This window comes from Leptosomus discolor, chromosome 8 (assembly GCF_034619465.1).
Source record: "Leptosomus discolor isolate bLepDis1 chromosome 8, bLepDis1.hap2, whole genome shotgun sequence".
NCBI classification, from domain to species: Eukaryota; Metazoa; Chordata; class Aves; order Leptosomiformes; family Leptosomidae; genus Leptosomus; species Leptosomus discolor.
In genome coordinates, this window is record NC_141398.1 from 47,345,201 (window position 1) to 47,414,757 (window position 69,557).

A 69,557-nucleotide genomic window follows, 5' to 3' on the forward strand; every position below is an offset into this window, starting at 1 on the left:
GCAACCTGGTTTAGCTGGGTTTTAATAAGCCCTCGGGATCACTCAGCTAGCAGTATGACAGGGGAAGATTTAAGTGACCTGTACTATTGTTATTTTTATGCTTGGTGCAAGACATTTTCCTTTAACTAGCTTTTCTTTCATTAGAAACCACTCCCAGCATCTCTCCTGGTAACAACATTTCTTAGCCCTTGCCAGTTCAAGTTGGATTTTGGCCAGCTAATGGGTCTCTCAGTCATGTGGTTCCAAACAAATGTTCTCCGTAGATAAAGTGATTCTGAAATAGTGTTGTATTTTATCCTACTTGAAAGGGCTGACAGTACTCACATCTGCTTTGAAACAGTAACTTACTGTGTTCCGTGTGTATCTTTTATAAGAAGTGAGTCAACAGGAGACTTACGGAGTTGTTATGAGAGGAAGTGTTCAGTGCTTTTATGCTGGGAGAATGTGTTGAAAACATATGAATAAGAAGCTAATATTCCTCATCATGTTTCAGTTTCATAAAAACAGGGTTCAAGCAGACACCATGTTCACTCCTCTGATCAAAACTGTATATTCCACTCAGATTATGCTGTGATGGCAGGATTTCTTTTTAAGAGATGTTCAAAGGTATCTGCACACATCTGACAAATTTCTTTTTAATAAATAAACACGCTGTAGCTACGTGCTTAATCAGATTTGGAGAACGCTTCATACTTAACAGCAACAAAAAAAAAATTAAACCAAACAATATGCATAATGTAGTTTTTGAATTTTTTTTTAGTAGAATTTTAAGATGGGAAACATGTTCCTAGCTAAACAATTGCTCGTGGCTTTCTGTTTTGTAAAAAAACCCACACAACAGTAGTAATTTTAATGAGCAACTCCCTTCCCCAACCTATTATGTCAAAAGTTCACGAACGTAACTTCCAGTCAAGGCACAAAATCATTTACTGTCTCTTTCTTCTTACCACTTTCTTCACATTCTCCCTTTCCCCTTAAAAAATAAGTTGGTGTAACAATGTCTTCTATACCAGACATTAAATTTAATAGTCCAATAAGTTGTAGCAATATCTGAGATTGGTTCTATCTATTTTGCATTTAGTTAAATTAGATGAACAGCACATTCTCAGCACATCTTTGTTCACTTTCTGCATTCACCTTGAAGGGGAGGGGATGAGGGGGAAAAGCCACAGTAGTTTCATGCGTATTTTTCAAGAAACTTTATGTGGAAGTCTTTCACTTTCTCCAGTAGGATCTTCAGCTTCTCTACTGGAGGAAGAATGGTCATTCTGAAAAATAATATTTAAAGGAAGAAAAAAACCCCACATTATCTTCAAAACAAACTGAACTGTGATCTTTGCACAGATCTTGATTAATCTTAGGGCACAGCTAGTAATGTGCTGATATTAATATCTGTTCAATGTGATTCTCTTATTTTCTGCATGTATGCTTTAATTTAACTATGCTTTTAAACCAGAACAATTTGTTTCAATTGGTTAATATATAGGAATTCAAGAATTGTTATTTTCTGTTGAATGATGAAGAAGGTTATCATTAAGAAATAACAGCAACTCAAGTTTCCATTTTTGGGGTAGTTATGCCAAATTATACCCAGTTTTTTGAGCTTTAGGGGCAGGCAGTTATGGGTAAATGTACATTTCTTTTTTTACTTGAAAACTTAATTTGGAAGCATTAAAACAATGCAACATCCCACATTGAAGTTTTTAGTCCCTTTTTTCCTTCTTCTGCATAATCTGAAAATCACGTTACATATGTATGCAAGACCTACAGAACAAAATGTTTTTCCCACACCGGTACAGGAATGGACTCACACTAGCTTTTTCCTGGAGCTGCATGCACCCAGATATCTAACCTAACTATCAGTGTTGCAGAACTATCATGGCTAAAGGCACCGTCTGTTATGCTGTTTCAGACCGAACAAGACTAAATTCCATGATAAATTCCAGCTATCAGTGGTTCAGCTGAAGTAAAGTGCTGTTTATTAGAAGCAAAAGCAATAAAGTTTATGTTCACAGTCTTGGTATTAGAAGATTTGGTCCCACATCTTGTTTTGGTAAAGGGAAGAGCTGTTCAGTGTGTTCAATGAGCAGATTTATAGGGAAGATACTGCATCTTTCATGCAGTTCCTCCTTATGGAAACACTCTTTAATCCCCTCTCCCACCAGAAGAAAGCAGGGCAATTTTTGTAATGCCTTAGCCAACTTTAAGATTAGAGTATAAGCCATTACTATTGTTTATATTTGTGGAGAAGGCATTTCAAATGTCAGTGTATAAAACTAGAATAAAACTATGTCAGCAAGCTGTGAAACACTGTAAAAACTTTAATAGCTCATCTAGCAGACCAGGGCTTTGACCTAGCTGTCAGTCCACAGAACATGTCCAGTAGAAAGTGAGACACATAAACTGAAATAAAAATCCTTATATTTAATCAGAAGAGGAAGTACTGTGATGGTACTTAGCTTATTACAGTTCATTTAATTTTAAACAAACAGAAACTGTACCTGAAATGGTAGCTTCCTTCTCTTTGGCCGAATCCACTTCCAGGTACGACACATATTCCAGTCTCCTCCAGAAGTTTCATGCAATAGAACATATCAGGTGCCATTTTATGAGCCTAAGGGAATGGATGCTTTGGATTACTGAAGTCAAAATGTTCCAAATATATAGAATTTCATGACTGCTTTCCTTTCTGAAACCTTATCTTACATTATTAGTTTCTTATTCTATTTACTGAACAAGATGAAGAACAATTGCTAATGGGACAGTTCATACTGTGAATTAAATAGGAGGAGGAATAAGGCTGAAGAAGCTACACAAAACACTTGCTTCAAAAGAAAGTTTTTAGATATTTTTGGTTTTCTCCTTGACTTCTTTTAACTTTTTGTCAAAAGTCTTAAAATTGTACTTACAAAAATCTAAGCTGCTGACTTTTGACAAGATGAAATTAGAGAGCTGTGTGTTCCAGTTCCCTTGGCAGTTGCTATTTTTTTCCCCTGACTTATCTGCTGACTGGAAAGTCCCCTGATTAATAACTATGGAAGTTCTTAAATACATGCAGGTTATATACCTAATCAAATAATCAGCTGAAAAACAGCTCTATTTTTGTCCTCAGCTATGCTGATAAAATTCCCTTAAAAAAATTAATATTACACAATAGGTAATAGAGCTCTAGTTAGGAACAAAAAGACTTGTCATTTAGTAATATAGCTTACTGATCCAAATACAAAAAGGTATTGTACGGAAGTAAAACTTGTAAGGAAACCTCCCTCCCTCTTTCCCACACTTGCTGAATGGGGCTTCTTTTGCAGGGTCAGTAGCACCCTGCCTTTCACAATCCCCACCGCACGTGCTGGCCTACCTAACCCAGGCATGGGCAGCAATTTGAAATTTGCACAGGTCCAGCTACTTGCCCACCTTATGACTTATTCTATTTAACACTAACGTCCTTGGTTAACATTCTCAACCTGGAAGCCTTACCACTGTGATGAAATGCTCTATTTTGTCTTCCTCTCTTAAAATAAAGGTCACATTCTATTTAAGATCGTATGAAGTATTGCTTTTGTAACTACATGAGCTTACTTAATCTCTGGAATAAAAATTCATCATTAGAAGTGTCAGGCACAAGTGTGTGAAGTTTAAAATGTATTAGGGTAAAAATGACTGACTGACCTTTGCTTCCTCGATGGCTTTGGAAGGAATAAAGATCCGTGGGAAAGCATACATAGCTCCTTGAAGGGGATTGCAGTGAATTCCTGGTACCTTGTTAAACATATCTTCTGTTAGTTTGGCTTTTTTGGCAAGATTGTTCAAAACAGACTCCTTCTCCTGTTTAAAAGGAAGGTGTTCAGTTTGACATGTTTGAAGTGGCAATAAAAAAGCTAGAGAAAACTATGATGCTTCAAGAGGCCTTCCCCAAATTCAGCACTTTTAGGGCTTTGCTGAGCTATTAGAGCCAATGATGTTCCTAATTCGAGTCATACTCTTAAAGACAACAATGCAAAAAAGGCATTAGCAGGATACGACTACAACGTGTTGTAGATAGACAATAACCTGCAGAAGTCTCTGCATGCCCTCTTCTTACATTCTTCCTTCTGAGCATCCACTCTTGGCTAGTTTTAGAGACCATATTTGCTGAACCTTTGATTTGACTCAATACTATAATTTCTTAAGCCAGATTCAGTTTCATTTTTACAGGAAACTGTATGTATACTTTAATACAGCATACTATGTTGTTCAGTGTATAGAGGCACTGGATAACTAAGAACAAGGCTGATTTTATAAATACATTTGAACTTACATTCCTGTTTGGATTTTAGTAGAAGCAAATCTTATTTAGTAATTCTTTTGTCACGCTGAATACAGGAGAAAAGTTGAATTTATCAGCAAGAAAGCTGATTTGATAATGCCTTCTTAGCTTTTTTTTGCTTCTAAACAAAGGAACCATAAAAGGAATAAAAAATATGTTTAAAGGTAGTCATATTGAGTTCATTTAAAATACCCTGCATAGTTCTGTAAATTGGTGTTATTATAGGATTGTCCGAGAAGAACAGGAAGAAGTCTGGTCTCTGTGCATATTTTAAGTTCACAATACTTAGGATAGGTTTAGGAAATGCACAAAAGAACAAGCATGCTATTGCTAACCTTTATGAACTGTGAGTAAGATTCTTCTCCGGGTATTGGAGGATTGACTACAATATCCATTGCTGCTTGTCCTGAGACTGGAGGACAAAGGCGAACAGAAAGCAGCTTAACAAGCTGTCCTTTAATTTCTGGGTGCAAGTTAATGACCTCCATGTAACCTCCTCTGTAGCCACATCTGTGATTAAAGTGTACAGAAAAGATCAGTTAACCTCAAGTGTATAAATACTGGAAAAACAATGAAAATAACTGCAGAAGTGGAAAGACAAATACTGAGGATCTTACAATATGTAAAATACAGGTTGTTGAAACAGCTGCTATACTGATAATGTTTTAATACAGAACGAAATTGTATATCATTAAGCCCTGGAATCCCATACAGAGAAAATTGTGTACATGCAGCTTCCCTGTTAGCGATTAACTTGTATTGTTTGCTCTTCAGGACAAAAGCATATGGCTGTACCAGCATTCATCTAATCAGAATATTCTTTTTCTTCCATCTCTTCCTCCCCAAAAGAACCAAACCCAAACATTTGTAATATCAAACGTCCCAGTGATTCTTGAGCTGTTTCCTTGAATGTTGTTTCCTTTATCACAGGTCTGGTTTAGGACTGTAGAATTTCACCTTTGTGGAACTGAGGCATTAGGTGTCTGCAATAAATACAGTTATTATTCGGTACTTTGAAAACCACGGAGCTAATCCATTACTCTATGCTTTAAATGCTTATTTTCCTTTTCTTAATAGCTTTTAGTTAAAGTTAACAGAAGACCGTGAATTACTTTCAGGTCACTAACATGAAACAGCTGTCCAACCAGATTAATGAGGAAGATAAAAAATATAAAGCATACTTACTCGCCCATGTATCCCTTAGAGGTGGAGTGAAAAGAGGCCAGCTCAACATTGTTATAGTACTCGGGTCCCATCTCATACAGAATCTTTTTGAAAGAATGAAACTGGCATCCTTCAGAGTACACATTGTCCTGGTAAACCTGAACAGTCAGAAGACATTAATGTGCTCTGTTCCCCCAACTAAGAATAAAAGATGGCCTTTTAGAGAGCCAGATCTGAACTGAAGAAACAGTGGTAACACTCAGAACATAAAGCCATTAGAAGACACAAGGTTCTTTGTTAAGTAATAGTTACTGTAATGATACATTTTATCTTGTGTGGCCATACTTAACAGTTTAGCCTTTGGAAAAACAGTTAGCTTCTTTGTATAATTTAACCTTTACTTGTATGTTTAAATTGTTTTTCCTTCTGTTTCTCATTTGAAGTGGTCTGAGTATCACATAGGTTTTTAGGTCAGTTCCAGCAAAGTTCCTCCTTGTGTCTCCTTCCCTGTGTCCCCTACACTTTCTCTCTAGTTCAAATCCAGACCAAGCCACTTCTCATATTAATGTTGTGATATTAAGAATCTTGCATGTTTGTTCATGTCTTAATATGATAACTGTGCCCTGTACTTAAAAAATACTAATACCACACATGGAACAAAATTACACCTCATGTGTGTACTCTTATGTGTGCTTTTGAGAGAACAGAATATTCCATTACCTCATCAGCCAGAAGAAAAAGTTTCTCTTCCCAAGCAAAGTGTATCACATCTTCAATGCACTTTCTGTTTTGCACTTGTCCTATAGTTTGATTTTTAAAGCAAGAAGAAAGTTAGTGAAGCACACATATACAAATCTTTTCACCCAGACCTAGTTAGACTACTAGCTTTTCAATAAGATATCCCTCTTTCTCAGAAAAGTGCTATTGAATTTTAGAATTCAATTTACTAAGTGTGAAATTAAGGAACATTTTTGGAGGAATTATGGTTCAAGGTAACTTAGTCCATCTCACGCAAAGGAAATGTGAGATACAGTAATCAACCAATAACTTATTAAGAGTACTCTATGTATAACTGATTGTTTGAAATACTCACATGCATGATGCAAGTGGGAGCTAGCTTCTCCCTAATCAACGTCAATTACTCAAAAACCTACATTCTTCTGAGGGAGGCAGCGGTTGCCACTGAGTTCAGAGTATCTGTGGTCATTGTCTCTCAGAGGCAAGAGGCTACAGGCCGTGTCAGAGACAAGATCTTTGATAAAGACCAGAAGTGATTGAAAGTCATTCCACGAGTCTGCAAAAGTTCAGTGGAAGCAGTGGCTTCAAATGGGATCCAGTGAAGTGAACCTGCTCTCTCCTCTCTTTCCAAATCCCTGGAGTTCCATGATACTGAAAATAAGTTTCTAAAAGTATGACATACTGTCCTGCTTAAACCACTGATCTATAGAATTCAGCTTTACATATTTGGTATGTATTTAGGATTTGCCTGCAATATCGAATGAAAGAGGGAAGAAAAATTGGTCTTAAAACCCATTCATTAAATAAAATTGCTGTAGACCTGTGGGATTTCCAGGGTTGATGATGCAGAGGACTTTTGGATTGCAATATGCCTTAGCTTCATTCAAGGAACGGCGGAGTTCATTCACATCTAGAGCCCAGCAATTTTCTTCATCCAAATAGTAGTTCACTTGGATAGCATCTAGTTCAGATATGGCTGCTGAATATAAGGGATATTGTGGTATAGGTATCATCACTCCTGTTCGGGATTTTCCACCTCCTGAGACCAGGATCTTTAAAATTGTCTGGGGGAAAAAAAAAAAAAAAAAAAAAAAAAAGAGTCACACCCCAGAATTAATAGTATACTCTAAAATAATTTACTGATCTTCCTTCTTAAAAAATCTAGAGTTAAGGTAGATTTCTATTCTAGAAGCATACAGTAATTTTCTCATATCAAAGGGCATTTATTTATTTCAAGTTACTGGCTGAGTAAGGATGGTCTAACTCAATCTAATGGAATTCCTCTGCATGTCATGGCTTCTGAAGATCATGTCTGATCAACTGCAAAATTTAGGAAAAACATTCTGAGCACAAAACTGAAGGGAAAGTTGGAAACAGGAATATCAAGATCATGATTTTTCTACTTTGCCCAGTTGTGAGCAAAGAAGCCTCAGCTAGTTGTGGCTTATTGCCTTCCACTCATTTTATCTCACTAAACACAAGAGGCCAATAAATAAAACCAGAAATTACAGCTAGGGCCTGTGGAGGTTCTCCTTTGGAACAGAGGCACCTGTTTTAGATTAGGAACAATTGTGGCCAGGTGGCAACAAAGCTAGAGACTGGTATTATGGTTTCATTTTCAAGTAATAGAAGAGACCAAAGGTCTGCATGTCTTGGGATGGAAAATCTAATGTATCATATGTAGTTTATGCCCAGAAGATACAGACTGAAATGTAACGCTTGTGCTATGGTCAGTCCAGAGGATTTACCTGTGCCCAACAGCTGTGTGCCTGTGCATGTCCATAGGTAGGCTTTTTACATATGAATTAAATAAGAGTGCATTTGGTGCAGGAAGTGGACAGATTTATTTGCTTTATAATCAAGGGAGAACTCTGAAGTACAGGTGCAATCAAAGCAGGCATCCTGATCAACATGTAATTGGTAGTTTAAAAACAAAAATATCTCTTCAGATATAACAGTGCTAAGTTTCTCATTGGTTCTAGAACAAAATCTGCCTTTCTGTGTTTCTCATCACAGACTAATTCAGCTGCTACGCTAATGATTTATAATCAACATAATTTTGTATCCACGACTAGTTTAAAAATACCAAGCATCCAAAATGTATAATCAGGACCAAATGCAAATTTAAAAACTCTTTTAACACTCTCTGCCCCCTAACTTATGAAACAGTAATTGTTTTATCCTTGGAAGGATAAATAATGTGACTCATTGTACTGCTGACTTTTCATCAGTGTTGAAATCAAATAAGCATGCTATAGATTTGATATGCTACCCTGTCATTCCTGACAAGCTGCCAGTGTAACACTTGGCATCATAAACTCTGGAAAACCAAATGACTAAAGACATCTGCAGAACTGTTCGTCAGATCGTTGTTATTCTGAACTCTGCCACTAGATGTCATCTAAAAAAAACACCTTTACAAACAAGCTATGAAAGGCTGCCTTAATAAAAGCAAAGAACTGCTTGTTGTTGCAATATTAGTAAATGTGTCTGTGTAAAGGAAAAATCTAATAGTTATTCCTGTCTTAACTGAGGACCACCTTTGAACCTTGGTTGAAGCCAAAACCTGAAGTTTTTCCCAAACAAGCTGACTATTGAAATAGATCTTTGGGATTTTCAGTGGCAGTAATCTGCACTAGCTGAGAGTTTACTAGGAAGAACAGCTGCTGAGACTTCTTACCTCCAAGGTCATTCCCTCTTGCCTCTGCCACTGATTCATACCCTCTAATCTTCAGTGCTTATGTATCTTAAACACTGAGGACACCATTATTTAGTCTGAATGGTCTGAATCTCCTAAATTTATGTTTAGGCCCCTATGTAATTTATAATACCTTTACAGAAGGTAGAAATTAACATATATTAAAAGACTTTGTCTCCATGTGCCTGTTTCTTAGCTGGCATCTTATATCCACATAATTGGGTCTATTGTATTTCCACTTAATGTGACTTCAGTATGTGTTAGACCAAACCCACAGGAATTTGTGAGACAAGATGTTCGACAGCGATTGTATTTACAAGGTAACTGACAAATTTATACCAAGTGTATACCAAGAAGAGACAGGTTTAATTTTAACACTTACAGCAATACCATCACTTGCCCCAGTGGTAAGATATATGTTATCTGGATCTGCAGGAACCCCTCCATCCCTTCTTTCAATATATGAAGCAACATCTTCACGGATGCAATTTATACCTTGACTGGCACTGTAAGATCCTATGAAAAATAGAGAATGAGATGAGAATTTAATACGATGAACACCAGATTTTCTGTTTGCTAGCAAAACTCCTGAGCTAGTATTGTATGAAGTGTTTTGTATATACGAGGACTTTGGATCTCCAGGATTGTTTGGGTTTTTTTTCCAAGGAGTAGGAGAGGGAGTTGTTTTGTTCATAGAGCAAAACATTTCATTTGGAATTAAACAAATATAATAAATATCACTGAAATACAAAAAAAATATACTGGATTGGTAAAAAGTAGAATTTAAAGGCTACTTTGCAAACTGGGACATCAATCACATTTTGACTATCCCCAGTTGCTTTCTTTGTGTTGAAAACCACTTCGGAATGTCAACTAACACCTATTTAAGTAATGGGAACAAGGAACAGAGGTAGCATGTGCAATAGAAAGGAAAATAACTTCTTCAAATCCATAACTAAAACAAGATTTCTGTATGCAGTATGAAAATAATATAATACCATTTTCTCCCACAGTCTGAAACCCCAAAAGTCCTAAACTGCTTCTCTCCCCACCACACTTTTCCCAGATCCACAAACATCTAGGATCACCCCAGTCTACAAGCCTCAGGTGCAGTTTACAGAGCACAACTAATAGTCTTAAATAAAATGTTAGATGCCTGTGCGCATCATTGCTGAGCATGTGCAACAAATAAAGAGTAAAAATAAGCCTAAACCAAGGTGAGGAATGGATTCAAGCTATGAAGCTGAAAACTGATGGACAATGAAGTGACAAGTGTACATCTAATTTAGAACACTGTCATGAAGCTGCAGAATCTTCTTTGCTTGTTGGGTGGAGTGGAATAATTGTGCCTGACTTAACTTTCATCACTCTGTTATATGCTAGTAGTCTGCCTGATAATACTTCTGTGAAAGCATAATTTATAAAGACAAAAGAATCTTTGCAAGTACTGCACAATTGCATGGGAAGAAATGGTAATTCAGGGCACAAAGTTCCCTTGATGTCCTAAAGTTCACTTTTACAGGACCACAAGTTCTGTTGGGTCTATACATGGACCACAGCTAGGAAGCTGCTGTTAAAGTAGGAAGACAAACCTAAGCTGTCGTTCTGTCTGTCCCATGACTCAGTTAGGATAAACAAAAGACCTGAATTCAGTTTTCAGATCTTCTACACTTAATTGTGCTCAACTGGTAGCTTTGACTAGAACCCATCTGTTTACACTGTGGGATGCAAATAAGTAAACCCAACCCAAAAAGCTGCATGTGCAGGTATTAGATATTTTTATGTATAGGAGAGGGGTAAATTTCTCAACTGCCTGGAAAGATATGATAGTTATCCCACATGCAAAGTAAGTGATGTCAAAGGAATCCCGGAGTATTTGAACATATAGAATCTGAGGACATACCCGAGCCTTCATACACAGTCTGGGAATAGCAAGACTCAATACTGTGAGTAGGGTTTTTGCCAAATGAATGTTCATTGAAAGTGAGGTTATTCTAGTTCATATCCAGAGGTCAAGACATTTGCATTAACTTTGCAATTAATACATTTTAATATGCTGGTATAGGTGTGGGTACAATGTTTCAGATAGCTTGACCATATGTAGTGAAGCCACTTCTGTGTTGGATTGACAAATTTTTTGAAAATAAGGTTTTATTAGAACACAACACGGCACTTAAAGCTACATGGAGAGATCAGTTTTTGACCTTTGCTTTTTCCCAAGAAAGCAAATTTCTCCTTCTCAGCCATGAAGAGAACCACAGTTAAATTGTCAGATTACCAACAAAGTGATAGGAGTAACTTCCATTCAGCTGCACATCCACTTGCCTCAGACTGCGTGTTTATGGAGTGCTGCACGGAGGCTGATGAGCAACTGAGGCCAAGAGAAGGGGCTGATATACTGGAGACAGGGAGGGTGGAGAGAAGGCATAAACCAGTACAGCAGATCAGTAAGGTCTACAGTGGTTTTAATTTTCAGGAATTTAGAGGACAGTTGTTCTTGGTACATATCGTATCAGGAAGAAAATAATTTTGACTCCAGTTACTTAACAGAACTCCAATTTATCCACTGAAATTAAAGGTTGATCATCTTATTTGAATATTGCAACTCTTTCAGGCTTACTTCCTTAGCGTCTACTGAGCTAATGCAAATTACTTGAAATATGTGATCTTCTGCTGACAAGGGAATTTTCTACAGAGTCAACATATTTCTGAAATATCATGCAAGGCTGAATTCCTTTCATTTCACTCCAGCATGGGGCCAAGACCCAGCATTCAGAGAACTCTTACCATGTCCTTGAATTTGAAAATCACTACAAGGAAAGACTGAGGCAAAATTGAAATGTATCCCCAGTAACTCTTACATGACAACTAGTACTGCGTGGATTAATTGTTCCAAAGTATGCCAGGAAAGGAATTCATGGAGCTACAGGAACTTCTCAGTTTTGATAAATGTATTTTTAATGTTTTACATGTAGAAAAAAAAACAATGCAAAAAAAGGAGAATATAAAATACATTCTATATTAGGCTGTGTTGTTAGGAATAGTCCAAAGCTAGTGCTAACATAGCACTATTCATGTTTTGTTTATTTTATTAAGTTATTATTATTATTATGCACCTACTCTTAAAATATGCCAGTGCAAATAGGCACTGCAATCATAAAGACTAAGAAATATGCCAATTACTCTAATATGTATTCTGAAACGACAGTGTTAGCCTACCTGAAAGAAAGTAATTAAGTGTGTCAGATTCTTTGCTGTACCAGCAGCTGTAACACTATCTGCAGAGTAGAAATTCTAGTGGCATTTCCCAGGTACAAGTAGGCAGTAAAGTTGCTAGATGATGAAGAATTTGTCTCTTCCATTTCCTCTCTACTGAATATGTGAGGTTTGTACTTATTTATGCGTATATTATACGTATAGTCTTGCAGGAACAATGGTTGAAGAACAGAAATTTTTATTTCTTTCAAGGGTTGTTTTACCTTGGAGAAATAGGGCTTTGACATCTTCAGTTACAACTATCTCGGTTAAGTGAAAAGCTACCACCTTTCAGCTGTGTGGCTTTCCCTTTGCAGAGCATTATCGCCTTGGTACCTGAGTTTCTGATACCCCAGTTCATATCCTGACAAACACACTTGGACTGATGTTTCAAAATTAAGGTACAGGACTGTGAACTGGATCAGCTGAGATGGACATGTATTGTTTGTTGATACCATCATTACAGGGACAGTAAGCTCCTTGGCAGAGAAACATCTAGAGATGATAAAATTGTAAACAGCCCCACCTCAGCTTATCAGGAGACACAGCCGTCAGAGCCCAGGATTAGCAGATGTCATAAGAACAGTAGCAAAGCTTCACTAGTACTCTCTGCCACTTACTTTTCTAACACAAAAAAGCTCAGCATTCTGTTTCGAGTTATGCCTAGATGTTATTGTGGTGAGGTTTCCATAACTGTGTAATCCTCATGTTGTCCTCTTCTGGGACAAGTCTCATCAAAAATTTGCACTACTAGTCACCACTTCTTAGTAGGCCACACTGTGAACTCTCCCCCTATCATTTTGCCCTCCCATTTGACTTGGAATCATATAAAATAAGAAATTTCAGCACTGCAGATACTGAAACTGTCTTTGTGGTTTCTAATACCAACAGGAGCAACTGAAGCAGACGCTTACCTAAGCTGTTTCCTCCACAGCCTTGCAAGATCCGTCTGGCTCGCTTTTTGGCGTCTTCTGGAAAACTTGGGCTGTCCAACAGGTTTGGGTATGTACACAGTGCCACTACCTAGAGTGCCAAGAAAATGTAAATTGGCCACTTCTCAGTGGTCATTTTAAGTTGGTAATATTACTGTTAACTTCCCTTGGAAATGAAGATCACAAATACTAGCTAATTTAAAACAAAGGTTATTGATTAAGAGTTTGCATTTGTTTTTTCTAAGGGTAGCCCTTGCAGAAGTGATCTCACCAGGTTCCAAGTTCTGCTGGTAAAAACAGTTATAGAATTATTAACTATTTGTGTCACAGACGTAAAGATTGGAGTCCAAGTGAGCTATGTGTAGTGCAAACACAGTAAAACACAGTTAATTATTCATACGTTATCTAAACAGCTCTATCCTCCACTCTTTGTGTATTACTAGCCCACTTTATTGACAAGAAATCAAGAGTTTAAATATGGAGCAGAACTGAGAAATATGATAAAATTCTGAAGTCCCAGTTGCATGTCCTAATAATCCTTCCCAAAAATAGCTTCTAGTTATTACTAGTTTGGATTTGTGGGCAATATTTAATCAAAAAAGAAGTGGTGATATAGAACATAATAAAAGTAGAAACATGACCTAGCAGAATTAAGTTTATGAAGGAATGTAAGACACAAAGAATCCAGAGGTCTTGCTTGAGATCAGCTTAATTTGTTCCAGTCTGTCTCTCATTTTTATGCTTACATAGTGTAATATGGATAGGCTGTTGTCATTTTGTAGGACAATGGGTAAAGAATTAATCTGTGTGCGCACAGTCAGGGGGAGAAAGGATTTCCCATTTACCCAGTATTTTCGTTAATAATATCACATCTGAATAATTTGTAAGAAGCTCTGGTCTTCCTAGTTTGCTAACAGTTTGCTGTATAGCTCACTTTTATAACCTCATCACTTGGACCCCTAATTTCATAGGGCTTCAGTTTGTCCTGGAACTCTCTGAACTTACATTATTATAGACTGAGGATTTTACATGTGTGTGATAGGGATGCTCAGTAAATAGCATAATACTAGTTTTAAACCTTGCTTTTGTTTTAGGAATGGTATACAAATATGGATTCCATTGTAGTCTTTCCTAAAAGTTAACTTACAAATTAGCTTGCCCAGAGGTAAAACGTGCAAAATCAGCAACAGTACAACTAGTTGTACCCAACTCTATTTAGTACAGATCTTAAAGTATACTGTCAGATGAAGAAATACATTTGCTTTTTTCTATGCAGACAACCATTTTCTTTTTTGAAGTGCATTATTGATAATGAATGTGCTGACTGATAATATAGGGGAAGTTGCAGGAGAAAGTATGGATGGGGAATGATCTGAAAATGTGCTGAAAGAGGACACTCAGCAAGCAAGGTAGACGACTTTGTCTCGGAAATCAAAATTTGTAATTCATTATGAAAGAACTACTTTAAGTCTAAATGCATCTAGGGAATCATTTATACTCATACACACATCAGACATTTTAAGGCATTCTTGGTAATCTAATTTATAAATCACAAATAATATTTAAAAATATTTTATAATATTTTTACCTGGCGGAGGAAGGTGATTGGCCTTTGTCCCATTGCATGTGCATCTCCAATGTTGGCTTTAATTACTTCAGTAAAAGGTTTTTTGATTCCCTAAAAAGAGATAATTCACAATGTATTGTTAGGGCTGAAGTAGATGATAAAGAATTCCTCTTTTTTTGGTAGCTGTCATATGGTTGTAATTTAACACTGCCTAATCTCAGAACAGATAGAGAATTTAATGTAAAGATTAATGCATTTCCTATACAATACTGCCAGTAAATCTTAAATGCTTTACAGAAATTATGCTGACTGTGACACATTTTTAAATGATAGACGGGCTTTTTTTTTCTGCTAGCTACAAGTAGGAGATTGATTTGCCTGGAAAGTACATGCTGAAGTAGAAAAGATGAAAAAGAGGCATTTTGAATTGTCAGTATTACAGCAACTTGTTTGATCCATCTAAGGGAGGGATGGATCAGTCAAGAAGCTAAAAAGATTTGAGGACATTTGAGAAATTCACCAACAAAAGAAACCTCAAGACCTTTAGTACTTTTTAGAGTAAAAAGAGTAAAGATACTGCTTGCTTATTTATTTTCTATTTAGATTAAATATTAATTGTGTGATGACCCCACTTTTCCATATACAGATGTTTTACAATGTATATGATAGTGAAGCTCTATGATAAAAAGCAGAAGTGCTAAATAATCACCATGAATATTTAAAAGCTTCCTAATCTCTGAAATTTGAACAGACAGCCATTTTTCCTGTGAGGAATGGAATACATCATGAGAACAGAGGGAAAACAGTTGATGAATATTGATTAGCAATCACAGCTCTTTAAAAAGCAAAATAAAATAAGGGAAAAAAGGCAAGGAACTGACTTGAAAAAAACACCATTGATTTAAATAAAAAGATTAACTGAAAATAAAGGCAAACATTACAAAAAGAATGAATGAGGTAGGCAAGAACAAATTCACAGCTTTTCTGATACATATTTAAGTATGAGAGATAGTAGAGAGGCCTTCTAACAGTGACAGAATTTTCATGTGGACTAATGAACTGCAAAATTAGACCGATTAGTCTTCTGTACAAAATTACATACAACAGCCTGCTCTGGCTGTGGACTGAACTCACAAAGCCTCTTCCTGGCCCTGTATTTACAGCAAGTTATTGGATTTGGATATAGAATATATGGCTGGCAAGCGTTAACTAATTTTTGCCTTTCTACCATGGCTTATGTGTTCGATTTCAATGACAGACTGGAACCCAAATGTGCAAAGATAACAATGACCAAAATATTAGTAGTCACCAGGGATACAAATTCCCAGGTATGCTAAGAGTTGGAGGTTTACAGTTGCGTAATGTGGCTGAGAGGTTATGTGATAATGTGTTTCAAATCCCCACTACAGATCCAGTCCATCATATAACTGATAGCATTTAGGTTTTTCTTTCGAAATTAAATAGCTAGTTAGAAATGGCATTAAAACAAGACAATTGGACTTATGTGATCCTGACTCAAAAGGGTCAGTTTTAGATGGCCTTAAATTTCACAGGAATTGAAAAAAGTGTTCACTTAAAATAATTGAAAGTGACACACTGACTCCCATCAAGTAATTTGCTTTTATGTTTGCTGATCTAAGTGAGTGCCTAAATGAAAGTTGTATTTCAGCCTTGAATAAAGAATTAGGAATAAGGATGCCAGATAAAGATTACAGGTATCTGAGGCTGAAGTTTAGCAATTTATGAGAAATGCAAACAGCTAGAAATGGGTCCTTTTCAAACTATCTGGAGTCCACTGATAGCACAACATTGTTTCATCCTAATTTACAAATAAGCAGGAAAAGAGTGTAGAAGGAGAACAAATTCAGTTTGTGTAAAATTAAGAAAAATTCCCACAGATTTTGGTTGCATTTGGTCCTTCTTGCAGCAAACTGAATCAGTCTCACTAGTTTTACACAGTAATACAAATTTGTTAAAGAATAAGGGATGCTTTAAGTTAGGCAGTCTAAAAAAATAGCAGTTCTCAGCAATAAGATGAAACAGAAATACCCTGTTTTACCAGATTAAAACAGAACAAACAAAATCCCTAACATAAATGTATTATGTTAGACAAATTAGGTGGGATTTGCACACAAATACTGTTGGGATCTGCAATAAAAAATAGTTCCTTCTTTGGTTAGTGAAATGCTGAAAGGTACCCTGCACTTCATAATGTACCTGTGGAGTTTTTATAGTGGTACAGCCTTTACAACAAATGTAACAGACCTTTTTGGTGTCTGTGTCAGGTTTATTTTAAGTAATGTTGTATCTCATTAGCACTGATATTGTCCAGATCTCTGTTGGTGCCAAACTCAGTGTTTATGCTACCACTGGGCATCAGCTGCAAGTATATCATCATCACCTACTCCATAAACCCCACACTACCTTTGCCACTAAAATGATTGAGCTGGAGAAAATAACAAGACATACATTACAGTTATCTTACAGTAAAATCCTGGTAGAGAAGGAACAATTAGGTTTTCTGTATTGTACACACTGTTCCCACATACCTGCTTAAAGACCTGTGGTCCTTTTGACTAACTTGTATTTCTTGGTCTCAGCTGCAAGAGCTGTTGCCTTTTTTTGTCTTTCAAAAGAGAGATGCTTTTAAATAACTGAGGCCTTTGCCTTCCCTAACAATAAGTTAATATCAGTAATTGTTTAGAACTCTCTTAATGAGATTCACTGTATCCCCTGGTAGTGAAATCTAGAAAAAAAATTGTTATGACTACTTAGTCTTTTTCTCATCTTTTTCTATTGATTTCCAGTCTTTCTGTGGAAAGAAGGAACATCAGAAGTTGTTCAGATTTGTTTTGATTCCTCCAGGACAAAAAGTCTCATCTTACCGTTTCAGAAAGAAGGAACAGGAAACAGTAACTGGCAAGAACAAGTGTCAAATGCTAATAAGTCAAAGTTTCAAAGCAAGAATATCAGAAGCTGGCATCAAGGGAAGTCTAGACAGTGCCTATGACTCTGCAGATGAGTTCAAGGTGGAATTCTACTTTAATCCTTAAGACAGAGTGGCATTAGTCCCTGGTTACTTGTGTCAAGGTTCCTCCTATGGTGATGGTGCTGGTGTGCATGGGTATCCAAGGGAAGATTAATGTCAAATACTTTTTGAAAGGTCTATGAAAAGATCTGTATGAAAGGAGTAAGTGTGAATGTGATGCTGATAACCTCAACATCCGGTTGTAGAACAGCAGGAAAAGCGCTGCAACAGGACATAATTTGTTAGGGCAAGATTTATTTCACTGCAGAAGGCTAAGCTGCCTTTGACCGTGCCAGCAGCATGCCTGTGCTGAGACAATTTAAGTCCCTCGCAAGCCAAGGAACATAACAGCAGGAGCAGAAACTAGGCCGTTGGGATTGTTTTGCTTTCTTCTATTGACAGAGAGCTGCCCCTACAGCCCGCTTCTCTGCCTCTCATATTCTCCCTCGTTCTCTCTCTCTCATTCTCTCTCTCTCAGTACAGGTAGATTTTCAAGGTGTGTGCTAGAGGCAGTCTGACTAGATGGTAACTGGCCTCTGCCAGCAGGCAGAGATTTGGAAAAGTGAAGCTTGCAGAACAGGAGCTCTAATGACAGACTTGGGAGCAGTAAGTACCAGATTGATACTCATGTCTACTGAAGAGGGGGGAAAACCATCAAGGAGGAAAACCAATCCCCAGCCCTGCACAACAACCACTGCTACAACCTTCTGCCTTTGGTGGCATCTCACACTGTCCTAACAACATGATTCGTCTTCGTCTTGGGAACAAAGCCAATCTTCTGCCATTCTTTTGAAATTGTTACCAAAGGCACTAATTGTAGTAGCCATTTTTAAAGATGAAGAAGCCATCTTGCACTTTCAAATTCAGATGTAAAGCAGAAAATATAAAAATGTGGTCATTTTTTTTCAGTTGCTATCTTCTTGATAACAGAAGGATTTTCATGGAATAAAGGAATCTTCCCAGATTTGGAATAAGCTCTTTGGAAATTAGTTCCTTCAGCAGTTACGTTTGTCACTCTCCTTTTCTCAGAGGAAATGCAGTCTTTTAAAAGACCAGATGAAAAGTCTCTGAAACCTGAAGCAGGCCAGACAGGATTATTCTAACAACTGTATTAGTGTTCTAAGTATCACACAAATCCCTTGGAAGAAGGGATTTTCATATGTGAACCAGAGACAATACAAATCTTTACGTAGTTAACCAGGTTTGGAGAAGCTTCCTCTTTCCCTAGACACCCCCATGGCCTCAAGAAAACCAGCACCTAAGGAGTACAGTATGAAATGACGAGCTGTCTCTCAAGGAGAGAGTCACCATGCAAGCGCTGGGAGAATTATTTGATCAAAGAAACAATATGATGCCAGAACTTACACTATTCCAAAGAACTAACGTGAAGGCAATGCACTGCCAGGAGCTGGTTTGTCTCTTAGGAGTTTTAGTATGCCTTGAGGTTCCCTTTATGATGGTGCCATCTAAGAATGCCGGCATATTGCAAAATAACACTGTGCCCAGAAAGAGTAAAAAAGGGTGCAAACTGACCTAAAGCTGTCTTTGCTAAAGCCTTCAGCAAAGTTCAAAGGAAACCCCTCAGTCTGTAGAGAGGCTTGTGTGATTTGGATGTGGTAGTGGCAATAGGAGAGAATTGAAAAGGGTTTCCTTGAGGAGGCCATGAAAATGTGAAGTGCTTTTAATCGCAGAAGAGTAACATGATTTTTCCACTATATTTCTGAATTTCAGAATTTGTCCACTCTTGGCTGCTCCTCATCTCATTTTCATTGCCATTGCTTTGTGCCTCCTCTTGATGGTTATCAGGCAATAACGTCACACTATGAAACATGGTACTATTTCCCTACCACAAGCTGAGTCTGGTTTTGCTGTGACTTGCACAAACAAGCTGTATAATAAAGAGAGCTGGCAAAACGAAACATTTCAGCATAGCTGAGATCTACACTGTAGTAGCCAAGTTGCTTGCTTACCTTTCCCCCGCCCCCCCAAAGGGCCAAGAAAGCACTACCCAGAGGCCCTTAACTAATAGGGACTTGAACGCCTGAATTAGCATTCCAATCTTTTTATTAAAACAGCTCACAGCAGAAAAATAAACCTGACCTGCTTACCACAGAGTAAGGCTTTGAGTTTGTGTTATGCATGTGTAATTCAAGCTGACATGAACTGTTGTTGGAAGGAAGGAGAAGGCAAATTCTGGATTTTGACTTGAAATGGCAGTGATGACTTGCATGCCCCCTAATATCAGACGATAACATTGGTGCAGCTGACTATTAATTGGCAGATCCGATTCAGGGATTACAGAACAGAAGTTGTCCTCAAGTTACTTTTGCCTTATACATTCAGAGTGCATTTGCATTCAGAAGTTTTGCCTATATGAATAAAGCCCTAGATTTTAGTGTGACTGTAAATGACAGAATTAAAATAATGCTCATTAGAAGATTAGACATTAGGACCCTCTTAACTTGAAGACCTATTGGAAAAGGGCTGTTCTGGAATAGATTCTGCTACTGTATCCTACAAGAAAAGATCAAATAACTGGATCTTGTGGATTGTCTCCTTCTGAACATAAGATTTTGGAACTGTACTCTCAAAACTGATTTTCTTTCATCTTAATCTGCAGTAGGTTTTGCCCTGTTAAAAAATATGAGGTTTACTACAGATTCACTTCCATATGCAACATGTACAGGCAGATGAGGAACAACAGTTCTGTCTTAATGACGTCAAATGCTCTTGCCTGGAAGATACTTTCTTAGTGTGCACACAGTCACGTATTCAAAGCAGAAAATTATGGGATGGTAATTTAAGCTTAACATCTTTCATTACTGGGTGTACCAGTCAATCTTGTCTCTTTTTCTTGGCACATCAAATTATGTTTCTGCATGTCATTGTCTAAACTGTGTTTTATCTTTCCACAACTCCCAGGGACACAGTCAACTCACATTTACAATTAAGTCTGGATTCTAAGTCAGAATTCTTTCCATTCAATCTAAAAGCTTGAAGATGAGTAAAAAACCTCCAGAAAACCTACACAGTCTTTTAATGAAAATACTTCCAGCAGAAGCTGCCTGAGAATATAGATACATAAGTAAAAGGGATTTTGGTAGTTTTATTATCTAAACAGAAATGTAGGGATTGAACCAGTGACTTGAAGAATAAACATGCAACAGGAACCTATTTGCAATAGTTATGCAAATGAAAAACATGGGCACATGAGATGAGTGTACAAACCTTTTACTGTAAGTTAGTCAGACTACAGTGGCTGTTCAAAAAAAAAAATGGGCTTCCATGTGTAGAGACTGCGTATTGCCATTGGAGGCACGTAGCTCGAGATCCAGCAGCAGAATATGCTAACCACCTGGGCTGATGTGAAGGAACTTTCTCCATGCTATCAATGTATCTCTGCATACCACCCGTCTACCCGCTTCTGCCCTGCAATTCTGTTTCACTAACTTGAAAGTTTTGAACAGGGACATACAGTGACTTACACTAAGCCAGGCAGTTTCCAATGTTACATGAGTTGACTTGTGGATCCTAAAATGCTGTTTAATATGCACATGCTTTGCAAGTATGTGTAAGCCAACTTAACCTGACATAGAATTTGACATTATGTAAAACCTAAGCAGGAAATGGGGAAAAAAGGAAAGTGTAAGTGGAGAGAGATGTCAGAGTAACAGATAGAAGGGACTTTCCATAATAAGGTCAGTTAAAATTAGCATGAATGCAAAGTAACAATCAGGTATGTGTCCTGCCTATGTAAAGACACAGGCAACTTGTTACTACTGATTAAGTAAAGAGAAGGGCTCGGTCCAGAGATTACACTATTCTTGCATTGAATTAATCTTTAGGGTAAAATATCTAGTCTGAACTGTAATTAAAGTCACTACTTGATACAGTGGCCATCTGTTAGTGACTCTAAAAAAAAAGATAGAAAAAAGATCTTATTTGTTTGATTTCTATTGAGAGTATAATAATTTATCAAAATATGCCTGTACTCTAGCTTGCTTTAAAGTTTCCAGGAACACCAAGGAAGATAGCTGAAGTCAGTTCTTTCTCCCTCTATCACCTTAGTAAGCTAGAATCAGCTGATTATTACCATTAGCAAAGGGAAGGAGAAATCAGGTTTTCACTTTTGAAGCATGATGCAATTTCAAAATTAAATAAAAAAATCCGAGAAGTGATTCAAGTAAGTGATTTTGTATAAAGATTTCCAGCTGGAACAACTTAATGTAGATCAAAACCTTGATTTTCCACCTAGATGAATACAGGTTGCAAGGCCAGCAAAACTTATGAAGTCCAAATGCAGCATGCCCCATCTGTACTTCTGAGCAATCAATCTTATTCTGCTTTAATAGAGTATTAAACTTCTCACTTACATTGGCTTAATCCTGAGCACATTAGCTGAAAATAATGCCTCATTTTTATCTACTTTTTTAGAGAACTATCCCTTCAATTGCCTAGTCAGAGACTTCTCAAGTAACATTTTAGTCCTTATTTCTGTGTGTACTGTGCAGTTACAGCTCCTCTTGTAATCATTTGCAGTTAATATACAAAAGAAGCAAGTGCCAGATAGAATAACAGAGGAACTGCTATTTAGAATCTGAGACAGCAGAACAAAACTTAAAGAAGATGAAAACTTACACTGTGCAAACAGCTTCGAGTAGCTATTTTATAGTCTACATAACAAGCTGTATAAGTTACACAAGTATGAAGCCGAGCTGAATTGAACCAAGTTTAAACAGGGGGAGCCTCTATTGCATCTGATTAGACAATGTCTGCATTTAAGATGCTTAAAGTTGAGAAACAAATGACCCAAAGGCATCTCAGCATAACAGCACAAATGCAGATTTACTATCATTGCTTCACCTCTGCCTGCGCTTGCTACCACCAGCCAGTGCAGCGCTTCCGTGTCATGCTATGGAGTCCATGCTTTCATGCCTGTCTGTGCAAAGCTCCTTCCCCATCATATGCAGCAGGGTTGTATGGGCAACCCTTTTGCTGTCAATGTAACATGAGTAACCATGAACCTAGAGATGCTGTGGGGCATCGCCTTTCTCTGACAACTGCTTCAGCCTCTGTTCTTCATCAGGCAGTGTTAATTTTGCTGGCAGTAGTTCCTAACTCTCTGAGCTAAGCTTGAGCAGGATGAAAAAAGTAGTTGTCCAGTTTGAATTAAAAGCAAGCAAAGAAGTGCGATTGACCTTTGATCATACAGAGGTCATAGACATTTAGATAACCTATAGTCTTTAAATTATAAGGAACGTAGGTACTACTCAAGGCTGTGCACTTTACCAGGCAGTTTGATTAAACAATAGAAGGAACAACAGTATTTTTATCAGAAAGGCAAAAAGGAATGAATAACTTGAGCTCTGTGGAAGAAAATAGTGTCTTTCAGCTGCTTCCTTAAGTTGATTAGTGTTCTCTGCAGATACATGTCTCAACTTTTGCAGTAATACTGTTTTCCTTCCCTGCCAGCAGGGAGGTTTTTGTTTGCTTGAGTCATCTTAGAGCATAGTCACATGCCTATGAATGCTGGTAGCCATTGATAATATTCCATGAGGCTGGTTCAAGAAAAAAACTTTTAAATGGAAAATGCCATGTAAGTGGGCACAAAACTGCCGTAACAATCTTTTAACAAAGCAATTGGCAATGACTTACTCTTGCTTTTTTAAAAAAGTACACAGTAGATTATTCTCTCTGCCAGTGACTCAGCTGGTCACTGAAGTAAGCAGGGAAGTTGGGAAGGGGAAGCTGGGAGGAGTTAGTGAAGATTGTAGTGTATTTGTTTTGTCAAGTAGTATCTCGTTCCCCATGATGTTAACTTGAAAACAAACATACTCAGTGAGAAACACACTGAAAGATTTTGTACTCTGGAAAATGCACCCACTAGAGAATATAGTTGCATAAAGTCAGTGGCACCTTTATAAACAAGTTTTAAGGCAAAAATCAAAACAAATGTTCTGAAATGAAATCTCTATCTCTGAAGTTCTTAAGTAGAATTCTAAAAAAGAAGCTGTTTTTAATAATTACTGAGTTAGACATAAGTAATTGATGTATATAATACACAGTAAGCTGAAAACATGCTTCACATTCTAAAACAAGGGGAACCAGGGAACACAAAGACCAAAGAATTAAAAAAAAATCTCTTCTCATTAGCATTGCTATGGTACTGGTTCTGTTAAAAGTACTTTACATTACTAATCAAATTGGTCTTGCAGTACCCGTAGTAACATATTAGCAAGGCTTTCTACAGCAGTGAAGGCAGAGAATAATATTTGAAATCATAGAAAAGTAGCTATGCCAGACGCTTTATTCAAAACAAAAATAAGTGACTCCTTGTGCTGACAGGGGAAGCTGTGGTGTGAACAGTACAAGCAAAAAGCCACGCCTGAATTGCTTAGGTGGGGGTTTTTTTCAATGCTAAGTCTTAATATTAAGATAAAGAAAAAAATAGGAGGAACAAAATGTGAGCACTGACTGATTTGGATGCTTTATTTGGCACATGTTGGCCCAGATCCTCAGGAGTATCTTGTATCAGGCTTTATTGCCCGATCCTCCTAAAAGCACTTGCCACCTAAAACTTTGGGCAGTTTTACCCAGTGTTTGTGCTCTGAGGGCTTTTCCTCAAGCATCTCAACTTCTGCAATTAAAAAAAAAAAAAAGAGAAGCACAGTATCAATGGTCTCCTTAGAAAGCACTAGTGGCCCAGGCTTTGGAAAAGCCAGCGTTAGAGGAGTGCCGGATGCGCCTGCGGAGCGGCGCTCGGGAAGAGCCGGGCCCACCCCACGTGTTAGCAGACCGCCGGTTTCAAAGGTGTCCCCTGCCCCGGCGAAGGCACTGTCGCTAAAATCCTCATGGAGGCTTTGAACGCGCTGTCAGTACGATGGAAGCTGGTCAGTCACCCTCTTGTATAACACAAAGGACGTGGGATTGCAGCACAGGGTCAAAGTGGCTGAAGAAATGTCAACAGTGCTTTATGAGGGGGGGTACTGTATTTGCCTTGGGCAATCAGTGACACGAGATAAACAGTAGCCGGAGGGCGGGTTTCTTTGTTTTGTGCCACTCCCGCCTTCCGTGTGAAGGGGAGCGAGTGAGGGGGGTGTCCGGCAGCGGAGCGGAGCGCGCCGGGGGCGGCCCGGGGCGGGCAGGACCGGGAGTCGGCTGCGCGCACCGGCCGCTCCGCAGCCCCCCGCGGGGAGAGCGCATCCGGCCGCGACTTGGGGCAGCGGCAGGGACGGGGGCGATAGCCGCTCGCGGTCTGCCAGTTTTTAACGGGGTACGAGGTGCTGCACTGGCACTCGCAGCGCCGCCGCCGCCGCGCCTCCCCCGGCCGCCCGCTTTCCCCGGGCTTGGACAGGGTCGCGTCTCAGCCCCGCGAGGTGTCAGCGGCCCCGCCGGCCCCACCGCCTGCCACGTCGGGCCCTGCCGAGCCCCCCGACGCCCCAATCAGGAGCGGCGGCGGCGGAGGAGTGCCCCGGGGGCAGGGCCAATGCGGGCGGCGGCGGGTACGCCGCGGGAGCGGACCGGCGGGGAGACCGCCCTGCCCCGCCCTGCCCCCCCGGCCCCTCCTGCCTCACCTTCCGCAGCTCCTTCTCGATCTCGCCGGCTTTAAGGACGATGGGGCCCCGTACTGCGTATTCCACCGCCTTCACTTGCGGGTTCATGGACTCCAGCGTCAGGATCTTTTCCCTGCTCGCCTTCTCGTTGATCTTCACAGCGGAGGCCTTGGCAGCGCTGCTCCAGCGCACCTTCCCCTCCCGCGCCGGCCGCGGGAGCCGGGGACACCGCGGCTGCTGCCGCGCCGCCAGCGACGCGGCGCAGCGCAAAGCCATGTCTTTCCTGCCGCTTCGGCAGACCCCCGGCCCTTCGCAGCCCAGGCTTGCCGCAGTTTGCTTGGCAACCAAGACAAATCGATGCATGCTCTTTCAGGTAGTTCCCAAAGCGAGGTTAAGGATACTAGTGCTGAGGATTGGGGTCGTTTGTAATCAGAACCGGGAGCTGGTAAAACGCACACGGGCGAGAGATGCAGTCACAAGAAATGCCGAAGAGCTGGCACAGTTACACGTACACGCTCGATCCTCCCATGTCCAGATCCTGCAAACTTAATTGCAATGGATACAAGTGATCTTGCAGTGTTGCGATGCCACCGGAGGAGCAATAGATCGCACCATTGCATCAGAACAGCGTTGCAGACCCCGCTCACCGGGAGAAGTGCCGGCGCTAGTGCTCCAGAAGAGTCCCGGGCAAACCCATCCTTCTCCAGCCAGCGCCAGCAGCCGCCCCTGCCAGCGCTCCGCCGGCCCCGAGGCGTGCCTAGGTGTGGATTGCACCAGCCGGACTGCCGGGCGCGCTGCCTGGCGGGCTCTGTAGTTCCTGCGGCCCTCGGCTGCGCCTGCCCACAGCATCAGGTGATGGGCGGGGAACTACCGCACCCACAGGCCCCCCCGGCCGGCCGGCCGCGGCCCCGCATTGTCTGCCACAGCCTCCGGGGCTGGAGGTGCCGGGGAGGGGGTGAACCCAGGGCCCTTTCCTAAAGGAATGGCGAAGCCAAATCTTCTCGGTGCGAGCCCCGGATCGGGGTCGCGGCGCGGGGGCCGGGACCACAGGCCCGGAGGGAGGGAGGGCGGCGCTGCCGCTCCCGCTGCGCGGGCGGCGGGTTCCGCTGTGCCGCCGCCCGCCGCCGCCCGCCCGCGGCGGGGAGCGCTGCCTTTGTCTGGATTTGTTTTTCTGCTCTGCGGTTTGAGAAATGCGGTATTGCCCCCTCTGATTCTCCTCTGTCCGTTGGGCCAAGCAGCCGCCTGCTCTCATTTCGCAGCTTGGCGGTGGCGCTGGAAACGCAGCGTGAGGGCTGGTGTGCAGCCGGGGGTCTGCGGGTGGGTCACCTGTTGCTGGGCTGCGGGATGGCGAGCCGGGGGTAGAGCTCGGACGGCGGGGCTGAACGCCAGCAGCCTCATCCCTCGCGCTGTCACCCTGCCAGGACAGCATTTTCTCCTGATCCTTCCCTCCCGCAGGAACAAGTCGGTCCTCTTTCAGTTTCCTCATTGTTTCCAGATGATGAAAATGTTTTTATCTCTCGGGTTCAGTTCAGCTTTCACAGCAAATGACTGGAGATCTGCCATGAAATACAACAGCAGCAGAATTCAGGGGAGGGCGAGGTGAATGCTCTTTCCTTCTTGCTGCCCCTGGGGAGGAGAAGGCCTGCTTTACCCATCCTGGGTGCCCAGAAGTGACTCCTTGTTTGTGCTCAGAGAGTGGAATAAGGGATCATTCACTCAGGAATATTCCTATGACCTAATGTTACCTCCCTGAGTAAGAGCCTGGGCTGTAAATCAGGCTTATTTATGAATTCTTTTTGTAGAACCTTCTTTTTACTTTCTCCCATGACTTAGACAGAATATAGAAAACCAGCTTCCTATTTTAGGTGCCTAAATTAGATGGTTTGACTCTTGGGTTCTGTTCTGTGTGTTTTGGTATCTTTCCTTGGTTGATGAAGAGAATGCAAGCTGCTTTTGCTGCATTTGATATTATTTTGTGCCACACAATTATATCTTGAGTCTTTTTCCTGTCTTTACTATTTTTTTTCTAACAAGCTTCTGCTTGACATAGTGTTTAGTTTCATAAGTAATTTGTTCCAGTCCTTAGTCTATTTCAAAATAAAGTGCAAAATTTTAGCTCTTGCTCTGTGCTAATTTTAAAATAATTGCTCCTTGAGAATTTTAGTCAATTCATAGTTAACAAAATAACAGAAATAGGATGGTTTCTGTGCTGAAGGGAGTGTCTTGGAATGGTGCAGAAAACTAATTTGTTTTACTCAGGAATTAAATTTTGTGTATTTCCAGTCATTGTACTGATTGTACAGAAAGTTTTTTTCTTGTTGACTGCTCAGCTTGTGAAGGCTGAGTGGAGTGTATCTGGCCCTGCTTATCCTCCCTCCAAAATTCAACTCACAAAATGACCCACTGGAGCACTGCATGTTAGAAATTCAAGTCCAACTAAGGACATTTTTGTTTATTTACAGCCTCAATAACAGTTTCAGCACATTGCAGTCTGCATCTCCTTCAGACTGATTTTTTTTCCCATATTTTAAACCTTTTTGACTCTCGAAATCTCAAGTTTTGAAGCCTGTGTATTTTGACACTTTTCCTTTAAAGTTACCATCAGTCATGTATCTGGGAAGCTGAGTGTTACCTGAATCTGGCTTTTTGACTGATAATTAACAAGCAGTGTCATGGTGCTTTTTTTCTAGATTTGATAGAATGTAGTTCAGAAAAAAAGATTTCAAGCTGTGGTAAGACTTGTCAAGGTGAAATTTACCACAAAAACAAAACCAGAACTGATTTTGCAGTAAGCTGTAATCAGATCATCTGATTAATTTAGATTCTAATATTTACATTCAATGTATACAAGTCAACTTCCCAGACATCTTGTCTTGAGTGCGAGTGTTTCAGAGTTCATTGGAAATCAAGGTTGAAATGCTACCCAAACTATTAAAAATTGAAGACTAACAGATTTGGAACCACTAATTTTGCCAGGGGGAGAACACAAATTAACCTTTGCTCTTGGTCCACACACTGCTGTTCCGCCCCCAATCCGCCCCCCAGAAACAGCTGGCGTAGCAGAAAGTGTCCAGCCAGCGCTGCCACAGTATCTCTGATCCCCCAGGAAGGAAAGGTACAGACTGCCTGACATCTCCGCTTCTGCTTCTAGCTGACAATCCAAGCAAGACCTCAGACCTTGTTTGCAAATTCTGTGGTGCTCCTTGTTAGCACATAACTCACAGAGCATGGCAGCATTGGAATAAAGCTAACAATCTTAAAACGCATGTTGCACAAGCCAAAGCATATGTTTATAGTAAAACATTTGAATGAATGAATGTATGCAAATTCGAAATTCAATAGTCTGATTAATTTCCTAATTTAGAAATTCACACAGAAAATAAATGGGATGAAAAAAAGCCTCTCCATGGTCAATGTAATATGAAGTGGTGTTTGTGTTATAGAAAAAGCATCTTTTGCTTTAATTATGATAAATGTATCTCCAGACAATGTTTTAACACAGATACTTTCAGGAAAGCAAATAATGTATGGTGAACATGCAATGTTGAGGCAAAGTTGTGCCTATCTTCTGGCTTTTTGGAGTTAGCAGCTAAGCTGCTGATGACTTCAGGAGAGTCAGCATTCCACCCCAGTGTCAGCATGACACTATTTTTGTGCGTGCCACTTCGACTAATTGTGGCTTGGCATGTCTACATATCATATGAGGCAAAGAAAACTTACCTCATGAGCTGTGAAATTAATTAATGCATATTTGTAAAAATCTTGTGCGATGACCTATTAAGAATGAAGTATCTTTTTGTGTTTACTTATGGAAATTTTTTCTCTCTCCCCTCTGCCCCCTGAGTTCAACTGCAGATAGCATGCATAATTATAGGCGCATCAGGGAAGATGTTACCTTTTGCAAGTTGGCCTGTAGTGATCAATTGGCCTGATCAACAGACAGTTTGTGTGTCCTATACAAGTTATATGAACACAAGTTTCAGACAAACCAGACCAAGGAGGTGGTAAGTACTGTTTATTGAGGGCAGTTCCTTGATCCCCATGTTTCATTCCATCTTTAGTCATAAAGACTACGATGGTTTTCTTGCAGTCCTAAGAGGATAAAATAATGGATTTCATGTTCATGGTGAGGAACTGGAGATACAGAACAACGGCAAATGCATAAATACATAGGAAGGTAGAGTTGGAGAAAAAACCTTGATAAACAGACTTAACAGATGCTGTCACAGGTTTCCGTTTTGATAGATCTTCAGCAAGCTTCTTTGTCATGAATAGTTGTGTGGCTTAAACACCATGATTACAATAATGGCACGTGGTAACTACGCGTTCATTTTTCTTCCCTGTTTCTTTTAAATGAAAGCACTGGATAGAAAACTACTCTTAATAGCTTAAAATGGCAAAGTGTTGTTAATGATATTTAGGAATCTTTGAGGATACTAAATGGAAACCACATTACAAAAACTATGGGGTTTTAGGCAAAATGAGCAAACCCGTTCTGTATTCTGTGTTGTAGAAGTATGTTTCCTGTGGAATGCTGCTGATGGTAGCAGTTCAGAATATAAGGAGCATCTTCAGAGAAATTACTGTTCCTACTGTTCTTCAAATGGAACATAAACCTGTAAGATCTGGTCCAAAGCTCAGTGCAGTCAGTGGAAAAAGTGTCAGTTCAGTGACTTCAGATCTTAATGTTTACCAGGTCTCATTCTCTCATGATAAGCAAAAAAAAAAAAAAAAGTCCAACCCCCTATGCAAAAAACAAACCCAAAATGAAATGTGTAAAATAGTGTATTGAATTCTCTTCATAAGAATTAATTTAAAAGGTGCTTTATGAAAATGTGTAATTTTATTTTGTGAAGCATTTTTTATACACACTACATTTGAAATAAAACTTCTCAGAAGGTTTTTAGTGGAAAAACAATGATTTTGTTGAAACTGAACTATGCTGAGCAACGTGTGGATTTTAATAAATTTTCCCATGAAAAAGGCCTGATATGTGAGAATAAAATGTTGGAAGCCTTTTATATGGAATGGTAGCTGCTACTGGCATTAAATAATTTAAATAATTAATATTTTAATAAGAGCTTCTTTTAAAAATCTCATCTGAAGCTGACTTGCTTCACAAGGCAAATCAATTTTTTTTAAAAAAACCACTGTTGATCTGAGCCATAAGACTAATTTTGTAGATTAAGCTTCAGCTTGATTAGAAAGCTATATTCCCAAAGAGTTTTTAACCCTAGAGCATTTGTTGTAAAATATATGGACAAGGTCACTGTATTGGACACATTTGCTTTAAGAATCAAGTAAAATCAAACAGTTGAATTGAAAAGTTCAAGCATTTTTTTCCCGTTACTAGTATTGCAACGTACTAAAATACAGAAGCTAGAAACTGAAATGTTTCTTTCTGATTACAAAAAGAGGCATGGTAGAATATAGAAAAGACACATGACCTTAAAAAAATGTAAGATATTGTTTACTGGAGTGGACTTCACTTTGATGAGATTCTGTCACCACGAATTGTGGTGGACAAGCGATGCTGACGTTCAGTTGCAGAGGTTGGAAAGTGCTGCAGTGACTGTAAAGCAAGACTGGGCCTTGATTACTGGGGAATCTTGGTGATGCAGTAACGCTTCAAGCTGTCTCATAACTATGTCATAGTTGTCTGAGATAGCTAGCAGTTGCATTGTGTTGTGATAGAAGCTGGCACATGTACTTACATTAGTGGTATGGTCTTTTCTTTCAGGAGCGCTCTAATGTACAAAACCTAACCTGGAGACAGGAAGTCAACTTGAATGTGGGCTTCCTGAAACCAAAAGACATCAGTAAGTAACACTTTGAAGAACAAAATGCTGTGTAATTGTGAAATGCTCAATATTTACCTGTACTTAGAGAACAAAGCCAACATTTGTACCACTTAAATGTTGTTCTTGCCCAAGTTCAGAGTAACGGGATCTCAAAGGACTTGTTAGGCAGAACTTTCTTATGACAGGACTCATAGCGTACTCAGGTTATAGCTACCCTGAAATCTACTGATGAGAAGCATAGTAACAGTATTGAGTATTGCAGACTGTTGTGGTTACCGAAATTGCCAAAACCAGAACCATAGAAAGTAGGATTAAAGCTTGTCTGTATAATGAATTGATTTTCATATAGTACTTTCCTCTTACCAGTTATATACTGTAACATTACAACTTCAATTCATTCATGGTAACATTGCAAATATTATCACCTAGCTGTTCCTATTATTTGTAATTTTCCTCTGATACATTCTGTTCTTGGTGTGAATACCCATGTATTTTAGAAATAACTTAGTAATTCACCAGATAGTACCTTAATCCATGGAAAGAATAAAAACCCCACTGAATATAGCTGACTAATTAGGAAGTTGTTTCTTAATCAGGATGCATTTTATAAGCTTTCTGACAGGTTGCACAGCATTTTAGGAATTTAATTTTTCAATTTGCTGCGTATTGTCAGCTCTTAGGCAAGTCTGAGGCTGCCAGCTCACACAGGAGAGCTCACAGCGAACTCTACTGCAGGACAGCAGAATGCTTCCAAATTGTCTCTAGTGGCAAGCAGAAATGTAACTTACAAAGTGCTTCATGCTCCAACTCTAATGTGGATTAGATATGTGAATTGTACCTACTTTGTTTTTTTTTTTTCCTTCTAAAATTATAGTTGCGTGCCATAATACTGTAGCGTGCAAGAAATTGGTGTGGCAGGCATATACACTGCATTCCAGTGAAGGAGGGAAAGAGCCCTAGGATCTCAGACCGTTCAGGTCAGCTGGACTCGTGACAACAGCAAAGAAAAAAAGCTATCAGGAGTAGATACTTAAAAAGTCATAAAATAGAGAAATGGCATAACTTTCTTACTTTCTATTTTAAATTAGTGTAAAACACATTTAAAATGAGACTTGGTCTTGCAAAGTGCCACTTCTTTTTGACTTTCTTAAGACAGTGTCATAGTTTAACCCCAACTGGCAACTAAGTACCGCGAGCGCTTGCTCACTCACACCCCAGCAGGATGGGGGAAGAGAACTGGAAGGGTAAAAGTTGAGAAGACTTGTGGGTTGAGATAAGAAGTTTAATAAATGAAATAAAATAAAATTAAAGTTAAAATAATAACAATAACAATAAAAATAATAAATGAAAAGGAAAGTAACGAAAAAAAAAGAGAGAGAAATAAAACCCAAGAAAGACAAGCGATGCAAAGGAAAAAACAATTGCTCACCACCAACAGGTCGATGCTGCCCTGAGCAGCAGCCCCCGGGCAACTTTCCCCCAGCTCTGTGTGCTGCACATGACGTCACATGGTGAGGAATATCCCGTTGGTCAGCTGGGGTCAGCTGTCCCCGCTGTGTCCCCTCCCAGCTTCTGGTGCACCCCAGCCCACTCGCTGGTGGGGCTGTGTGAGGAGCAGAAAAGGCCTTGACTCTGTGTAAGCGCTGCTCAGCAGTAACGAGAACACCCCTGTGTTACCGACACTGTTTCCAGCCCAAATCCAGTCCACAGCCCCATAGCAGCTACGGGGAAGAAAATTAACTCTACCCCAGCCAAAACCAGCAGAGAGAGGAGGTAGCTGTACTGTTAAAAAGGTATTTGTTGTCTTTTTCTCAGTGCTGGATCAAACCTCCGAAATGATGCAAAAGAAATAGTCTGGGGCTTTACGAACTCAATGTGTTAATAATTAGAATAACAAGAAAAATGCATAGCTGTTTGGTAAATCTTAATAATCAGTTGTCTAGCTACGAATACTATCTTGTTTGCATTCAATAAGGAAAATATTTTTGTTTGTATTAGAGTAGTTGAACAGCTGTCACTGACTAGTTTATTTGCTTTATAAAGAAAGGCAGGGTATTGTAACAGATCTCTTGTTAACTTCTCTTCTATATTAACTTCTTTACTAGATACCCTTAACTATATGCAGCAGAGCCCCCTGCTGTTCTAAAGACGCTCTGAAATACCAAAAGAGCCTCTCCTTTTTGCTATGTCTAGACCTTCTCAGTTAAGATGAAAAGAAAATAATGCAAAAGTAGTCTCAAGGTCCTGATCGTATGGATTTGGTCTTGATTCAGGAATGAAATCTGGATGTCCGGCCTACACAGAACACATTTGGGCTTTTGGCAACAGTCACTGTTATATAAAAAATAAACCTGCCTTGTCTTTGTGTATCTCTGGAGAAAGACCTCTGCTGGTAATGGATTGGAATAGGCTTAAAACAATATGGAGAGAGAAAAGGGAAACAAAACCCACCTTCTGAGACATAAATAACTAAGATGAAAAGGAAACGGGCAAATCAGCCAAATCAGCAACTATGTCCTCATGCACACATGGGGGAGCCCAGGACGCTCACAAGTCCAGATGAATATGTTCTTATGCCCTGTGTGGGAACTGGGCTTGCGATAGAGACTCACCAAGGAAGAAAGACAGAAAAAAATCAATAGGTTGTACTGTCATAGGAAAGGATATTGCAAATGATACTTGATTCTCTATTCATTGTACAGTATTGGTAAGGACGGAGAGGGCTAGCATGACAGACTGGGAATCTGAAGGATACTTTCTAGGGCACAAATGTAATTTACCTCAAAGAAATTCAGGCCCTGCTGAGATAGCAGAGGTTTAGTGCTTTTCCTGTGGCTTTGGTCCTGGTAGTGGTACAGTAGTGGCACACTGCTGTCTGAGAACACTGCGATCTCCAGGAAGAGAAAATTGTGTATGAAACTGCAGTAAGGATGGTTTTACAGTTGAGGCATTGGGCTTAGAATCAGGAAAACTAGATCAAACAAAGCGATACCTGTATATCTTACATTTATCTGTAAGAGACAAAGTTAGTAATTACATATGCTCATTGTAACTTACAGCATCTAGAAAACCACTCAGAGTGTATTTGTGTGGTGAGATGACAACCAGAGTTCCGTGATGTTCCCCCACTGTCAATATTCAGGAATTAAAACACTTCTAATTATATTTTGACCGTATGTACTTTCTATTATGAGCTGTAAGTGCAAGCATTGCACTTGAAGTCATACTGCTATGTGTTCCAGTGTGCACTTGAAGTCATACTGCTCTGTGTTCCTCTTTTGCTTTACGTGAGTAATTTAGGATCAAAGTGTTGAGGCTATTTTATTGTCTTTACTTTTTACCCCAGCAAAATTATAAAGCTATCTGGAGCAATTACCTCTATCAGCATTTGTTTCATCGCCTGAAATCAAAATCCTTTGTGTTGCAATAATATGAAAGCTTCCACTGCAGCCAGTTGTGACACGCAGGGCTTCCAGTAGAAAAAAGGTAGGAAAACCATTGACCAAACAGATCCTTCTGATCATTTAAATCGCACAACAGTTTTACATTAAATCAATTAATTTAAGAAGAGTGCAAAACAAGAACAAAGAAACAGTGCAGCTGGTCTATTACTGGAATAGATTTTTCAGTGTCTTTAATTAACTTGCGTATATTAGTGAATACACAAAGGTATAAACATTTACATGAAAGGTTTGTGAAATCAAGTACGGTGAGAAGTATGACGAGAAATACAGTATTTTGTTCAAATATGGATCATACTCTTCTTCATTTAGGGGCTATCTTCATGGAGTCTCTGTACATTACAAGGTATGCCCCTCTCCACTAGAATGCTTTGAGATGGCTTCTCCCTCTTTAGGGTGATGGCTAAAGGAAGGGTGGGAAGATGTTCTCCTGGGCCAGAGGGGAAAAGTGGAGCCTAAACAGATTAGAAGTGATTAAACCCCTTGTGTTTCCTCAGTTTGCTGGAAAAAAACCAGCATAGTCCAGAGTTCTATTACTCTGTTTTATCCAGGAATTCTCATTGGAGATCTGCCCCGGTAATCATGGAGACAAGTTGTCAACAAGAGAAGACAGTAAATGGCTTGGAGTGATCGTACTTGGAGCCAAAACTGCAACCTCCCACTTCAAATGGTAAATGTGAGGAATATGCTCTGAGGAGATCATGGTTGTACGAAGCGAAAGGGATTTGTTTTCACAATTTAGAAAAGGAAAAGTTTATCCTAAGATTGTCACCTGTGGACTTTGTCTATGTGAGAAGATTAAACATCAAGATTACTAAGAGGAACCACATTTCAAATTAGTAAGGTGAGGATGTACCTCTTTACTGTTAAGTTTATTATATCGCATGACTTACCTGTGTTATCTCCTAAATGTTCAGATTTTCCTCAGAATAGATACATGTATTTGTTATTCTATGTGGCCTTTCAGAAGATGTTTCAGGTTTTACAGTCTACATTTAAGGTATGCACAGCAATCCTGTCACTTAGAAATCTGTAATAAAAACATTGCTTCTCTAGAGCATGTGTGGTCTTTTATGAATGTGGAATGCCATTTTCAGGTTTCAGAGAACCTGTATTAAATTAGCCTCAACAATTAAGATGAATAAATCAAGCACTAGTGAGGCTTTAGACAAGCCTACTTGGCAACTAGGATACTGTGAGCTATCTCCTCTGTAGGGAAGGTCAACAAGCCACGGGAAGAGAAGACCTCTGGACCTTCCTTCAGCTGTAGGGAGAATTTTACTCTGTGAGAAACTATGACAAGTGCTAGTCTTTTTCTGCCTGAAGAAAGAAGTGTCTTTTTAATTTGTCTGGCAGAGAAAAATTATTTGGGCTGTCCTGGCAGATGAATACCCTGTTTAGATTTCTGTCCACTCAGAACTGACCAAATGCATCAAAGTAACTCAGGAATGAGCTAGTAGACAGTATTAACATTTAAATAGCTGTAAAAACTTTAAAAAAAGTTTCCTCCAAACAGGCTAATTTCCCTGAAAGAGAAGTATAGACAAAAGTCTTATTGAAACTGCCTCTCCTCTAATGTCTTTTCTTGATATGTAGGTACAGCAAACTGAGTTCAAGACTAAGCTACAAACATGAAATAAAAATTGTTATATTGGGCCCAGAGTCAGCTGCACAGATGCACTCATTGCTACCCGTGTGAAGGCACTGCAGTTCCAGTACGGTTCTTTAACACGTGTTGGCAGCTGTACCCCGGGCCATTTTGAACAGCAATCCTCAAAAAGAACATTCTGTGGAGACTTCGCTGCGCTTTTCTCCTGCAGGCATTTTGTAGTACAAAAAAAAAATTCACCCAAACTCCTGTTAGTAGCAGTATTGCCATTATCACTTTCTTCTTTTTGACTCCAGAGGTAAATGCCACAGGTACAAACGTTTTGGAGGCATACGAAGCTTTTACTTGCTGGTGTGAAGTTGCAGTCCACGAGCTCAACCTTGGAGGAATTGTGGAGCCCAAATGAGTATTTCTAGCCGCTCCGTTTCGTTCAAAATGTATTGTACGAGGAACACAAGAGCGCAGTTGCCGTACATGACACTATGCCGCCACCGGCTCGCCCTGGTTGCCCCGTGTCCCGCCGCCGCCGCCCCGCCGGCCGCCCGGCCCTCGCACCGCTCCGCGCCCCCCGCGCGCCGCCCCGGCGCGCAGCCAATCCGGCGGCGGAGCGGGCGCCTGGCGCACGCGCCCCGCCCCAGCGCTGCCAGCGGGGGCGGGGCTTCTCCGGCGGCGGCGCGGGGAGCGGCTCCTTTGTCGGAGGGCCGCGCCGGGGGCGGGCCGGGCCCGCCGAGGCTCTGCAGGCTCCCGCCGGCTGCGCGCCCCCGGCCGGCGCCGCGCCCCTGCCGTCTCCTCCCGCCCTCCCTGGCCGCCGCGGGGCGGGGCGGCCGGCGCTCCGGCGGCGGCGGCAGCAGCAGCAGCAGCAGGAGCACCAGCAGCACAGCGAGCATGTCCTCGAGCAGGGCCAAGAAAGTGAAGATGGCCACCAAGTCCTGCCCGGAGTGCGACCAGCAGGTGAGGGGCCTGCTGGGCCCGCTCCCCTCGAGAGCCGTCCCCGCCGGGGAAGCGGGATTAGTGAGCGCGGGGCTAAAGCGGCGGCCCCGACAGCGGGAGGAGAGCTGGCCCCGCTGCTTCTGCCCATCCCGAGGCTGAGCGCGGAGCCCGCCCCGCCATCCGGCGGCTCGCGGTCGGGGCTGGTTGGCCCTCGGAGACCGGCGGGGTGCCCTGGGGCGGAAGGGCTCGCCGGCCGCCTCAGCGGGGACGGGTGCTGCCGAGACTCTGGCTCAAGGGAGGGATGGGAACGGGGGGCGGAACCGGGGGCGGTGGGCTTCAGCCCCCATCGGCGGCTCGTGGCTGTCGGAGGGGTCCGGGCCCCTCGGCTGCGGTGGGTGGCGGAGCTCCGCGCGGCTCTGGTGTTCGCCGGCCCTCTGTGGCGGTACCTGGCCGGGGAGCGCCGCTGCCGGCTCCGCTTTGGCTTGCCCTTGCACGGCACGGGGGTGTGCGCTGTCCCGCACTGACCTTTCGCCGAGCCGGCCGGCGCTCAGAGGCCGCTCGCAGCCGCCTTCGGCCTCCCGGGCAGCGTGCTGTGTGCCGTGCCCGGCCCCGAGCGGCTCCCGTTAGCGCCCACCGCTTCGCTTCCTGTTTTCTCTCCGCTCTGCGTCGGTTGTGGTGCCTTCTCGGTACCCGCCGCTGCAGATTACGCGTTCGCAGTATCAGTGCGAGAAGCTGTCGACTGAGCTGTTTGGTTTTGAGGGAGGAGGGAGGAAAAATTCAACTGTCTCCGTGCCGCTGTGAAGCAATGTTTGTATGAAGTAAATAATGGTTCCCTTTGCAGTCTCTGCTTGGCATGTGGTTTAAATATCGTGTTCCTCTTGCAGGGTAGCGTAATAGTTGCGTTATGCTGAAGGATTTCTGTGTGACGTGCAGAATTGTTTGTTTATGTGCTGCTATTGTTTAGTAACTATGTCATTTATTAAAAATATAATGATCTTAGTAGTTTATACAGTGCAGTTTGCCCTTTCGATGACTAATGTGCCCAAGGCTAGTCGAGAGAGCGTTCAGCTGTGTTGTTTTCTCACAGAGTAGTTTAGAACCAGCAAAATTGAGACCTCGCTGCAATTTCTGTCATGTAGTCCAAATGTATATGTGAACTGTTGTTTGTCTCACCACGGTTTTGTTATGTGTACAAAATGGAGTTACACTTAAACATTAATAACAGCTGATTTCACTGTTGGTATATCACAAGCTTGGCTTCATTTACATGTTTTACTGGTAATGATGTTACTATTAAAAATAGGCCAGTTTATTGCAGCAGTGCTCCTCTGCTGGAACAATAGCACAGCGCTGCAGAAGGCTGCTGTGGGGCTCAGGGCAGGGGGAGAGGCTTTTACATGTAATCATGGGAAACAACGTTTCTGTTATCTGATCCTGTAACTTGACTGGTATAGGCTATTTTAGCTATACTTAAAAAAAAAATAATCTCACGCCATTTTTCTTTACTTATAAAGATTAAAAAAAAGTCACCTTATTTGTTCTGACATGCAGTTTTTATAGTGTTTCTGCTCATTCTGGAATGGTTTGGAACGTTAAGCTGTGTGAAGGCATCCTTTCATGTTTTAAGCAGTAGATGAACCACTGTGAATGCACACATGTTAAGCACATCACTGAAGTACTATTTCTGAGAAAAAATTGTTTGCCAATTTCTGGTTATTCGGTTGGTGAAAGGAGAAATTAAAGTGAGTGAGAAGTTGAATGGTGGCTTGGTTTTTTGTTGGTTTCTTTTTTTTTTCACTTTAAATGAATGTAGTGAATGTCAAACCACCAACAGTAGGAAGAGCAAGTAGGCAAATAGGCTTTTTAAGCTGATGCTGAAACTTTCACTTTGTTCGGTGCTTTAAAGCTAAACTCATGATATGCATATGTCAATGTTGATTTTCTGTTAGCAGCTCTTATGTGGCTAAGATGGAATTAACGTGCGTATGTGTCCTGCCCCAGCAGAAGCATTCCTCATAGGACCTTGTTTCCAGTGCCAAGAGTTTGAGAGAGGACAAGAAACTAGAACCTGTGGTACAAGTCAGCCCTTTGCAGAGTGGAGGGAAGCTCTTGTGTGACTCTTAAGTGGTTTTGTCCTGTGCTAGCATTTCTTAAATTCTTCCATAAACAGGGGCTTTGCCTTTGTTTCTGATTTCTTCGCTAAAAGTGGCATGCATGGAAATATTTAGACAGCCACAAATATTGGAGCATAATATTGAGTAACATTTCTTAGGCTTTTAAACTTTTGCTGTTGTAATTTAGATGACGTGTAATTTCCATTTAGACTTTTTTAAAATTAAAAAAAAAAAGAAGGTTTTTGGTGATATTTTCACAACCAAAGTATGGCTCCGTCAATCTAGGGAGCCTGAAGTACTTGCAGTCAATCAGAAGAAATAATTATCACTTCTTAATTTAGCTTCAGGTAAACTTTCTTGTATGAGAAACTCAATTTCTTTTTGGTTAGGAGAGTGTTAAACAGAGTAAAATAGTGTTTGTAGGGCTGTGGTTGCTTTAATTATGTTACAGGATGTTATCAGTGTAGATCTTCAAAGGAAAACTGATGTTTCAGTGAATAAACCCTTTCCCACCGAATCCTCCACCCCCTCCCTCCAATGGCGCACACACCTACATGCCAAACCTGTAACATGAGAACAGTATTATTCTGCTAAACACACTTAGGTTCATTGACAAGTATTGGGTCTGTTCCAATCCCTTTGGGTGGTTTTCCCCCAATTTTTTTTTAGGCTGAGCCTGGAAATGTGATTATTGGAGAGACCCAGGTGTTCAAAAATGGGTTTAAGTGGAACTCCTGTATCACCTTAACAATACAGACAAACTATCTGCTAGATGGTGGTTTTTAATACTCATATATGAACAAGGAGATAAGCGTGCACACGAGTCTGCTAAATTCTGAGCTTTAAGGTTCAATAAACCTTGAGTAGAATTGGGTTTATTATGTCAGTGTCTCCATAAAAGGAATTGAAAAGTCTCCAGTTATTAGAAATCTGTACCAAAAGTCTATCTGTAAGCTGTTCATAGCGTGAAGTACAGGAGTTAAGATGTGCTATAGAAAGCAAAATAATTTTTTTTACTCTGAGTAGCAGTTAAGTTCCCCTTCGCAAATTCCTGTACTAATTTGGCAGGTTGTTTCCTAGCCAGTAGAACACTGGAACTTGGTTCTTCTGCATGTCCGGTAAAACTGAGCAGGCAGTCATGGTTTTGTACTCCTGTTTGTTTCAATGGACAATGGCAAACTTGTAGAGACCTGTCTTAAAGAATTACATTTGAGAAATTACCTCCTGCTTTCTTTCCCCACTGTCGTGCTTCAACATGCGTTGACTTTAATATGTGTTATGTTAATCTCTTCCAGATCTCTGTTTAAACTTGCTTTGATTTGTGTTTTCAGTCTTAAACTTAATCAAAGCAATATGGTGTTTTCCTTACTGCTTTAAAAGATCTGAAAAGATCTTGACTTTAAGTGAAGGTAATGAGGTTTGTAATTTATCAGTATCGCTTTTTTTAAATTGCTCAGCATAAGATTTTTGTCATTTTTCATGTAAGTGTGGCATTTCCAGGCTTTCCCATTTTGTCTTAAATGATCTTATGCTTGGGGAACGTACGGCTTCTGACTGCTTAGCTGATGAGGAGAAGCACTATAGTGTCTCAAACTCTTCAGCCTGCAGTCAGCTTTTGACTAGCTCTGGTAGGTTGTTTGCATTTTGAATTAACTAGGTCCTTCTGTAACCATCCGGCCTGTCTACAATACGTAGTAGAATGTGTCTGTTTTTCTTCAGGCTCTATTGTGCCTCTTCTTTAAAGATGCTCCTGCTCTCTAAAAGAGTTGCTTTCAAATGCTTCTGAAAATGAATGTATTCAGAATATACTGACAGTTTTAACTCATGCTTTTTCTTTTTTTTTTTTTTAAAGTAAATGAAGGAAGCAAAAGAGGGAGTGTCTGACTGATCTGAGTGGGGTTATTTGAGAGCTCTGAAGAGAAATTGTAGTTCTGTTCTAATTCACCCTTGCTTTAGTACTCTCCGCTTTCCCCCACCCCCTTCCTGACAGGCTGGGGAAAAGGATTTGTAGTACAAAGCGGTCGCAACAGCTGTACATTTCAAACTTTATTTCTAACAACTGAATGAAGAAAAGGTTTGGTGGGTGATTCACAGTAAAACCTGTTTCTACTACGTTTGAATACAATTGTATAATGGTACAGGCAATAGATTGCAGTACAAACTGAATTTGAAGAGGTATCTCTGAGGACAAAATGCAAGTTACTGTGTGTTTTTCTTTATCGGACAGGAATTTTGTCATGATTTGAAATGATATGAAATATTTGTCTTTTGTTTTCCTAGGTTCCTGTTGCATGTAAATCATGTCCCTGTGGCTACATATTTATTAGTCGAAAACTCTTGCATGCTAAACGTGCTGAGAGATCACCACCCATCACAGGTAATACAGAAATGGGAAGAAGAGGACAACAGTTCTTTCCCTTTATTTCTTGGAGGCAAAGGATAGAATGTTTTACTTCTGCGTAAATCGACTGTTGTCAGTTCACTTTCCCTTGAATTTGTGCATGGTGGACTTGGAATATGTTAATTTTTCTTGAATTTTGAGGTGGGGGGAAAGCTGATGTTTTCAGTCTTACTTTGTAATTGTGATGTTGGCATTTATTCTGTGTATGTTCTAGCTGTGCAATTTGGTCGCTATGCAAACTAATTCCTTACAGAAAGCTTTCCATTAATCCTGTTTTGAAGCTAAATGTCTAGGGGTGCCAAAGGGATCAGATTTCGGAGTACATGCTGGTTGAAGCAGGGTTTTCTGAAAGTAAAAATTGATCATGTATTTAATCTAGAACCAGGTGTGCCTTGTTTCTTTCTGCATGGGTTAAGCTAAAAGATAGTGTATTTTTTGTGTCTAAATTGTATACCTTTTGTTGTTGATGGGCACATCACACTGATGGGCAGTAAGAAGTTGGTTGAATGTGCATTCTGGCATGATTAACGTTCTCCTTGTGTTCATTTTTATCACTTCTCCAGTCCCAGTAGGAATTAGTAAGAATAAGCACCTGTCAGAGAAGATGTTTTAAAAAAAAAAAAGTATCTAATCTCTAACGTCTACTTTTTAAAACTATCTACTGGGCCTACACAATGGAAGCTGAGTACTTGATATTTTCTGTTGCTATTTTGAAGGATACTTGTAATTTACCAGCTTGTAGGAATTATATGACGTTATGCTAGATAACTGAACGTTCAAGGTGGAGGAGGTTAAGCAGTATCTGTGGTAGTATGGAAGAGTTAGTCAATTTTTATTCCCCTCCCCAATTGTTGATAAAGTGGTTACTAAATGAAACTGAAGGCTATAATCTGGTAGAGCAGAGCTCTTGTATAAATTCAGCTTTGTACATAGGAAATGCACCAGAGGAGGAAGAGCCCCATGCATGAATATATGGAGACCGCCCTGCTGGAAAGCAGCTTTGCAGGAGAGGACCTGAGGTCCTGGTGAACAGCAGGTTGAACATGAGCCAGCAATGTGCCCTTGTGGCAAGGGCAGCTAGCAGTGTTCTGGGCTGCAGTAAGCAAAGTATTGCCAGCAGGGTGAGGGAGGGGATCCTTCCCCTGTGCTCAGCGCCAGTGTGGCTACACCTTGAGTACTGTGTCCAGTTCTGGGCTCCCCAGTACAGGAGAGATGTGGACGTACTGGAGAGAGTCCAGTGAAAGGCCACAAAGATGATGAAGGAACTGGAGCATGTTTCCTCTGAGGAAAGTCTGAGGGAGCTGGGACTGTTCAACCTGGAGAAGAGAAGGCTCCAGGGGAATCTTATCAATGTGTACAAATACCTGAAGGAAGGTTGTAAAGAAGATGGAGCCAGGCTTTTTTCAGTGGTGCCCAGTGACAGGAGCAGAGGCAACAGGCACAAACTGAAGCACAGGAGGTTCCCTCTGAACACCAGGAGACACTTTTTTACTGTGAGGGTAACTGAGCACTGGAACAGGCTGCCCAGAGAGGCTGTGGAGCCTCCATCCTTGGAGATACTCAAAAAGCCATCTGGACACGGTCCTGGGCACCTGACTCTTGGTGGCCCTTCTTGAACAGGGGGCGTTGGACAGATTGGTCTCCAGAGGGCCCTTGCGACCTCAACCTTTGTGTGATACTGTGAAGTACAGCTTTTGTATTAACATTAGTGACAAGTTACCCTGCTGTCCAGTTTGTACCCTGTGTCTAGACAAGATTAAAGGAACAGCTGCACCAAAAGGAAACCAGTTCCCCAGGAAGATATAATGGGAGACCGTCTATGTCTATATTGTTGCAGTTACCTTATGAGCACTTTAGGAAACGTTCCAGTATTTTAACAATATAGGTACTGCAGAATGGTGCTGCGGCCTTGCAAATGTGCAGCCAGTTTGTGTTGAATAGTGTGCTGTGGTGACTGTACTATTTTCAGTACCCAAGCTCATTAATCCATCCTTAACTTACAGGTGAAACTCATGTAAATACTTTTTTTTTTTGACTCTGGTCTGTAGGAAAACAGTACACCTGTTCAGTGTTAAGTATTATGAGGCCTGGTCATAGACTAGATTTGGTGGGACATGTGTGCTATGTAATGTGGCGTTTGCTAACAGCATCGTTGACCCAGCATTTTGATTTGTGTGAGCAGTGGGAGTGATTTCATTGTTAATGTCAAAAGAAGATGAAGTACTTTGCTCTTTGCGTGTGTGATAAACTTTTTTTTTTTTGGCTAGTGGAAACAAATGCAGTGGGCTGTCTTGATGGCTGTGCTCTGTAGGCTTTTCTCCATCTTGCTATCGGAAACTGAACTTTTTGTATACTAGCAAATGTCTCGTGTTGCAGAATGCCTTTGAAGTAACTAAAGGCTTGACCCTTCTGATCAAGAAGTAGAGTGCCGTTCTGGGTCTGACACTTTAATTTCTGCATGGATATCGTGCAGATGTAATTGTTCTGTAAAGGTATAGACATCTAACCGCTTTTACTAAGAGATTTAAAATAAAAAGGTGATTGGGTGGGGTAAGCACTAAGAGTAAATTAAGAACAAAGATGAAAACAACCCTAGATCATACCATCTCTATTCATTTGCACAGAAAACAAGAGTGAGGCCAAAAGGAGACGGACAGAGAGAGTTAAGCGAGAGAAGATAAATTCTGCAGTAAATAAAGACTTAGAAAACCGAAAAAGATCCAGGTCTAACAGCCATTCAGATCATAGCAGACGAGGAAGAGGAAGACCTAAGAGTGCCTCAGCCAAAAAGCACGAGGAAGAAAGAGGTATGAGAAGTGGAGAAATATGTTCGTTGGGTTTTCTTTTTGTATGAAGACTTTTTTATCAATAAACTTTTATACCATTCAAACCATTTAAGTAACTAGACTAATTCAGCCAATACCCCATATCTTAATATGGGGAAGGGACTGTTACACATCTGTAGAGACCTCTGGCTTTATGTTTTAGTGTCTGACTGGAACTAACTGCAAGGAACTAAAGTCTGTATTTTTAACCACCATATCAAGTTTCAATGTGTAGGTTGAAAGTCATTGGATTGTAGTGCTTGGTAGGTTTTTTGGTTTGGTTCTTGTTTATTTTTTTTGAGGTACTACTGTTCTATACTATGAGGAAAAACGGTATAATGATGTCTGTTGTCAGAGAGTGATTAGGCTGACTGGATTACTCAGAAAGTTCCCTTGAAACCTTTTGGAGGGCCAAAGTAAAAAGAGCATCTTGAGACACTACTATGACCTGAAATTTTGTCCCAAGTTTCTACAGAATAATATTCTAAGAGGAAAGAATAACTTTTTACTTATTAAGGTTCCTTGGTGACCTGCTGGTTTTAATCTTTATACAATAAAGAGGCTGTTGCATGCACTAGAGTAATTTTGGAGCCCTTCAAGTACGTGACATCATTCCTATTTTTTTAAGAGCCTATTGACACTGCATTTGCTGTCTAAGGTTTTGGAGATAGTAATTTTTGGCCCGACTAATGAATTCAAAACTTAGCATGGACTTAAAGAGGCTGGAAGGCAGATAGGAGGGGAAGAGCAAGACTTCATTAAACAGTCAGAAGGTCTTGTTCTTAAAACAACTGAAACCTTCAAGCATGCCTTGTGGCATAACTCAGAAATACAATTGTGTTTTTCCCTGCCACCTTATTTGTTAACAAAAATTGGGTGTTAATCCATGTTACAAAGTGAGTTCCTTTAACTTCTAACTTTTCAAAACCAATTTTGTTGTCTCTGCTGTTTAATGTAAATCTGCTCTTTCTTAAAGTTTTTCCTGTAAAAAAAACCCAAACAAAGTATAAACTGAGATTTGTTGTTGTTTTAGTGCTTTGGCTGTGGAAAGAGGAGATGAAATTTGACCTCTGTGTCTTTTCTGGGTGGCAATTGCTTTACTCTAATAGGAATACACTTACAGTATCTAATCTCTTCGCTGTTGCATATGGCTTATTGGTGTATGTAGCTTCACAGAATGTAGAACTTCCCTGTTTCTTACTGATCCAAGCTAGACTTTCTGGCACTTATAGGATCGTTTCCAGGCATTTTACTCCCAGTCTGGTTCACACAGAGGTTTGGTTTGAAAATTCCTGCAAGCTGGTTGGGTTGCCCTATAAAAGCAAATCTTCTTTCCTGTCCCCTGGAAAAGAGGAAAGCAATGTAAGCAATCAAATGAAAAGATCCATTCTCTTAATGGGTGTTTTATAGTCCAAAAAGCAAGAATTTGAAAGCATGAGGTATATTTAGAGAACAAGTTTTCTTGTTTCCTGTGCAAAACTAGGCTGAATGTTTTTAACCTTTTGCTGCGTACTCCGAATGTTCCAGTGCTCTGAGGTGGAAAACTAGAAATACGGGTGCAGTGAAATCTTTGCATAAGAGTGTGTGTGTGGTGTGTTGTTTTCTTGGTGTTTGGTGTTGTGTTTGTTTTGTTGGTTTTGGTTGGTGTTTTTAAGTTGAATCTTGCTTAGAGGAGATTGTCTTCATCTTCTTGTCCTGTCTACTATCCCCTGTACTTGGTATTGTGAGTACTTTCATTGACCTCTTCTGTGGAGCTGCTGCAGAGCTTGGGCTCACACCCACTTGTAATTATCTTTGCTCCTCACCAGTACGGCACACCTTACTGTTTATGAATAAGTGGACTTAGGATATTTTCTTACTTCTGACTTATTTCTGGTTATGTCAGACTGTAATGTGTGTAGACCACTGTGGTGATTATTTGGCAGATTTAAAAACGAACGAACAAAAAGTTGATATGTATGGCTGTCCTGGCTACAAAAATAAATTCAGTAGAGAGCCCATTATTTTGTAAGTTAATTACTGTAAAACAAGTTAACGTTGACTTCTCCCTTTTCAAGTGGTTTATAAAATTGGCTTATAAATTATAACTACTATGTGTGGAGTAATTAGTAGGAATTTTAGAAATATTATTCCTTTACCAAACCTACTGCTTGATAGTATTGTTTGCGTAAAAGCATATTAAGGAACAGGGTCTTGTACTGCAATAAAGGTGATTTTTTTTTTTTTTTTTTTTTTGTGTGTGAAGCATTGTATCAGTCGGCACTGTGTTGAAAGTCAGCTGTGGAGTGCAAGACATTACCTTAGTCTTCGACTTTAAGTATCTATTAAAAGGAAATAACTTATTAAATAAGTTTCCTTGCCTATTGTATATTCTACAATATTTTGGGTACACATTACTTGCCACTAGAGATTATATTATTCTTCTTTCCCCTGGAAGACTTGAAAAGAGGCCACTGTTTGCAAAATGGTTAAATACTTGGTGCCTCTTAGGCTTCTGCAGTGCCTAATGCATTTGTGGAACAACAGGAGGACAAGGAATACCTGAATTTTAGTAGCATGCAAGAGCAGATAATCTGACCATTTGAAGACCACCCAGGTGTGAAAATTTTCTTTCTAAAGTCACCCATGACATCTGTAGCATTGCTTCCTTACTTGTCATGCTCGTTTCATACATAGAGTGCTTGTTCCCAGGTACGTCTGTCTTTGGGTACTTCTTTTGTATCCTTCGTGACTGGTTCACATTAGAGCAAAGAGCTGCAGGATTCAACAGCAATTAAGAAGAATAGGAGAAGCAAAGGGGCTTTTAAAAATAAGCTATTTTTCTGCAAATTTAATAAGAAGGAACAGAGGGGGAGGAAAGAGGAAGCTGATGTAGATTAAGAGGATATGGCACAGTGCTGGGACCCAGAGAGTACTCCTGTCACATGTTTGAGCCATGTGATGACCCTGGAAAACAGGAACTTCTCCCTGCAGGGTTGGCTTGTCAAAATTGTTGCTTAATTTCTTTGTCAGAAATGCTACAATATATTTTGAAAAGAGAAACACTTCATAATAATTTGATTCTGATTTTGTTGTCATGGTGGTATGTTTTTTGTTTTACGTTTTGTGTGGGACTATGATACAGATAGACCAATTCCTAGGTTGCCTTGTTAACTAGGTAACAACCTTGACTATTAAAACAAACACAAAAACCCCTTGTATGCTGGAGGAAGTGGTATTGGTTATTCTGAAAGAGGTTACCATCAAGTGAGACTCAGTGGCCTGGAGTCTTACTAAAGCATACTTGACACTTAACAAGAGATTAATCTTTGTAAAGGTATGTACATTTCGGTATCCTGGTAAAACTTAAGCTGAATTAAATTTCTTGACCCAAGTATTCCTTTTCCAGGAATTTCTGGCTGTATTACTCATACATTAGCTTGCACAATGTGCACATTTGAAGTAACTTACTGTCTTGGATACTGAATCTCAGAATTTTGAATCAATACAAAATTTATGAGTGGGGAGGGTTCATGTTTGGTTTATATATAATCACAAATTGAAGGGCTGTGGGTCTAGTGGGTTATGGGATATCTGGCGATGCGAGACGTGCTCCAGAAAGAATGAATATTTTCACCTAAATAGCCTCTTCGTTGTATAGGAAAAGACTTAGTATTTTTAAGGTCTTACAAAAATGGTATTGTGATTCTGTAAGACAGCCTTTTGCTAATAATAGAGAAATGACTCAAAACTACTCTCAGATAAGACTGAAGCAGAAAGTTTTAATAGTGTCTGTAGAAACCACGGTGTCCTGTGAGTAGCATATGATAGAATGTTATGCAGGTTACTGATGAGAACTGGAATTGTCTTAGGTTTGCAAGCTTTATGCATTCTTATGTTAATCCCTGATACTGTTGGATATAAAGATTTCATTTCTTTAAAGCTGAAGTCACTCAGAACAAGCCAGTACTTCGGGAGGACAGGGGAGAAGGGAAACTTGAGGATTTTTGCTAAGAAGTCTACAATCTGTAGTAACCAGGGGAAAAAAACCCAAGTATTTTTAATTTTGCTGGGTGTGGACATATTCAGAGGGTGGCTGGATTTGTTTGGCTCAGGAAGTATGAAAAAAAGGGGAGGGATTTATATATGAAAGTAGAAAAGGTTAATGTGGAATAACCAGTGTGTGTAGTGTCTGTGCCCAGAACAACTCCCAGCATTGTTAATTTGTAAATGGTGGGAGGGAGGAAGTAGAGCAACCCAGGCTGAGTGTAGATATAGAAACTGATTTGTCTTAATCTACAGGGTAGGACTTGCAGCAAAACTAATTTCAAACTCAACACACTAGAGAATATTGTCTTGTGTAGCCAGGGAACCAGCAGAAATCACATTCCAAATATCAAACATGCTTTGTTTTGTCTTACTTTGCTAAACAAGTTTCTTGTTTTCAGATTAAAAAACGATGCATCTTTGTGTGTCCAGGCTTCTCACTAAGCAATTTTACTTGCAGGGAAAAGTGAGCTTGTGTGTGATTTAAGTTGTCTAGAAGTCTTTTAAGTAGAGGCTTTTGTTTCTGCGTGTCTGTATCAGTATTAAATCAGAACACAGTGGTAAAGGATTCTTCAGTTTCTCCCACTTAGTTGTTTAACGCAAGTGCTTGACTTCCCAGGGAAAGCAGTCTGTTGGAATGGTGTCCATAGCTGTAACAGAGACATGAAGCCAAATCTAAAAATGTTGTTGTGAATGTGAATCCATTGAAGGAATAACTGTGTAAGCAGTGGAGATATGAGATGCTGGGATCACTACCCCCCCCCCCCCCCCCCCGATACTTTCCATTATATTCTAATGCTGCTTTGTCTTTCACTTACCCATTGCAGATTTAGGTGTCTTGGTGGAGCAGTCTGCCGGAGCATGCTGTGGGCAAAAAGTGTGTGTGAATGAGACAGGGGTCTGTCATGTGAGCATTGTATTGTGACTGTAAATTAGTCCAGGCCACTGTGGAACTTGGATTACTGATAGAGTTCCACAGCTAGTCACCAGCCTTAAAGCTCTATACATATTCCTCTCTTCTTTGTGTCTGTAAGCCTGGTCTTCTGCTGACAAAACTGTTTTTTTGTTAATGTTTTTTTTTTCTTAATGAGTTATGTCATCTACCTGTGGCTAGCTAAGCCGGGATATAAATAGTCATGATCTGGAGCAAGTGGTATTTATGAAAGTGGTTTTTATGAAGTTATACTAGTCTATGAATTTTGTCATATACTACAGTGTATCTTAGTGTACTTGAGCACTGCAGTATGGAAACTTCTTGATGCCTTGCTGTTGTGGGTCTGTAGCGTTGAAACAAGCCAACACCAGCAGAGGTGAATTTGGAGGCTTTCCCTTGCTCACTGATGTTTGAGCATTGTTTTGTATCTGGGACAAGACTGAAAGTCTGCAGTATAGAATGTCCAGAGATGTTTATGGTCACAAATTTGGAACCTCACTTCTGCCGTGTATCTGCTGTTTGGTTTTGCACACTGTAATTAAACTCTTGAGTTTCTGTTAATTAGATGTAAAATAGGGGGACAGATGTCATATTTAATGAGAATATTATAGAATAACTTTGTTTTCTAGGATGAGAGGTGTTTATATAAAAGCAAAAAAAAAAACCAAACCCAAAACCAAACAACAAACAAAACCAAAACAAAACCACCGAGGAAAACCCAAACCAAAAACTGGAGGAACACTTGAATACTCATTTGTGTCAGGAATCAATATAATATTAATGACTCATTCTTTCTTCATTGTTAGAGAACAGAAATTCAGTCATGCTTTTGGATGACTAATTCTGTGACTCTTCTAGCACCTCTGTGTGCCTCCATTCCTTCCTCCACTCTCTCAGTCCCTCCCTGCATAGGAGTTGATTGTCTAACTTCTTTTCAATTCTGGTACTATATTACCCACAATTTATTAACTACTTTGTAACTTGCATTAACTTTGGATAATGGAAAAAGCTTCTAATAGTGACTTTTTTTTCTTCTACAGAGAAACAAGAAAAAGAAGTTGACATGTATGCTAACCTTTCAGATGAAAAGGCCTTCGTATTTTCAGTGGCCTTGGCGGAAATAAACAGAAAAATTATCAATCAAAGACTTATTCTGTAACTTGTAAGCACAATCTCATGCATTTATATGCAGAATGGCTAGCGTATTTCCAAGGTGTCGTGGACTCTCAGAAAGTGTGTTGTCTGCACCGACAAGGACCATGGTATTTCCTGTTAAAATTCTGCTGCTGTTCTTGGAAATTGAATTCTGTCTCTACAAGTCAGAAAGAAAGTGTTCACAAGATTGTGCTATGAAAAATCAGAAAGCAGATATGTTTTACGCCTTGAAGACAAATGCTAGACAAATGCACAGAGAGACTGCACCCATTCCAGAGCACTTCTTTTAAATTTGCTGCCAGAAATGCAATATTTTAAATATTTTCAGAAATAAATGATTTTCCTTTAAAATTATATATTTCAGATTTTTCAGCTATATTGCAGTTTACGTATGTACAGTTCACATAACTTTTTAATAAATTGATATGCCAATATTTTATTGAACTGGGAATTAAGTACATTTGTGATACTGAGGGTGTGTTGGCTTTAATCCTCTTAGAAATCTGATATTCATCCTAGGGATGGCTTTAGATTTGCATTTTTTTAACAGGTGTGATGTAATTCTGATAGGAAGAAAATCGAAGTGGTTTTGTTTGGGGGGGATTTTTCTGCTTGACAACTTCATATTGTTCATGAATTCGCTCTAGAAAATGATTCCCTGTTATGTAGAGTTGTTTTTAAAAATCACATATACTTTTTGGGGTCCAACTCCTGAGGTTTGAGAGCTAAGCACTTGTTTTGTAACAACTATTTGCTGGGTGTCTGCTGTGTCCAGCCGGTAAGTACTTCTCCCATACTCATTCTTGGCCCATCCTTTACTGGAGAGAGAGTATCAGGTATCAGAGATGTAGATCTGCAGCTAGCACCTTCTAGAGGAGGATATCCTAGTTCCTTTTACTCTCAATAGCTCTTTTTGTCTGTCTTTTAAAAGTTTAATTCTTTGCAGTATTGTCTTTGGACTGTTGGCAGTAGATACCAATGCAAAAGTCTACCTGAGTGTGCGAAAATGAGCTGTTTTGGTAGAAATAGATTTGTGGAAGACATTCAACAAAGTAGTCTTTGTTAAAGTGGTACAGTGCAATTTGAGCCAAAACTCTTACTTTAGTGAATACCCAGGGGTTTTGTCTTACCAAGACCAAAAAAATCTCAAGCCTTGTAAAATCCTGAGGGAGGAGGTATAAAATCTGACATGTTAGCTTTTTGTCACCTTTCCTTCACCCTTTTCTAAGAAGGGGAATGCAACTAAATGTCTTAGTTTTTCTTCAGTATTACTCATGCTTTTCAGTATCACATTACTTTAATAGTGAGGATTACCTAATGAGGTTCTGTTACAGAACTGATGTCTGGGTGGAAGCAGATTTTTGTCAGTAAAGCTAGACTATCAAATGCCGACTGTTTATTAGTTATTGGTTAAAGGAAGGAGATATGATAGTTTTGAGTTAAACCACGAGGGACTGGTCAAATGCAACCTTTGTAAGCAGAAGCAGGAAACATGGAAAGTGATTTTTAATTCTTAACTCCTAAGGAGTAATTTGAGTCTTTTTTTAACACTGGATGAGAGGAACGGATGTGGAAATGCACTTAAACCACTAATATACACTTGTCTTTATTCAGTAAATGAGGAATTGTGAACACAAGACCTACTTCCCTACATCATGTAGACTTCTGCTTTCCAGAACTAGCCTGTCACAGATACCAGTAGTAAGGACAGATGAGTAACTCTTAAGGATAGAGGATATGTTTGCATGGTAAGTTAAAGTCAGAACAACAAAAGGGAAGTTCTAATTTTGCAAACTTAAGGATATGATCAGGCTTATATTGCTTCTGTTGCTAGAATGAGATCTACTGTGTTAAGACAGGACAAAGGAAACTACTAATGCAGTCTGGTGCTTTAACTTGTGTTCCTACGGGTATCTATTTTTTTCTGCTCCTATACATGGAGTTAGTTATCTTCAGAGGACTGAAGTTAATGTTGTTAGATGTGACAAAATTTAACTTATGATTTTTACATTTAGAATGGTGCCTTCTCTGATGAGTACTGAAACATACATTCATACCTCTCAAAAGCACAAGGCTGTTTTTTTTTCTCCTGCGTTGGTGGAGACTCTCTTGAAACACTGGTTGAGTTCTATTTCTGTACTACTTCCCTTTGTCTTCTCCAAGTGTGTGCTGGCTGTTCTTTCCCGCTTGTCATGCTGTTTTTCTTCCCCTGCTGGCTTCCAGTTTCTTCAAGAAAGCTGTGATGGAAGCAGGTGGCCTTGAAAATATCTTAGGGAGAGAGTGGTCCTTTGCCAGTGGATCTTGCAAAGCAAGAGTCCTGACTTTTTCTTCCCACCAACCAGAAACAAACCATTCTTTCCTGTATAGGACACTTCAGCATCTTCCAAAAGCCCTGGTAACCCTGTGGCTGTGGTATGCTAAGACATAGATTTCTTGGAACATTGTCAGTGACTGAACTGGAAAGTGCCTGCATTGGATGAAATAGGCATCAACATGATGGCATCTCAGGAGCTCTTTCTTTGTGTGTCAGAGATGATCAATGGATGAAACACTGTGGCAAATCATTGTAGATTATAGTTGTAAAATGTATTGGCTCTTGATGTACAAAACTAAAATAAAATCAGTGACAGCTAAATGATGAGAGAGTACATTTCTGTGTACTGCAGTTCTGACTTACTTGGAAACCGCATAGGTATCCAAGAAGCAAGAATAAATATGGTAACACTTCAGGAAGTTGCTTATGCAAAATTTTTTTTTGGTGACTCTAGTTCCAGTATAAGATTTTAGGCCCTGCCTTTGATGTCTTTGTGGTTCAGTCTAACTTAATTTGTCTCACTGCATTTTGTAGCATGAGACCTCACACAGAAAAATAGTCGTCTTTCAGAAAATGAATTAGGCTGCAGGTTTTTTAATTAACTTGAAAGAAGATCAAGTATGTTGCCATCCCAAAGATGCTGTTCTACCTCTGCGTGGTTGACTTACCTGACTAGATGAAGTTTATGTTGTGGATTGAATAGTTTAGGATTGTATCAGAGAACTACCTGTTTGTAGGCCACAATCTAGCAAGTTCTGCTTTCTGCCACTTTTCCTTTTTATTCTGAAGAACTGTGGTTCCTGTGTTTATAGCTCTGTGTAGTAGCGTGTCAGACCATCAGGCAGGTTCACAGTTCAAATTCTGGCTTGAGATTTCTCTGCTTTTACTCTACTCTGCTACTAGATGGCAGCCTTATTCTAGAGACAGTGTCTATTCAGACTATTGTTGCTAGGAAGAGCATAGTAGTCAGTTTTCAGTGAAAGTACACTGAAAGATTATTTTTCTTTAGAACATCATTCATTCATATCTGGGAGCTTAAAATCCTGCTAATGGGTGTTACTGGCTGTCTGCACTGAAAGTAGATGGCTTCATCAGTTGTGTGGGATGTTAAGTCTTGAGCTGTGAAAATTGGTAGAGATTAATAATTTGTCAAGGCCAAAGAACTCTGTGCTTTGAAGTGGCAATTTAATAAAAAATTATTTAAGAAAACTCTTCTTCACCTCCCCTGAGAGTCCTATATATGTAAGCTTTTTCTTTGGTCAAATTTTACATAGGTTTCTAATTTTCCTGTTATTTTCACTCTAATACTGTTATGGTTGATTAAAAAAAGTTTAAAATGGGGCAAATTGTTGGGGAATATTTCAGATTATCATCACCTTGTGCTTGGGCAGCAGGATTTACAGAGAGGGAGACTAGAATTGAGATATTTGCTTCAAATATCAGGCCCCAAACAGGGTCTTTGGTTTGTTTTCACTTGATGCTTTTTAATTTTTTTTTAAAGTGTTTCTAGGTTTAGGTTTTTTGGGTTGTGTTTTTTTGAGTGAAACAGTGATTCATGTAGCAGCATTGTGTCTGGTCCTTGGACTGTACTGTCAAGGATGCCTAGTTATTGCCTAACAGGACATGGTGCTTGACTTCTGTTCTTTAAGATACTGATAACCTTTAAGGTATTGATATCCTGTAATTGAACAGTGTAACCAGAAAGCTGTTTCAAACCCCTATCTAGCTTAAGCCTTTTTGAGTTGTTCCCCAGAATGATTCCTCTGCATACATGAAGACATGCAGGTATTGCTGGTGTCCTGTTTTATATCTCTGTGTGCATCTATGCAAATGGTTTTGTTTGGATTAGGAGTGTGTGTTTCAAGCAGACTTCATTATAGTCTGTACTTCCAGTGCTTGTGTTTGCATCATGGAATGGTCTTGGGGAGCAGGAAGTAGATTAATTTTACAAAAAATTGACCTTGAAGATGTCCTTCAGCTGTTAGTGGGTGCTTGGTCTGCAGGACCAGGAGTACCTGTAGCAGGTGTTGGGCTCTCAATACCACTGTTTCACTCTACAGATTTCCTGTTGTGCTTCAGTTACTTATTATGGAAATGCAGCAGAGCAAATGTTAACAGTTTAACCAGCACTTTCAGGTGAGTCTGAAAGCACTTTGTCCTTCAAAGTATTAACAATGTCATTAGTGTTTTGTAGTAGGCTTCCTACTTTATTTCACTGTGGATTCTGGCAAGTAACCTCTAGCAAAACTGATGAGAGCATTTCAAGATGTTGCGTTCCCAAGTTATTTGCCTATCCTTTTTGGAGGTTGCCGCTTAGGTAGCAATGGTGATAGGACAGCTCTAATAAGCAGTAGAATTTTTTTCCTTTTTTTTTTTTTAGGCTGTCCCTTTCAAAACTCACTAGTATTTACAGAATTCTAACAGTCTGGCTGCCCCAGAGTTATATCTGATGAAGCAATTTTTCTGTTGAGATGATCAATTTTGCTGCCTTGTGGTTGATCAGACACTGCAGGAATACACTGTGTGATTTCAGGAGATATTGTGAATTCATAATGAACTGAAAGTATTTGTAAATTAATGTACTAGTGTTTTGTTTTGTTTTTTTTTTTTCTGCTCTTACTTTGAAAAGGGTTGCTCCTAGCTGCTAGCTGTTGATTGGGATGTGCAATCTATGTAAAAAGCAAGAAATTGTTTAGGTAAAAGGCAGTGTAAATGGATAAATCTCTGTATTTCTCTTTTTGACCAGAAGAAAACCTAAACCTGCAGTCACCGAAGTTGTTTCATTTCAAGCTCAAAACATGGAATCTCATGAATCGTGTCGTCATGCAGCATATCCCCCAGGAGAAAGTCAGGTACCCCTCCCTCAGCTTCCTCCCACCCCCTACAAGCTGCTTTTCTTGCTGTTTCTTATCTTTGTACATAGAACCTGAACTCCATCTTATGCTTTTGGTCTCCTAATATGCATTATTTATCTCAACCGTAATGTAGTCTTTAATTTTGTCATAAAGATTAAGAAATAAATACAATTTTTAGTCCTGGACAGTGTGGAAGACCGTAAAATGCTGTTAAGAATGGCGAGTGTTACAGATACCAGGACTGGAAACTTTAATAGTCTGGCAGTTTTCCAAATTTCAATGTTTTTGCTTGATCTTAGACTAAACAGCTTTTGAATATTTTATTGAAAATACCTTACTAATAAAGAAAAATCTTTGGGTTGATATCAGAGTTGCTTTATTTGGAGAAGTTGTGGAGTAGAATGTGTGTGTTTGTGTGTACATGTGAGCATGCGTAATGATGAGATGCATGGTTGGAGTCTGCTGTGTAGGTGGTCTGGGCCCCAGGTCCTGATACTCAACAACAGCAAAGTGTTTCATCTAAGGTCACTGAACTAACTGGAGCAAGAATTCTGGTTTTTAGTAAAATGAATGAATAAATGATACTGAGTCCTAACACTGACTTTACTGATGCTGCATGGTAGTCTGTGATGTATTTGGAAGTAATGTTTATTGGTGGGGTTTACATCTCTGGTAAATTATTCTGATATATTAAAGGACATTTTTATTTAAAGGAAGGGATACAGTTTATTAACAGCATAGTTAATCACTCTTTAGATCTAGTGTTGTCATAACATGCAGAAGAGGTGCACTAGGTGTTAAATCTATCTTCTGAAACCACACAGTGTCCTGAAGGTAGTCCAGGTTTTGTCTTGAACACAAGACAGAAGTCAGAGAAGGGACATGAGTGTAAGGAACTCCTGAAAAGAGTAGCTGCTTATTTTACATGAGACTGTCAGCTGGAGGACTGCGTTAAAACTATGAAATGTTGATGTGTAACCTCAAATGAATTAAGTTAGAAATGCAAGGCTCAGTTTTTATAAAATTCACTAAGGAACCTATGTTACTATAGAATGAGGGTTAAGGTATAATTGCTTTTAACTGTAGCTTTCTGAAAGAGTGGAGGGTAATAGTTACTAACTGTTATCTTGAAAAAGTAACAAATCTCTGGTCTTTGACAGAGCAGTTCCGAAGAGTGAAAAATGGTAACTTATGTTATGAAATGCTTAAGACATTGAGATACGTTGAGTCTTGGCCAAGTACAGCATTGGAGCCTGATCCTGTAGTTTTATCTATTAATTCTGTTGGGAAAAAAACCCAAACTAAATGAACTTAAAAATACTGTACGAGTAGAATTCCTTACCAAACTGAGCGGACAAATCCATCCTAAGATTTGAAGATGAGCATTAGAATTTACTCTTGGGATTTTTTTACAGTGACAGGTCTTGACATCCAATGAAAGGTTTTCAGGAAGGTATTTTTAAAACAAACTGCAAACTGTTTGTTTAACTGAATGATTAAAATTATGTAATGTCTTTCTAACACTTATACAGAGAGGCATTTTGAAAATAGTACCTCAAAGCAGTCAATAATGGGCTGAATGGAAAGTGAGGAAAGAAGCCTAATTTAGATACATACTAATAAGTGCATTCTAACTGTCCTGATAGGGACAAGGTGTCCCACAGTGTGTAGGATTACTCATGAGTCTAGTCACTTCTTAGTGTATTTTTCTTCCATTGTTGCTCATACCTGTTTTAAAAAGACTGAGAGTCTCATCCAGAATATTTAGCTAACATTTCTTGCCGCTGACCAAATTATGAACTTGGCACCTTGTATGATGTTGCTTGCAACATTCACGGTGCTATCTACTGGCACACAGTTACTTAGCAACAGTGAAGCTCACGTTTACTGACAGCTCATGCGTATGCATCTAAATGTAGTTCTGGAAAAAAAAGGTTAAAGGAGTACAGAGTTTGGAATAGGAAACAGATACTGTTCAGCAATTTTGATTTTGAGACTGACGGCAATAGTACATAGGAAAATACATCTTATAAAATGTCTTGTGTTTTAAAGTCTTTATTAGATTGTTAATGTATTACAAGAACTTGAAAACAAAATTAACAGAACCCTAATCCTACCAACTCTAGAAAGATAAATAAAATATAGCAAATGGAAAAGAGCAGGGGACGTGATCTGTTTTGAATGCCTATGTTACAGGTGCATTCCTGGGAAACAACAAGATTAATTACTTGAACATGGGGAATCGAGAAAGTTTAAAAAAAACCCCAACTTTGTGAGACTAACAGGTGGGTTGAGATTATATTAGGTTAATTATTTCTGAGATTGTTGCTTGTCAATTTGCCACTGCTGCTTTGCTGATCAGGCTGTAATATCTTAAGGGGGTTTTGACAGCTTGCACTCCTTATGACAGCCATAATACTCAAAAGCACAATGACTTAAAAGGTCGCTGGCAGACTGTTACTGTATGATAATTACATTAATCTGAATTTCTGGGATTTCAGGCATGCAGTTCTCATTATTAGCTGGTGTTATAGCTGCAGTGGAGTTTTCTTATATAGTTAAAGGGAGGAAGATAATTGCAGCTCACTGCAGACATGAGGAGGAGGCAGGGACCAGAGTGACCAAGCTAGGAAGGGTGTGGGTAGAAAAAAGAAAAGCTAGACTTAGCTAGAGAATGGGGAAGGGTATAATGATGAGAATTAAAGATGAGTGCGTTAAGGCTGTTGGGAGAGAGACATGGAGGATTTTGTGGTGTAGAAAGCAATGCATGTCTTCCAGATTTCTGGAGATGGAGGAGTAGTAGGGCAATTTGGAGAACAAGGGAGAGGTGACTGAAGAGGTGCTGCATTTGTAGGAGTGGTAAGGATACTACTACTTAGGCTGAACAGTTTCTTTTTACCTAAAAATTAAGTCACTTGAGAACTTATTTCTCCAGAGGGCTATATTATTTTTTTTCTTATGTTGTTTGGGCTTCCCCATCTGTATCCTTAAGTTGTGAGTTTACTGGGCTTTTCTTGTGGGAAACATTCAGACACAATGTGGAAATGTGGAAGATGAACAAGATGCCCCGCTGTCACTGGGAGTGGGATTGAGAGTGTTAATCCTTGTTTTTCAGAGCTGATTCAAAATGAGGAAACATCTTGTAAAGAAGGTTTTTGAGGACTGGAATGAACCTAGTTAGTGGACACTGGTTTAAAGAGGTGAAGAAAAAAAGTCAGCGATCCAGACTGCCACAGTTAAAATATATCTAAAATACTTACCTCTGCATTTCAAACTCAAATGAAAAGGATCCTATAAATTCGATTTCCACATGTATGTTCATTGGACATCTAATTTTGGTGCTGTGTGTGTACTTTATGAGGCTTACTCACGAGTGATGTTTTCTCTGCTTAATGGACTAAGATGGAGTAAGAGGAGATAATTACCAACTATGCTTTGTGGCTGCCTCAGAGTGGGCAAGAGGGTATGAGTTAATTCTTTATTAAAATTGCAGAATAGTGTGTGTGCAAAGCAGGAGATTGGTAAAAATCTATCATCCAATGCAAGTGCCAGCCTACTCATCCTGTCTTCTGGGAAACATGCTTGATCTGCCTTTCTAACTACTATAGGCTTTTTTGAGGGCAAGTGGAGGAACGATGTCAAATACTTTGGGTTTCAGGTTTTTGCAAAAGGTTACCTCTTCACGTTAAAAAGTGACAGGCTGTTGAACAGTAAATCTGTGTTACAACAAATGCTTTGCAAAGGCGAATAAGGTAAAACTACGTTTTCCTTTTGCTGTTTGCTCCTCTAGTGGAGATCAGAAAGGTGTGGGTGCTGGCTGCCTCAGCATCCCAGACTTATTTGTGGCTGTGTGTAGGGTTGACCTGTGTAACAAGGCTCTCTGCTATACAGACTTCTACCCAAAAACTGGCCCTCGTGCTTACAGCGAAGGCTTGAATCTGTTCTTTGGACCTTTTTTATGACCATCAAAGCCAGTTTTTCTGTGCAATGTGGTATGCTTTGAATGCAAAATCTACCCCTGCTTGCCAGGAGACAAAGTAGATACTGAGTCACTTTGTTTCTTTAAAATTTTTTTTTATGGTGATTTTAGCTATTTTTGAAGTGTTCACTAGGTAACTTGCCTTTCATGAGTTTATTCAGCTGCAGACATTGTACCCACCCTCTTTGGCAGCTGGAACAAAAGCAGAATAATGAAAGAATGAAAATCTGCTGGCAGTTGTGTTTGTGCTTTGCAGGCAGGATTGGTTGTAGTGCAAATCTTTGTGGGCTAATGAAGTTAAAGCAGGGCTTTAGATACTATTCCTTTAAACAAAAGCAGCCTGCCTAAAGCGCTCTCTGCTAGTGTTTTCCTTCTGAAACAATGAGAGTGATTATTGCGGGTTTAAAAATGGAATATGATTTATGAGGCTTCTAGCCTTGGGGATGAGTCCTTGTGTAAATGGGATTTAAAACATAAAATGAATATTAATGAGGTGGGGAGGCTTTCAGACCTGGCCTTTAGTCCTAATCCATTGTGAGCAGAGCAGCTCTAGAAATGTGCTGATACTGGCACAGAGACAACCAGGAATTGACTGCTCTTAGAAAACGCCTCATCAGTCAAAGTCTTCACAAACTCCTGAATACTTGTCCTGATCAGATACAGAAGGGGACTTGAACATTTCTGGTATCAATACTCTGCTTGCTGGTTCTGTGTGCATTTCCCTGGGAACACTCCTGTTCGGGCATTCAGTTCTAGCTTGTTGCATGGATGGAAGCGTAATGAAAGGGTAAGTTATTGGTAGAGTTTGGAAATCCCTTTTGGAAGAGGACTGTGAACCTTCAATTAGATGTTTTGGGCATAGTCATGATGAGTTAAACTGTATGACATCAGTGTTAGTAGCTCCCTCCCCCTGATTATTACTGACAAGATGACTCTTAAGAAATTTAAGAAATTAAGAAATTTAGTATCTCTTAAGTGTGTATGAAAGAAATGTGCCAAGGAACTAAAGCGTCTCCTTATTTATTTTCGGGAAGGAAGATACTCTGTATTAACTGCCATGTTAGCAGTTTCAGCTAAGGAATGTTGTTTAGATTATAAATTCCCTCAAAATGGGATGCATTTATGGAGCAATGCACCTCCTAATTCACGGAGGTTGATGCTGGGAGATGAGAGTGGTCACCTCAAATGCTGAGCCCCTTCATTTTACTGTAGTTAGTGCAGGAATTGGCATATCTGTCAGCAGCTGGCTGGGGAAGCTACTAATAATTAATAGCCTTTTAACATTACTTTTTTACTTTTCTTGGTGTTTGCTCCAAATGCACTGATTTAACTGTCAAACACTTCTCTTGGTCTGAAAGAGGAGTTTGGAGTCTAAGAATAGCAGATTCGAAAAGTTGATCTAAAAGCTAAAGTACTAACCTTGATCTTGCTTTCATTTGTTGGATGTTAACCTGCATGATTTTTGGAAAAGCTTTGCTTTTGTTCTGTATGTAAGTAATGTCTCTTGACATCTACAAAACCTATACTGGAATACCTAGACTCAAAGTGAGCACTTTCCTTGTCCCTAGCTCTTAGCGTTTTAGGGCAAGGCACAAACTCTGTTTTTCCTTGTTTGTAAAATCCACTAGACATTTTCCCTAGTACTAAAGAAAATGTAGTCCTGTGCCCATTGCCGGTTTTCTATCCACAGCAATACATTTAACTTTGTGAAAAGTGGACTATTTCGTTGTTGTGGATTGAATGTTATATAGTTGCTACTGATTTGTTGCTTGTAACACTTTTCTGAAAACACAGGCCAGAATTGGCATCAAAAGATCTGAAATGAAAATGGGGGAGAGAAAAGCTCCAAATATTTTTTTTTTTTCAGAAGTTAAAACAGAGAAAATGCAAAGTCACTGAAGTTCATCTTCATCGTAATTATAATCTTAGTATTAATTAATGAAAATACTGCAGTGTTGTTTTACACTATAGTTCTGTATTTAGAACTGCTAATGGAAGGTCACAGGCTGAGCATTGCTTGTTCCGGAGTGCTTGCCAAATTTCCTAAAGGATTCTCTTTGTCATGCAAGCTTTCCCCCCCGTGGCATGGTGCTTACATGCTATACATGCTTCAGCTGCCATGTTAAGTAATAGCATCTCTTCATTAAATCTGGAGTAACAACATGATTATTTGTGCTGTTGGAATAAGTCACAAATTATTAAAAATACTTTTTTTTTCTCCCCTGGGTCTAGGGATCTCCTGACTCATCTGTTAAACACTACACCTTTTGAATAGCTGTAGTATTTGTTGTTTTCTTACGATCTGGAATAGGGGGTCTTTAATTCGTATAATCAGTTACATGTTCATAAAAAAATGTAAGGCCTTGTTCAAGAGCTTGATGCCTGTGTGGATAGCCTCCTCTCCCATTGAGAGTGGCTGGATAGTGTTCCTTGTGTAAATGCCAGGAATACTGCTCGAGGTGCTGCCACAAAGCTTGCAACAGTCTTACCCTAAGCAGGCAAAATGGCTCAGCAGCCGTCTTGCTGCTTACTGCTCAGAAGATGCCAGTTTTCCTGTACCACTACATGGAGCTAGCTGATGCATCTTAAAATTTTTGGGGCAATGTTGACCTAAGATTTATGGACTGATTTTGACTTTTAAGAGGGGGGATAGCAGTAATAGATTCTAAAGCTCTGAAAAGAGCTAGGAAGAGTTTAACTGTTGTTTTACAGGTGGAAAAGCGAAGGCACAGAGATTGGGTTAGAAATTACACCAGAGTCTGGCAGTTGAGACTGGCCTCACATTTCTGGAGCTTTAAGTCCAGCATCTCAGGCAGCCTCAGGTTGGCTATGTGTCTTTACTAGGATGTTAGACTAGTAACCTCTTGGTAGAACTAGCTTATCTCCATGAGCTGTGGTCAAATCATCCTGTACCCCAGGCAACCCCTGGCCTTTTCGATTGTTTGTTGAATGGCCTGAAAAACATTCCCTGCCAGACAGTAAAAAATACTTCCAGCACAGCAAGCACGGCCATCTCCTTCCTGGCTTTTGCCCTGTGAGAGTTCCTCATTCACCTTAATTCACTGGGTTTGTCTGTAATCACGTTGGTTGTTTTGTTGTTTGTTTTTTTTTAACAGCATATTGGTTACCTTGCTGTACAAGCACAAGTGGAAGCAAAGCACTTGTTTTTGCTGTGAGAGGGGTGGCCAGATCTATACCCACACTTCTGCGCCTGACATCTCTTAGGTCGTAATGATAAAGGTACAGTATCTTATCTCCATTGCTTGCTTGATTATTTTAGGGGAAAGTGTATGTGCACTCATCAAAAAACTTACTTCTGTTTTTGATTTAAGCAGTGAAGACATGACCTATGCTAAGCCCAGGTACTGCTGACTGAGATACTTGTCTGTCTGCTCAAAGGCTGCTGGTCCATAGTGAGTGGCTGTCATTTTGTATACCGATGCCTCATGTGATTCAGGCTGATGTTAGATCGCTTGTAGCTAGTACTCAAACAGAGCTGATTCTGCTGCAGCTTGTTGGCAGAGCGGGAAGGGAAGGCACAGCACAGATGAAAATTAAAAGTAGATTTGCTTCTACGTCTCCAGAACTTACTTTCCTCCTTAGGTCATCCAGCGTCTTGGTATCTGTTGTCTTTGTATATAAGTAAGAACTCAGTAAAAATAAAAAAGTATATTTTAAACAGGACAAAATAAAAAGGAATTAATTAGCTGAGGACCAAATGATATTCCTCCTCATACATTTGGGTGCATTATGGCTGTTGATTAATCTAACTGTGTAGGTAGAAAAAAAAATTAAAATATTCTAAATCTACAGGTTCACAAATACGTCTACATGTACTTCATGACAACATGCACTGGAGTGAGTACTTTTGTTTGACTGTAAGGTATTTTACAGACTGAAGTGCATAGCACTAGACTGTAGAAACAGTGCTTGAAGGCATAAATAGATATATGAATTCTGTTGGAGGATGATTTTTTGTCCTCTCTTGTCCATTCTTTTGTTCCCTCTGTTCCTATGCTTAAGAAACTGAAAATAAAAGAAATGCCCACATGTATAATAATGATATTATGTTAAAGCAAGTATCCTGCAGCAGTAATCAGTGTCACTGAAAAAGAGAACAGCCATCAGATAAGTGATAGTCTTCTCAAGGGTTGGCTGAAGCAAACATGCTGACCTTCAGTTATAACTAAAGTGGAATTAAATTGAGAAAAAATAAGCTAAAGAACAGAGAAATGCAAAGAAGGAACTCTTTAGTGACTCAAGATATTTGGCTGTTGTCTTCTGTTGTTTCCATGCCTTACAGTAGCTGTTATCAGTAATTCAGGAAGTGAGCCGCTGGGATATGGATACAACTTAGTACTGCTGATAAGGAAGTGAAATGATTGAAATGTCTGGTGTAGTGTTAGATAAGATGAAATGCCTAGGTTATCACACACAAGCAGAATTCTAGCAAGATCCAGGGAGGCTGTGCAGCTTTATTCAGTAAAAGGCTGCAGGGTACCTGGGTGACCACCATACAAGCCAGACAGGATGGGAGCTTTATATCAAGAGTCTGTCCTGCACAGACCCCTTCGTTTGAGCATGGGAGGATTTTGTGTTTCTAATTACATAGAGAGATTCACGGTAAGGGACTCCTTAGTGCTTCATTGTGAGCCTAGTTTGAAAATAAAAAAAATTTCTAGATGGCGCAGTATTGGTTTCTGTGCCTTTTGTAAAGTGCTTTGTGTGTTTGAGATTCTTGGCTGGGTTGTGTGGTTTGTTGGCTTGCGAAACACCTGCCAACGTCAAGGAGTTGTTTCTGAAATGATAAGTGTAGCCTTTGCCTTTGTGAATAAATTTATTTTTCATGAGAACCTTGGCACATTAAAACTTTTTTTGTTCAATGATACTGCTAACAGGCTTTCTTAAAGAGTTTATATTTGTAATCATCTTTGTTCTTTAAAAAGCCGATGGAGTAAATGAACTAAATCTACAATAAGAAATGGAATTCTATCCCAGTTGAAGACAAGGACAAAATTTCTAGTAATTTAAACAAGTAGGATATTGTTGCAAAGCCTTAAATTTGTCTAATGTAATGTCATGTAGTGGATTTAATATACCCAAGAGTATAATATTTTTTTTTGATTATCATTTGTTATGTAAATAGAATGGCTCAGAAGACTAGATACATTTCATACTTCTGTGGCCACATGATTTATAGTCTGTTTATGGCAACATAGCAGAAAAACATTTTGGTCTATTAATTTGAATGTACTACTCAACTGTTCTTCACAATGAACAGCTAGTGATGCGTTTAAATTGTTGATGTTCAGCTTTTTGTTAAAGAAAGGTATTGAACAGCCTGAAATACATGCAATTTTCTTTTGCTTATTGCCAGAGGAGTCCTTTCAGAAAAGACTGCAGAAGGTGGCTTTAGAACAATCAAAGCAAATGATCCAGGGTTTTTTGGACTAGTCACATCTTGGGGGAAGAAGTCTGTCCTGTAGTTATCTGTCGAAGTGGTATTCTGTGGCTTGGCTCTGTGCATATCAGAGGTAGTATTTTGCAGTAATATGAAGGCTATAATGAGATTCAGAATATCTTGTTTAACTGATCTGTTGAGTGACTGGGTAATTCTTTTGTAGTCATTGCTTCAATTTCCGTTTCTGTAAAACTAGTGATAATGGTACTTCTCTTGTGAAAACACGTTAAGGTCCACAGGTAAAAGCTATTTAGATTTAGTTTGATTTATTGGTTTTCCTAGTTCTCAGTGAGCTAAGAATCAAAAATAACTTTGTTTTGGATGTCTTGCATTGGATTTCATCACTCCAGCCAGTTTACCAAACTCATTATTTTTATCTCTTGAAAAATCATTCTTTGTTTTGTTCACAAAGCTAGCACTCAAATTCATGGAACATTATAAAAAGGAAGGATGCTTTTGGAGGATATGACCAGCGGAGAAGCATATAAGGGTAAATAGTATCTTGCACCATGTGTGCAGTTCCTATTAAAGTTGGTCAGAACTGCTCTAATCTGTAAGCTTAATGTTAACCCTAGTGAGAACTCTCTTCTCCCATGTAGAATGGCAGCCTGTAAGTTGGGTTGGAGCCTGTTCCAGCAGGAGCTGATGAGTGTACGTACACTTCTGATTTCAGTGGTTGCAGTGTGGACCCTGTTTGCATGTTTGTTGACTGTAGTGTCTTTTTGGCATAGTACTTGATGATCTGCCTGCTTGTACTCAAGTAAGTGGCTGGCTCAGCTGATCCTGGTGTTATGGAAGGACTCAGAACTTCAGGCAGGTCTGTAAACAGTGGCCTGAGTGTGTTTGCAGATTGCTTGGAAATTTGTGTTATTGCTCAGACGTACAGTGGAGGGTATAGTTCCTGCTCAAGCTATAAGATGAGGCATTTTGTGTTTCTGAAATTAATTGTACTCTTTATTAGGAGAGTCAGTGATAGCAGTGTTCTAACATGTGCCTGAAGACCAAGTTGCTTGTACTTCCTTCAAGTTTTTCCTTCCCATGAGCTGAACAGCTTTGATGTTCAGCTATATCAATCCTTTAACCTTGGTGATGCTGCTCTCTTTCTTCTGCTGACTTGTTGGAGCTGACTTTTATTTTAGGACATGGCTACTTAATGAGATATCTGAAGTCATCTAATATTTCACATAAGTTAATCTTGATGCTCCTCTCCTAATTCTTGTTGGTGGTAGGGGGTGTGCATTCCACTTGCATTTTTTTAGGGTAACATCTTGCTGATTTTGCTACTCAGACTTATTTCTTCTAGGAGTCCTGTGTAGGGCTATTTGTAACTCCTCAGGTACTCTTTGTTTGCATCTTGGCCTTTGTGTATTTGTTTTTCATTATCTTGCACTGCACAACAATTACCTTTGTTTGAATTTCTCTTTGAACGGTTCTCTCCTGTTTTGTGTAGTTATTTGATGCTTGGATTACAGAGCTGCTGGGATAGGCCTGACAGAGACCAGGCCTTGACACCTGCAGTTCAGGCTCCTGTTTACCTGAGGGGTCACTCCTCTACTCAGCAGACCTGGAATCCAGGCTCTGAGGCAGTCTGTGTACTGCAGAGACCTAAACTACCATCCTTGGGTCCAGAGTCTTGGCAGACTGCTATGGGGAGCTTAGCAGAAAGGCAGACTGACTGAAGAAGAAAAAAAAAAAAAAAAAAGGGAAGTAGTAAGCCATTTTGAAGGATTGGGATTTATAGAAAAATACATGACTGGAAAATTTATGAGCATCTCAATTGTTAACACTATCTTCCCAGGCTTTGTAGGGACTCGAGAAAGGTGTCATCTACTCCAATTTAAATTTTGCACCAGTGTATAGCAGTTTGCAGTCTAAATATATTCTATTGAGTATCCTTTCAGACAGTTCATATCCCAGAAGCTAGAGTAGTAAACTATATATAGTCTCTGACATTACAAAACAGGTTTGTTTTCACCTTCTCCCATGGCTGAATTGAGATAGCAGGAGCTAGCAGGTCCTCTTGCTGTTGTCTTCTATATTTGTGGCTCACCTTTCAGTCTCTCATTTCTGTCCTCATTTTGGTGTTCAGGCTTGAGCAGTACATGAGCTTTCTGTCTTATCTCACTTATGGATGCATGCCTTTGACTTCAGGTTATGTACTGTCCTGAATGCTTCTTTTCAGAGACCTGATTCCTTCCAGCATTGTCCTTGCATGCTCAGTGGTATTGTATGGGGCTGGGTAGAATTAAAAAGAAATACACTTTTTCTATAAAGAGCTCTGTTCTGGGTATTTTCTTGGGGGGGTTCCTGTTCCCAGTTTCAGCTGAAGTCCCCCAGAAGCCCAGCGAGGGAAGCTTCAGCTTCAGGGTCCTGGTTAATTCTCAGCACCTCTTTAGGAATTGGCACAGATTGAATTGCATCTTCTTTGACCTTTCTTGCTATAAGAAGAAAGTAGTTTGCTACAAATTTGGTGATTGACTGACCTTCTTGTTTCTGGGTTTGCTTTTTACAGAATTATCATTCTTAGGGCCAGAAGGTATTTGCACAAATTATCAAATGGCTGACTGGGTCGTCCTGCTCTGTGAGGCAGTTCTTAACATGGCTGTCAGTGACTGTTTGTCTTGGTAAGCCAGGTAGAAAGCTGCCAGTCAATGCTGTGAGGCATTGAGCTTGTTTCAGTGCACTTCTCACTGGGTTATGGTCAATGCAGAATTTCAAAAGATGCTCTCTTCACTAGATTCAGTTTAGAGAAACTTCTGCAAAATTTTCCTGTCCCTCCTTTTGTGGCTGAACAAGAGCCAGGGAGCTCTCTATTTCACGTTTTCATGGCCTGTATGTAGAGACTCTTGCCAGGCCTAACTTGCTCATCTCTGCAGAATATTGCTGCAGTCTTTTCCAGCATCCAGCCCAGCATTTTGTCTGCTCTCCTAATTTCTGACACTGAGATCTTGATACACTGTTACTACTACCCTTTAGTGACAGACAGTCCTGATACCAATATGAAGTCCAAACCATTTATATCCTGGATCTTTTATCAACGGTGTTATTTGCTTGCTTTCCTCTTAGTGATTTTTGCTTTATGGTGCCAGGACTTGGTGTTAGTTTTTCCAGTCTAGCACTGATAGTCGATGTTTCTGGGTTTACACTACAGCTGTCTCTACGATGCATCTGGAGATTAATTTGTCACTGACCTAATAGGAGAATTGCAAAATCGATGGTTTAGTAGTTTTAATTCAGGAGCTGCTTATGCAGAGAACCTTCTATGTGGTTGCTTAAAATTAATACTCTGGAGTTGATTTAAGGTAGCAAAGTGATTCAGAAGCAAAACTTCCTGAGTTCTGATAGAAGCCTTGCAGAGAAGCACTAGGGGGTACTTACTGTTCTGGAAGTGGAAATGCTTGCACCAAATGTGCTCTGGATTTCTGTTTTTACTAGATACTTGTACTGAGATACCAGCTTCAGATGGGAAAAAGGATCACTATGCTTAGTCATACCACTGGGCCTCTAACTCAAGGCCTCTTATTCATACCCAACTATTCTTAAACTATCTGCTTTAGAAGATAAACTTAAAAAATTGCCTTCTCATTCCTTGCTCTGGAAAGCTTGATGCCTCTGGTTAGCTGCTTTCTGCAGTTCCACTGGCATGTGGTGTAATTTTCTTTTAGACAGGCTTTTCTGTAGATGACATTCTTTTGTTTCGTGTATCTTTCTTCCAACTTGGTGAAAGCCATTGTAAATTTAGCTGGAGATCTTTTGCACATCTGAAATGGATGCAGCATTTTCTGTGTGTTTTGTCAGGTGTTTAAGTATTCACCTAAAGGAGTGCAAGTGGCTTCTCTGTATTTGATTACTGAGAAGAGTTTGCAAAACCACCAGCTTTTGCACACAAACTCTTACTCTGAATCCTTTTCAAAGCAGAGTTTGTGTTGAGACTAAGCCTGATCTGATGAAGTTATTCCTGTGTTTGTGAATGACGTCAAAGCAAAATGTCAGAGAGATCTAAATCAGCAGGTGAATATAGCACATAACAGACTTCATTATAAGACAGATGACTCTTTATGTGATCTAGAATTTCCTTAACATGGTGTTCTGGTTGTTACTGGGGAATAGCAATGGCAAGGAATGTTCTTACAAAAAATTAAAAATCCTTCCGTTGTTATATTCCTGTAGAGACTGTTACTAGCAAGGAACACTGAGCACAGTACTTGGTGTTTGTTGTACCACGACAGGAACTGTCAGATGAAAATGTGAGGGAGAGGAGAAAAAAACCCCAGTCAATAACTGAGAGTCCTGCGTGCACAAGGCCTGAAATGATGGCACTAACTGCTTTTGCAATTACTTGGGAAAAGTTTCCAAGGCTGTGTCAGTAGTGAAGGCACACTTAAGTGCAGTCAAATGGTTTGTGAGGTCAAATGGAGGCTGCCCATCATGTGGCTGTCCCTGAACACTTC

General features: G+C 39.9%; 2 protein-coding genes across 3 annotated transcripts; one reads left to right on the top strand and one right to left on the bottom strand.

Annotated features, from left to right (window-relative positions):
* Window positions 1-941: 941 nt before the first annotated feature.
* Window positions 942-25,604, bottom strand: GPT2 (glutamic--pyruvic transaminase 2). The gene is made up of 11 exons (XM_086468882.1): window positions 25,263-25,604; window positions 14,682-14,771; window positions 13,076-13,184; window positions 9,289-9,422; window positions 7,029-7,272; window positions 6,191-6,270; window positions 5,492-5,628; window positions 4,642-4,816; window positions 3,670-3,825; window positions 2,502-2,614; window positions 942-1,268 (listed from the first exon to the last, which is right to left on the bottom strand). The coding sequence occupies exons 1-11, from the start codon at window positions 25,602-25,604 to the stop codon at window positions 1,178-1,180; spliced, it is 1,671 nt and encodes a 556-aa protein (XP_086325008.1). The 3' UTR covers window positions 942-1,177.
* An 11,339-nt stretch (window positions 25,605-36,943) lies between these two features.
* HDIP1 (HDAC and MIER1 interacting protein 1) lies at window positions 36,944-50,941 on the top strand. Of its 2 annotated transcripts, XM_086469380.1 has the most exons (4): window positions 36,944-37,063; window positions 41,437-41,533; window positions 44,182-44,364; window positions 50,383-50,941. In XM_086469380.1, exons 1-4 carry the CDS (start codon window positions 36,998-37,000, stop codon window positions 50,499-50,501), a joined length of 465 nt encoding a protein of 154 aa, XP_086325506.1. In that variant the 5' UTR covers window positions 36,944-36,997; the 3' UTR covers window positions 50,502-50,941. The 2 variants fall into 2 exon arrangements, with proteins under 2 accessions (XP_086325506.1, XP_086325507.1); XM_086469381.1 differs by lacking the exon at window positions 44,182-44,364.
* The last annotated feature ends 18,616 nt before the right edge of the window (window positions 50,942-69,557 follow it).

Bases quoted from the DNA above. Each gene is read 5' to 3' on its own strand.
- GPT2 (XM_086468882.1), bottom strand. From the start codon at position 25,604: ATGCATCGATTTGTCTTGGTTGCCAAGCAAACTGCGGCAAGCCTGGGC. The intron at 5,629-6,190 runs GTAATGGAATAT...CTGACTGTTCAG, and splicing joins TTTTTCTTCTGGCTGATGAG to GTTTACCAGGACAATGTGTA. The intron at 1,269-2,501 runs GTACAGTTTCTG...ATTATTTTTCAG, and splicing joins GAAGGAAGCTACCATTTCAG to AATGACCATTCTTCCTCCAG.
- HDIP1 (XM_086469380.1), top strand. From the start codon at position 36,998: ATGTCCTCGAGCAGGGCCAAGAAAGTGAAGATGGCCACCAAGTCCTGC. The intron at 37,064-41,436 runs GTGAGGGGCCTG...TTGTTTTCCTAG, and splicing joins GCCCGGAGTGCGACCAGCAG to GTTCCTGTTGCATGTAAATC. The intron at 41,534-44,181 runs GTAATACAGAAA...TCATTTGCACAG, and splicing joins GAGATCACCACCCATCACAG to AAAACAAGAGTGAGGCCAAA.